The sequence below is a fragment of the Astatotilapia calliptera genome, chromosome 7, assembly GCF_964374335.1.
Source record: "Astatotilapia calliptera chromosome 7, fAstCal68.1, whole genome shotgun sequence".
Lineage (NCBI taxonomy): Eukaryota > Metazoa > Chordata > Actinopteri > Cichliformes > Cichlidae > Astatotilapia > Astatotilapia calliptera.
This window is the reverse complement of record NC_137428.1, coordinates 53,592,295-53,664,383: the sequence shown is the minus strand read 5'-3', so window position 1 is coordinate 53,664,383 and position 72,089 is coordinate 53,592,295. Positions and strand designations below refer to the sequence as shown.

Genomic DNA, 72,089 nt, shown 5'->3' with positions numbered 1-72,089 from the left:
TAAGGCTGTAAAACGACAAAATGTGGAGTGAGGGAAGCACTGTGAATACTTTCATGCACTGAACAAAATAATCACAAAATATTAGGCACCAAAAAGCATTAAACCACTCGATAGCATATAGTGCTTCTAAGTGGGGTATTTTTACATTCACTGGCCTGATGAATTAATCATCATAACACTATCGTCATGCTCATCTTCACCCTCGCAAATGACCATCAACATTATGTAGCAGAAAATGGTATTAAAAAGACTGTGTTTTCCTCTCTATTTGTGCTGCCATGTACACATTTAAAGAGCTCTGAGCCCCCCTTTCCGTCCCACCTATTTTACTCTTAAGGTGTCTGGAAGTTCTCTGTCCTTTCCTAGCATGTGAGCTCACATACAGAATGGGGTTTAACAGGGACTGAGAAGAATGAGTGTGTAGTATAGGACCTGATGGAAGTGAGAAAGGGTGACTTGTTGGAGCTGCACATTATGCTAATCTATGAAAAGCCTTGCTCCTGCTCCTCACCTGAAACAAGTACAAGTATCTTTACTGAAGCCAAAAGCTCTTTCAGTCCAAACATTTTACATCTTTCACCAAATAACGTTCCATTGATCTTTTTCATGTCTTTTGTCCAAACAAATGGTTTTATGTGCCACTATGACTACAAATGCATTTTGGAGTTTGAGAGAGTTCCAGTAGTTCTTCATGTCCATCATTTATAAGTCCTAAATGGTTGACAAAAGCATATGATCACCAGTTGTCACATGATACATCTGCAAATGTTGTAATTTTTTAATGACGTATTCTCAGTTCTGAAAGTGAATGTTATCCTTCCGTAGTCCAGGACCTAACCAGTGTTACACAATGATTATCAAAGCTGCCAGCAGATAATTTTAGTTCCATTCTGTTTTTGTTGGCTTTGCTGTATAGTTCATAGGGTCCTCCATGAGGATTTGCCTAATTAATACCCCATACTCTGTCGTCAGAAAAACTGCACAATCAAGGGAATCAATGGAGCATTGCCACAGATTCAGGAATCTTTCCACTTTTGTACCGAAGCATCACAGATGCACCGTCACATGAGGGTGTTTAAGAGAAAGGCCTTTTTCAAGATAACATCCAAAAGAATTCTAATTTGAATATGCTGCCTTCAGTTCTTATATAATCTAGCACAGCAAGCGCAGTAAAAACTTTTAATGTAGTTCCCTCTCTTTTCATTTTGGACGAAATGTGCAGTTGTGTGTGGGAGCATGCCACGACTGGAGTGGTGAATCTTTATCATGTCCGTACCTGCCAGTCTATTTTATACTCAAAGCTCTTATCTGACCTCCGGCACAGAGCTCGCTCATAAGCTGCACAGAAAACCCTGCAGTCATTGGCTGTTTTGGGTTTTGGTTACTCTGGCAGATATGACAGCATCAATTATTTTCCACAATACAAAAAAAAGGACACATGCATCCAAAGTGTTTACATACTTTAAAAAATTGTCACATGTTGGGTTTTTTTTATATCTATTGTACCTGAGCTTGAAATGCATTTTTAACGTGTTTCATGCCCACGGTGTTTTTCTGTGTATTTGCTTTTTGTGTGTTTTTTCCTGGACTCAGAGACAGACTTTTTTCTTTTTTTGCAAATGGCATAGAGCTCGTGTTGTTCATTTTAAAGCACTTTCCTAACCAGCCAGCCTCGTGCTCCCTTCATTCCCACCATCCTCTGCCACCTGCAAATTCGTACCATTTTCATTTCCATGCTTTTAATGCTGGTCTCAAGCGGTCTGCTTCCACATACCTCTGTGCTAGCATCACTGCTACTAGCAGTGCTTTTAGTACTTGTTATGCTGCTACTATTTATATCATGCTGTTTGGCCATTGTGAAGCCAAAATGTGAAAAATAAAACAAAGTTTGTTTCAATTATTTACTTATTTTTGCAGTGATAAGACCTTTGTACACTTGGTACACTGGCAAACATCTTGATCTCACCTGGAGTGCTTTTTTTTATCACTGTTTAAGTCACTACATGCTAACCCCTCACTGGCTCCTGTTTTATCCACAGTCAGTCAAACGTATCCATCTCAGGCTATCACACAATACTCCATCACGTCTTTTATTGCCAAGAAGACCTACAGAGCTACATTTAGGTCAACTAAAGCTACGGCTTTTGTTTGGTGTCCTCGCTGTTTAAGTGTTGCATTTCTTTTCAGATAAATCACCCACAAAGCATTCCCACAGCACCACACCACCTCCTCCATGCTTCACAATGGGAATCGCACATGCACATCTATTTCTCAGTATTCACAAATACTTGAACCAAAACCAATCAGACCTAATCACATATTTTCTTTGGTCTAATGCCCATTCTTTGTTTCTTAATGCAAGCACTTCTCTGCTTCTTATCAGTCTCCCCCAGGAATTCAACCATGAAGGTCAGATTGATGCAGGCTTCTGTAAATAGTTGATATTTAGATGTGTGTATAGCAGTGATGTGGGCATCAGTCTGAGGTGCTATTTTGCCGTACTGATTTCTGGATTTCTCACTGTTAATAAAATTATCCTCCCCGTCATTTGTAACTGTTTTCTGGAGTTGGTCTGATAAGAGCCACTTTCATCAGAACCTTTGATTGGTTTTAGACTGTACTCAAGGGAACTCCGAGTTATTGAAGTTTTACACATTGACTGAAAATGTCTTAATTGACGTTGTTTCTGCATCTCATTATATGGATGACTGCAAGAGTCAAAGGGTTGTTTGTTTCACACTGACACTTCTGATGTCTCAGACACATTAAAAAGTCGTAAAATTGCATTGCACCACATAACTTTGGACAAGGCCCATTTGTTAATTAAAAACCATTTCAAATTACAGTCCCATGTGTGTGTTTGGAATGTCTCTAATGGCAAGAAGAAAATCAGTGGCCACTTTTGTTTCTTTAGTTCTGTATTACAGAAAACCCCTTAAATAAGAAGGTGTGTCCAGTGCGTTGCAGTACATCTATATCTGCTTTCAGTATAAACTTTTTGTGAGGGTTTTTGGTTTAGTATGGTGAGCTAAACAATTAATTTCCACCTGAAACATTTTGACAGTGCATCAGTTGTGACTAGTGTAGCATGCTAGCAGGTAAAATTTTGAAAGCATGTTAAAAGCACGACAAAAGCATGTTAACTCGCACTGCACATTTTTAACAGTCTTTTTAAAGACAGATTTTGTGACTTCTATGCTCGCACTGTGCAAACCAATCAATGGACAACCATGTGAAGCACTCGCTGGATATAATCACAGAAGCCCAGGTCTTTTCTGTCCTGTGACCAGTGTTGGGTAAGTTACTTTAAAATAGTAACTTAGTTACATTACTAGTTACTTCTCTCAAAAGTAACTCAGTTACTTCAAGTTACTCGTTACTTTCAAAGTAACTAGTTACTAGGGAAAGTAACTTTGGTTTTACTCAGAATTCTCTTGTTAATGTGTTGCTTCCATAACTTTGCCAGTCTTCTAGCTTGCTTACTTGCCACAAGTGCACTGTGCCACCTACCAATAGAAAGGAAAAGATAATGTGCATATTTCCACGAGAGAAATCCCACGCCTGGACCGTCATTGACTGCTGCCATGATTCTAGCCTACGTCACAGCATCATGTGCACCTTTTACATCCAACACAAAAACTGCAGTCGTGGTGCTTTCGATTGTACTCAGAACTCAGAAATTCTGCCTTCTGAATAGGAAGATGTAGGCAACACCAGACTGCAGGTGAGCTGCATACAGGGCTGGACTGGGACAGAAAATTGGCCCGGGCATTTTGACTAGAGACTGGCCCACCATTATAGGAAAAATCTTAAAGCCTTTGAATGAAAACAAACACTGTTGTGACAGTGATGTACACTGTTCTGATGCTATGCATCAATCTATCAATCGTTTGTTGTAAGATTCAGATAATTATTTTTTAAAAGCTAGACATTTTAAATGAGAATAAGAAAGAAAAGTATTTCTTTGTGCCCCCCCTCTCCCTGTTAATGCCCTACCTGGCCCCCTGGCCACACTTTGCTAGACCCGCCCCTGCACAGTTACCAGCTGTCAGCTACTTAGAAAAGGATCCTGGTGTTATTTGTCTCTCAGAAACAGTTCATAACTTCCCTTCAACTCATTCATGTCACCTAAAAGGTAAACCTGTTTCTCCATCACAGCTCTGATGATTCAGTAAGGACATCTCCTGGTTTCATCTTCATGTTTCCCTCTCACCAGATAACCAAACCGATATCATGACCAGCAGCTTTACAGCTGTGGCTCCAGCAAACATCAGCTGATACTAGAAATTAATATTAAATAAATTCTAACAACAGCTGATCGAGCTTAAATGTGCTGCTGTTGTTTAGCGCGACATCCGCTGGTTTCCTCTTTCGGCGCAAAGTGGGCGATAAACAAACAAGAGAGCCGATCAGCTGATCATTGATCAGTTTCATGATTGAAGTAGAAACGGGAGAGGGAGGGGGGAGAATGAAAGAAGAAGAGGCAGCTGTGCAGCAAAGACACAGAATAACTCCAGCTTTGTGCCTTTTCCATTGTAGCTGAATTACGGGACAAACTGTTCCTTTTCACCTCAATAAGAAACGCGTAATATTTTCTCTGAATACCAGACGGGACGGTTGGCAACTCTAATAACTTATGAACAAAATAAAGTGCAACTTCATTAACTTCATAGCATCACCCAGCTGTATAGAAACTCCGTCATGCTAGCTAGCACGCAGTACGGAAAAAGTCAGAATAACGAAAATAAACTCCACCTAAACTTGGTTCATATCTGACCCAGAGAGACTGCAGGTCATAACTTCTTACCTGAAGTTCAGTTCACACTTGGACCGGTGGCCGCCTCGGGTCTCTTTTCCTTCTGCGTCCCCTTTCCTTCATCCACCTGCTGCCCTCCACCACTTGCTAATGTTACTGACTCTGTGGAAGCTCCGCGATAGCCACCACACGAAGTAACGAGTAACGACCCTATCTAAATCCCAGTAACGAGTAACGCGTTCCTGATTTTGGCATAATAACTAGTTACCGTGCTCGTTACCACAATAATAACGTAGTTACTGTAACGCGTTACTTAATAACGCGTTAGTCCCAACACTGCCTGTGACATTTCCAATAAAGTCTTTTCAGCCACAACAGCTTGGTTCTCATCACTGACCGAAAAAGAGAAGGGCAATTTTTCTGCGGTTTCATACTTTAATGGTTCATTTCATTCTGAATATACTGCACTTGTCTTAATGGATTTTTTTATTTATTTTAGACTTGAGAGTAAATGGGTAGGAGTCCTTGCTTATTGTTATTTGTTTTGTTTTTTTAATCTTGTTATTCTTATTCATTTTTATACCAAAACCATCTTTTAACTCACTTCTATAGGAACTCTGCTCATTTGTATTCCAGCCTTAAAGAAGAAAAGAAGGGAGGGGTGCGTGGGGAGTGGTTAATGCATAAAAAATTAACCTTTTAGTTTAAATCCAGTTCTTTTTCAGGTTCCTCACAGACAAAAGGGAACGTGGGTGAGTGTGTGAGTGAGTGTCCAAAACATTTGCACAGCCATGGGTGGATGGAAAACATTCAAGCTATGATCAGCTCTTAATCCATCACCACTCTGGTTGTATTTTTGCTCTTTTGCACAGTTTCACAGAAGGTTTAAAAAGTACTTACATATTTAAGAACAGAGAGATAAATGTAAGATGTACTTCTGCATGTATATAAAAATGAAGACGTGTTGGTATTTCAATCGAAAACTGCAGGAGGCATCACAAACCACAATCTTAATGTATGTAGTGCATGTTCATAAATACCATAGGATATACAGACAGCCCACCCACTCACATATGCGGTAGCTGTAAATTGGTGGGAATCCAACGGCAGAGCCAGATTAACTCTCCTTGTAATACAGAACCTCATTATAAGATGAAAAATGAACTCAAAGCTAGAAAACCATACATTGGAATCTACTGTTGAATTCCTGCATTTCTGTTGAGCTTTCGGAGTGTTTTACAGTATTTATCTTTCATAATGCGCCGATAAATTGAACTCAGAGTTTGATTATATCCCCAACCTTTTACAGTTATGACCAGTTTTTAAATGTTACGTGAACCTCTTGGTAAGAATTTCAATTTGTGACTTGAACATTTTTCATTTTGCTAAAACTTTCAAAATATATATGATTATACAGTATATACAAGGCACTGGAAGATTGTGAATGTCTTTTAAATCATTTCTACAGTTTAACCTTTTCTGATTTGAGATTATTTAGACTCATTTTTAGAGTTTATATGTTTTAAGAAAAGAAAACAGTTTGCAAATGCAGGATGTATTTTTCTCTAGTCGCAACATACTTTACCAGCATTATATTGAACTATAAATCCTTCTGTAGAGCCTAGATGTACTGTAAACATGCATTTAGCAGAAAAATAATGAAAATATCAAAAGACAATGACTTTTCATCCAGCAATTGTTGCCAGTTGCAGAGAAATATTTGAATATGACCCAGTTTTAGGAGATTACTTGCGTTTTGCTGACGTCAGTGTCTAAAACGCTGGAGGCCTGAGAGCTTCTGCATGAAAGAAAGACGTCTTAAAATTTTAGGAACCCTATGCAGGAAGGAGGGCTGTGGGAAAACCTTGTTTGAAGTTTCAAACCGGCTCAACCTCAAGAGCATAATAAATTTAGAACTACTAATTTCACTAGACTCTAAGCCTTAGTGTTGCATTTAAAAATCTCTGCGTCTCTGATAGAGAATTGTTAGGTTGCTGTGTTACTTGGAGTCTGCATCCTGCAACTGACTGCTTCATTGCTTACCTGGAGTTTTGTATGAGGTGTGTAAAAACAAAACAATCGGGCCCATCAACATGCTCAAAACCATTTTATACTAATAAAACCTTGTTAACCTTCTAAATAAGCTGTCAGGACCTTTAAGAAACACAGCCAGCTCACTCCGTTATTAAACTGCGCTGTTATTTGTCCTGTTTTGTGCATAATTCTCATTGTCCAGATTTGGCTCAGAGATAACTGCAGATAACAGATTCCAGAAGTGAGTTTTGTGTTTGTAGGAAGATGTGGGTGGGCACCTCTATCAGAGTCCATGTAGATAGGAGTGCAAAGCTAAATAAGTAAAGCACTCTCTCAGAAATGCTAATCTGTTTAGTAGGCTCACTGTTAGATTTCCTGTAGCATAGTACACAATTAAAGTGATTGTATTGATTCTACATTTCCACTGCTGATAAAAAAAACTAAGATAAGTCATTACTGCAGTCATGGCATATCCTCTTCTGATTTTAATAATGTGCTTTTTCAGCCTCTATTACATTCTCTCAAAACTGCCTCCTGTCCTTGTGAAGCATGATGCTGCTTGATGGATTTCATGGCGTTTTCTTGGCCTTGTGCATTGAATCCTCCCCCTTCTGCATTCCCCTGTGGCAGCAATTATCCCTCAGTTTGTCAGAGGCTAATGGCTTTCTAACCGAGTCTCCGCAGGTAGTTTACCTGTTTGTGGAGGTTAAACGGAAACAATGCGGGCAGGACAAAGATCTCCCCCCCCCCCCCTCTTCATCATTTTATGGCAAACAGCAGGAAACAGTGTCCTCAATATATAAGTGTCATCCTTCCTGTCTCTCAGATTGTCACCCAACTGCTCTTCATCCAGTTTGCTGCAGTATCGTGCTGTTCAGCTTTGACTTGTACTTGACTCCTTTAGTCTCCAGTAAACCTCAAAATTCAACCTTACACCAAATGTATGCCTATGTTAACACATTTAAAATTTACAGTACGCTTTCACATCAAAAAGTTAATTGACAGTATGACATTTTTTTTATTTGTTTTACAGGTTTTTTGATAAATTGGAAAATTTCACCTTGCAAAACTATTCCAGTGCACCACCATGCATCCTTCTTCTCATTCCTCCGCACCACATATATCTTTGCACCCTGCATTTTACCTAGCCCCTACTCAGCTTCAATCTTCTTTCCAATATCCCTCTCCTATGGTACATTTTCCATTTTCTATTATCATTCTCACACAGGGCTGTCTCTTTTCTTTAGATCCACAGTTGCCCATCTGTGTGCCTTTTTTCAAAAGCTTTTCTTTTTCTGCCTGGACTGAAGGACACCATCAACATCTCTAATATCACTTGCTGTATTTTTAAAAAATGATTCTTACATTCCTGTTCCCCAATTATTTGCTAGCTATGGGACAAACCTAAAATAAAAGTATCATCTCTCTCACCTTCATCCAAATGAGCACCTCTTCGTATTGATTGAGTACTAAGTGCATTAGTGCCTAAACATGGACTCTCGCTCCCAGCCTGGTAAAGCAATAAAAGGCTATTGATCATCCTGCTCATCTGACATCTGCCTTTTTTGTATGTGTGTGTGTATTTGTGTGTGAGAGAGAGAGTTTCAGGTCATGCATTGCTGATGGAAGTGTTTGTTACATGTTTTTTTACAGAATTTTTTTTTACAGATTATTTTTTTCTTGCATAGTAGAGACGTGTAGCAATGTAATGGGAAGCTAATCATTTAGCTATGCACAGGTATAAGCCATTATGACAGAAAGAATAGCTTACAGCTGCTGTCCACCTAATTGCACCTGTTGACCTTTCCGAGGCAGTTTGGTGCAAAAACAGGATTGCATTCACAAAAACAGTCCCGTGTAATTATTGTACACTGGGCAAATGAATTTGTCAGAGTAGGTTTGTGGGATTTCGGTATGGATTTTTTTGCTTTGGGCACAACATCTACATACTACTGTCTGAACTAATTGTTAGTGAATGAAATCTCAATCATGCATCCCTCTATTTTCTTCCACTTTTCTGAAGTTGGGTTGCAGTGACAACAGCCTTAAGCAAGGTTTTCTCTCACCATACGGTTCTTGTTAGTGGATCCTGAGGTAATCCCAGTCCAGAAGAGATATAGCTCTACACCAGGTTCTGGGTACACCCCAGGATACCCAGGACCTGGGTATCCCGAAAGAATCTCTGAATGGATCCACCCAGGAGGCATCCTTGAAGATGCCCAACCCATCTCAGCTGGCTGATCCCAGCCACCCTACAGGGGAATTTCATTTCAGTCACTTGTATTCGCAACTTTAATATTTCAGTTATTACCCAGATCTCATGATCATAGTTGAAGCTTGAGACATAGATTGGTGAATCGAAAATTTTGGTTTTTAGCTCAGCTCTCTCATCACCGTGACAGTTCGATTCCTGCATTACTGCCTGTACCACACCAACTGACACTTGAATGCTTCATTCCGGCATGGACGGCATGAAAAAGTAAGGTTAATGTTAATGTGCATCATGGGACTGTAATTGTGATAATAGATACTATTTTGCTAAAAGTGTCAGCAATTACATGGAGGGGAATTTCTGAGTGCGAATAAATCAGACATCACTTACATTAACAATCATTGCCGAGCTATCTCAAAAGTAAATTAGGTACATATTTACCCAGCAGCCAACTATGATGATCACAAGCTTCATAACTATATTTCTATTAGGATATATTTGTCAGAAAGCCCAGTCTGTGTTGTGCTGCATGTAATTTATGAATTTACTTTCATATATAACATATCTATATATTGTAAGTACTGGATTCATTGTCAGTCTTACATAACTGATTATCAAGTTCATATTAAAAAGTGAAAACATTTTTTACTGCAGTCAGCTTACATTCCCATTCCCACTTCATCATTAGCTCATGTGGGAATCATCATTAGGTATGCCAGATAAAAGGAAAAAGTAGAAAAATAAGTCAGTATGTTGTTATAGGATAATCGTTGCTATATGCATGAAAATTATAGTCTATGTTTGTTGAGGGGGGATGATAATGGAAAACTCCAGACCTCAAACTTAGATTTGGTCCCTCCAAAGCTGACTCCATGCCTTCCCACATGTTCATATTTCATAATAAATGATTTAATATCATGAAAGGTTTCTCTGGGTGTTTTTGTAACCTGTGATGCATCACTCAGTTTCCTTGACCATAGAACAAGGTGTTACCTCTGGGTAGTGAATAAGAAGGCAACGTGCAATCATAGAATTTCGTAACCTGACCGTAAATATCAGTTGCTGTACATTTAATTTAACTTTGATCAATCTTCCCTTCAAGGAAACCCCGTAGCTCACTTTCGCTCGTACAGTAAAGCACAAACTTGTTTAAATAGCAAAGATTCTGTGTTCAACTCAGCTAACATTCATGTGTAGGGTCATCACTGATGACAGTTCCCAGTGTCCAAGTCCAAAGGCTGTGCATCAGGTGAGAAGCAGAATCAGGAGCATTTTATCAACATGTGCAGCTGACACAAGATCAAATGCAAATACTGTGCAATGACATCATGGGTATGCTAATCAGCACTGTTAAGCTGTGTGTCATGGGTTAAACATGCCTGTGACATTTGAGCGCCTCATAGAAAATACAGAGATATGCAATATACAGTTCATTGTCATTCAACCTAAAAATACCACAATCTAAGTTTTGGTCCATCTGCATCAGAAAAAGCTGAACAGCTGTGTTACTATTAAGCAGTGCAACTTCTTAACTTCTGCAAGTTTTCAAATATTTAATCTTCATACAGTTACAGTTGATGTGATCTAAAGTGTGCAATGTTTTGTCATTTTAACCAGAAATGTTTAAGATGTAAAGCTTTGATCGTGCTCCTTTTTTGTGTTCTCATCCTAGCCGGATTCAAAGACAATTATTTATTACACATACAAAATATTCCACTTTTACATTTTTCTGTAGTTGCAGGGTTCCAAGATGGATGTATGGCTCAAATTTTTATGCTAAATGCTAAACACAGCACAATTCCCATACCACCAATGTATCAGTATCAGATCAGAGCATCAGAATGAGGAGAATAAAACACAGTAAGCCCAGCGAAGCCTGGAGTAGCATTTGTTTGACCCTATCAATCCTAAAAAAAAAGGTTTGATCCATGCCAACAACAATCCTTTAGAATAGCTTGGGGCAATAATTCATGGTGCATCATACTTCTTATATTGCTCAGCATGTCCTAAATTATTCTGTACAAATTTCAAGGCATAGAACAAAGTGTTATTTGGGTTCACTTGTGTTCCTGTCCCGTGTTTCTGCTTCTGTGTTGTACACAGTGTCCTCTTGGTGTCACTTCAGAGTTAGGACAGCTGGCACAGGACTATTTGTTTCCCTCTGTAACGTCTTTTAATTATGAATAAAATTAGATCTCACAGGGCCGTAGCTTATATGCAGATCCAATTCACACCAGTTTGTCCTTTGGGCTACTGGTACCCTTTTTGCTACATTGTGCAATATGACGAGCCTGCTCCCCTCTATGAAGAAAGAATTAGCATATCTGAAAAACCCATTGCCTGCACAGGTCTTTGACCATTATGTGCATTTGATAATTTTGTTTCTCTCGAAGTGGCTTTTGAAATAGAATTCACAGATACAACTGTACGCTTCTGTATCTCTTTCCCACTCATTTTGCTCAGAGCAGTGGAGCAGAAAATGGGAGTGTGGTGCATGGGATTGTGTTTATGTGCGTATGTGTGTGTGGAAGGGGGGGGGGGGGGGTGTACGTACTTGTGCATATTTGGAGTGGGTGTCGTTTAAAAGATGTGAGATTATGTGCATGTGAATTATCTGGTATTTTCTTATGTGGTTCAGGGACATCAGCTCATTTATCAGCGAACAGCCTAATTACATTAATTCAAAAGCCGCGTGGTTTTCAGGTTAAGTGACATTTAAATTTTGCAGTCTGTTTTCGAAAGGTCTTTTTAACGATGTTGCACACGATGGAGAAGGGTGTGTGTGCATGTGTGTGTTCTTGTGCGCGTGCGTTTTTGTGAGGGAGCGAAGCAAAAAGACAGAGGGGGTGTGTGCATAGAGAGGTGAGAGAGAAGGAGGAGGGATGTGAATCCATGATTAATGCAGTATTGCCCTTGTATGTTTCAGAGGAGAGAGGACGGAGGTAAGCCTAACAGCATTAGCATTCTGCTGTACTCCTGGAGTAGTCTGCTGTGCCACTGTACAGATGCTCCATTGCCTTTCCGATTACTTGATATGTGCTTCACAGACACACTTTAGTCTGGATGCGCACTAAACAGACATTTTCCAAAATCAGTTTTAGGCCTATAGTGTACTCATAGATCGCTTTATTCTTTAATACAGTTTTTTATGGTGTGTCCATTCATCTGGTCTCAGCTGTCATCTCTCTTCATAGCTCTCATTCTAATGCTATTATTGAATACATAAACAATAGAGTTTGCTACCTACTGTAATTGGGGAATCGCTTTAATGGTACTGGGAAAGTGAAATATTATTGCCTTCAAGTGACAATGTTGTCCAAGGGCCTGGCTTCAAACTGACTTCAAAACTCATCACATATTTAAATCCCGCCACGCTGCCAAAAACCTTTGGGGTGTTATTTGGAGTAGTGACAGCAGGCACTTCAGGGTTACTGGTATGCAGAGCAAGCCGTTCCTGCACATGGAAGAGCTACTAGCCTGACGGTGCAACTTTTGACATTTCTGGTTCTGTGCTGCATTATAATGTGAAATATGAGCACCAACCTAGCAGAAAACTCCGTCACCAAGTTAACTTTGGTTCTGTACATGCCTGAGCAGGACCAATTCTGTCCAAACTACAGACACAGGCGTCCCAATTTAACATTTTTCTTCTCACGTGTGACACAGATCTGAATGTGAGCAGCAAAAAGCACAAGAGCATTATTTTTCTAGTTTAAGTTGGGTCAGCTTTTGTTAAAACCTCAATGAAACAACTCAGAATGCTTACATTGAGGATGAACCCATGCTTGGAACAATCATTCATCAGCACACAATATATGAAGTATTTAAAGTTTTAAGTGTTTCTGCAGCATTATTTGTTCTCAGGAGCAAAACCATGGTATACAAATTGACTGCTGATCATTTTCAAGACCAAACAATCTTCTGTTAGGAGTGTTTTCCAACCTTTAACATATACGTAGTTTGAAAATGACAAATTATTTCTGTTTCTGTTGCTTGTGTTACTCACTTATGGCAACAGTACCTCAACAGTGTTGAGGTAGTTTTTCAGAAAATGTAATTCATTATGCATTACTCATTAATTTCCTTAAAAGTAATGCAATTCATTATTTTTATTCACTGTACAGAGTACTTTGTTATACTACTCAAGGTCAAGGTCAAGGTCAAGGTAACTTTATTTATACCCAAAGGCAAGGTAAATTTGCTTTACAGAAAAATGACAGCATTACCTTACTGTGGTCGTGAAGCGTACTGTCACGTAATTAAGGTCTAATGATATGAAACTAAGGCTACCATCCAACACACACACACTTTCTTTTCCTTTTTGTATGAACACAGAAATCAAAAACGTAAAGCAAAGTTGAAAACGTGCAGCTTCAGCATCACTCTGGGGTTATTGCTAGCTTTGTGTTAGCATACTTCTGTCCAGATGCTTGCTTGCTAGCTAGAGTGGTGCTAGCATAAAAATGTGGTTTTTATGCATACATTACAACACAGGAAGTAGGGCTGATTGTAGCACTAAGGAAGAAAAGAACATGTTTTTTGGAGTTTTTTCTTTCTATCTGCCTGTCGTGCTGATAACTGCAAAACCTTTGTAATATGAGTAATGACCTTATTGTAACTCTAATGTAATTACTAACTTATTTAGTACGGTAATTTACAGTAATAAAAAGTGCATTTTCTTCTATCTGACAAATGTAATGTGATTGCAGAAGCATGTTATTTTGGAATGCATTACACAAAACCTCATGACAACAGTAAAAATCAGATGATGGAAAAGGCATTTTTTCATGACAATGCAAGAATTTGCTGTGAAACCATGCGTCTTGGTATGTTGTTTTTACTTTGACATATACTAACCACCAAAACATTGCTACAGTGAGCACCACCCCATCACCCCAGCCCTTTCACACTGAAGAAATTACTTGAGGAATGCAACAAAGCAGACCCCAAACAATTAGCCAGATCCAACCCCAGACCTACTCAGCAAAGAACTCAAACAATCTATTGTCACCTTTGTGATCTGGACATCAAAGGACACCCTCGGAGCTCCTGCATCCATGACCGAGAACTTTAACAGGTAACAAAGGCAGTGATGAGCAGTCAGGTTTGTAGTGTTGTAGCCTTGCACATGCCTATGAGAGGCTGAAGTCTCCTGCTGTATAAAAAGCTACATCAACGTAGAGTCAGCCTCAAAAGATGCACAATAATGAGATATGGATATTGTGGGGGAAAATAGACAGCTCTTGACATTTAATTGCAATGGAAAATTGATCTTTGCATTTACTCAGTCAGTACCTCTCAATGGATCAAACCTAGTATTTCATTAACATCCAGAGGTAAACCATATGTTCACACTGGTCGTGTAGAATTAAGTAATGCTTGGAAGTTAATCACAGGTCTAGGTACTAAAATGGTCAAAATCTCATAGTTCTTATATTTTGCGGTATAAAAATTGTCATCTCGTGTTATTGTGGCTGAAAGAGGCTTGTTTCAGAAACAACGTGAGCATCTCTTTGTGTTGTAGGAACTGCTTGATTTTTGTGCCGGCAGTGGAGGAGCTGTTTAAGAATGTCTTTTTGATCCATAGAGCCGAGATCATCACAGCTGCCATTGTACCAATCGATTCCTGCATTTACCCTCCAGTGCTTGTCGTTGTCCTCGTGTTTCTTCTCCGCTGGGTTAAGGAAATGTTTGCACACATGGCTTGTTCGGGTACTTATTTCTGCTCCTGCCTCAGGTCACATATTGAGCTGAACCTGGCAGTAATGTTTGTTATATTGTCGGTCAGACATTAACTCTGCATTGTCTCCTTGTTACATGCTGTGCCAGAATGATTTTTTTAGCACTTTGACCTAACTATCATTCTTAAAGGACAATCAGTGTGGTATGGTTATTTTGTCTATACTCATCCTTAAGTTTGAATATCACCACAGATCAGTTTCATATTGTTAACTAATGGAGTCTTGGTTAATCAACCAGCTGATATGCCAAATGTATGTTATCACTGATAATGTGTATACACTCATCAGCCACTTCATTATATCATGCTAGTTCTGGGTTGCTTTCCAAGCAATCCTCGGAGATATATTGACATGATAGAATCACAGAGTTGCTGCCAATTTGCTGGCTCCACATTCATGATGTGAATCTCCTGTTTCACCACATCCCAAATGTCCTATATTGGATTGAGATCTGGTGACTGTGAAAGCCATTTGGAGTACATTTGAGAACTCATTGTTCTGCTCAAGAAACCAGCTTGAGATGATTTGAGTTTTGTGACATGGTGTGTTACCCTGCTGAGAGCAGCCATAAAAAGATGGGTACATTGTGGTCATAAAGGCACGGACATGGTCGGCAAATGTACTTAGGTAGGCCGGGACTTTTTAAACAAGGTTTTCGCTAATGGGCCCAAAATGAGCCAAGAAAATATCGCCGACACGATTACACCACCAGCAGCAGCCTGAATTGCTGATACAAGGCAGCATGGAGCCATGTTTTCATTTTGTTTATATTATTCTCACCATATTCTCACCCCACCATATCAATGCTACTATAGAAATGAAGAGTCATCAGACCAGGCAACATTTTCACAATCTTATATTGTCCAGTAAGCATGACAGAACTGGAGCCTCAGTTAGGTTATTAGAAAGGAGTGGCCAGTGTGGTCTTCTGCTGCTGTAGCCCATCTGTTTCAAGGTTGGCATGTTGTGTATTTAGAGATGGTATTTACCATACTTGAGTTATAACAAGTGGTTATTTGAGTTGCTCTTGCCTTCCTATCAGCTCGACGCAGTCTCCTTCAAGCGCCGGCATCAACAAGTCATTTTCACTCGGAGAACTGCAGCTCACTGGATATTTTCTCCTTTTCCAGAACATTCTCTGTAAAATCTAGAGATGGTTGTGTGCATAGTCATCCTAATCTAAGGAGCTTGGAAAGAAAATCGTCTGGACTTCTTTAAGTTGCTTGAAGACGTTTCACCTCTCATCCGAGAAGCTTCTTCAGTTCTAGGGTCAAATGGTGGAGAGTCCCAGATTTATGCTTTGTGGGCGTAACCCACCGAGAGGGACAAAGGACCTCCTAATGATCCTCTACCTAATCACATGAGCATTTTCACACCTTGGCTCATGTGATTAGGTAGAGCTTAAATCTGGGACCCTAGAACTGAAGAAGCTTCTCGGATGAGAGATGAAACGTCTTCAAGCAACTTAAAGAAGTCCAGACGCTTTTCTTTCCAAGCTCCTTAGACTACAATGACCTGGATGACTGAGAACCTTCACAGACATAGTCATCCTAAGTTCATTGAAAATGTTGGGCAGTATCATTATTTGAGTTAATTAGTCAATAAACCAGTTAATTTGTGATTACCTATGAAGCAACAAAGTCACTATGTAACTATTATAGGGATAGTATATCTGAAATTATTTTAATAATGAAATGCATACAGATTAGATGAAGTTTAACTTTGTTTGATGGGTGTAAATGTAACCTTAGTATTGTAAAACCTGTTACTTCATTCATTTCAGCAGTTCTGAAACTTTTCTGGCACCATCATAGACTCACATGAGAAACTGGAAAAACCTCAAACTCTACACCTTAAAGGTCTTTTATCAATCTTTAGAAAGGAAAAAAAAGGATCCAGGTTCAATTTTGCTTAAATAATGAAGGTCAACATTTTCACAAGATTCAGTAAAGTCCTGCTTATTAACTTCTGTACACTTCTTATTTTTCACCTGGTTGTCCACACCCTAACCAGAAGGGTTTCGGCATCCTACCATGGGGGGCAAACAGTTTGAGAACCACTGATCCGATCCAACACTGCTGAATAACAGCTGAAGGAACCAGTTTATATCTTCAGATGTTGCAGACAATAGGCACGTAACTGGTGCACCTGATGTCTCGGTAATTTCAGAAATTGTCTGAACTTATGTCATCGGATGGGATTTTCTCATTCATGCTTTCAGGAATCATAAAATCTTCCCATTCTTTGCTATCGATGTCTCTGCAGAGGGTACAAATGTCAGACTCAGAGGTAACTTTTGTTCACCAAATTCACAAATGTGATACGCATATTTTTAACCTTATTCACATCAGTTACACAGTTTTAATAGTGTTTTTTCTTTACGTGCTGTGAACTAAAAAATGACTTTCATCAGTTAAAATGTAAAAAATCTGCTATTTAAACAGCAAAACCTTATCCACGGATAACCTCAAGTATCACGTCTTCCTTGTATACATAGTATTTCAGTGTAGTTCATTATGCAGGCATATTGTGTTCAGCCACATTTAAATCAGAATCTGTTTTCAGTTAACAACCCACATTCATCTGTTCACATCTTCTACCTTTGATACTATCATCCATATTTATCTGGCATATTTTAGATGTGCATAACACAGTGGTTTGGATGTGCACTGTGGGACTTGTGAACGTTGTTAGCCAAAACAGCTTGCATATGTTAAACTATAGGTAATTTCCATAAGTTATCATTGATTACCATGTAATTGTTAACGTCTTTTAGAAGCATAGTTATTAGTTAAAAATCTTGCTGAATGCTAAATCCATTTTATGTCACTTACAATACTTAAACACTTCTGTTCAAACAATATATAAGTTTTAAAATTTAAGTGAAGTTTGTCTCTAGCTCAGAAGTAGCAAAAGTGTTATTTTTCACAAAAAAAACAAAGCCTTCAGCTCCTGCCTAGTCATGTGTTGGACTGGCTGTCTGAACAGTCGTTGCAGTGGCATCTTTTTCTTTTCTTTCTTTCTGTTTTTCCCTTTTTTTTTTACTGCCCTCTGCTTCACTGCATTGTGGAAACGGATGACAGCACCGATACAAACAATGCTATACAGTTACACACCACAGATTCAAGTTTAGAAAACTTTTTCTTCCCCTTTTCACGTTCTGCCTTTAAATATCTTTTGCTGCAGCTTCACCATTTATTGAAACAGACGTAACCTTTGCTTTCCCTCATTGCATATGGTTCCCCTGTGCTTTTGGTGCATCCTAAAATACCTCTAAAAATTGTTTCATGTGTTACTGAAGTAGGGAAAGCAGGCAACCTTTGGGCATCCAAATATGGGTCATGAAATAATTTGAGTCCTGTGGATGTGAGGATATCTTTGTGTTGGAGTTAAAAAATATCAGCAAGCTGAAATGTCATGGGGGTCGTGTCTATTAGTGAATAGATATTTTAGGGGGATCAGGACCTGTTGCTGTTTCTAGGAGTGACTTTCATGACTCTTAGCTTTCCCCAGCACCTGGGCCCCAGAGCTGGGTTTCTGTGTTTGATGTAGCTTAATTACTTTAACTGTGCTGTAGAAGTCAAGGTCTCCACCTGTCTCCGGTGCCTGAAGTATAGTTCATTTTGCATCTTTAGCTATCTTTTAAAATTTTAAATGCTCTGCTGAGAAGGTGATTGGCTGCAGACTCCCATCTCTGCAGGACCTGTACACCTCCAGGACACTGGGGCGTGCAGCTCGGATCACAGCTGACCCTTCACATCCTGGACACAGTCTGTTTGACCTGCTCCCCTCAGGCAGGAGGCTCCGGTCCATTCGCACCAGAACCTCTCGCCACAAGAACAGTTTCTTCCCCTCTGCTGTTGGACACATGAACAGTAACCGTATGACTGTTCCCACCACTAACACATGACCCTACGCTGTGTTCACTGCATCATTCCATGTTTGGCACTGATCACCACCTGCACTCATGTATATATCATGTATATATCTATCTATCTACTTAGCACTTTTAATTCTTATTCTCATTTTTATTTTCATGTCTATTTTAGCGTAATTTATGACAGTATGTTTGCACTGAAGCACCGCAGCAATTTCCTAATGTTGTAAACCTGCTCAACATTTGGCAATAAAACCCTTTCTGATTCTGAAATTGACGTCAATTCACTCCTGCTTGGCTTGAATGATAGTCAAGTAGCATCCTTCCTGCCACTTTCATATACATAACTTTTATTTTACAGGAAATTTTCCTCTTTATTTATCCTGCTGTATCTCAAAACATTTTATTCTGAAAGCAGCGTAACAACAACAAACCAAAACATATGATAAAAAAAAAGTATTTTCAGCAACAAGACGAACAAGGAGTGTGTAACAGATGGTTTGACCTTAACAGAGACTTGATCTAAATATCCTCAAGTCAGTCTGATATTACAGAGACAGATAGAGACAGAAATACTGAAACAGACAAAATCTGCAGAAGTGCGGCAAATTTTCTAAAATGCTCACGCAGATAAATTGTCTGGTATTTGCATTTCAGCATGGACGTCCCTGCCAACTATGTGTATGGACACTTGTTCAGGAACCATTAATACTATTTTTCCATAAGCAGGCACATCTTTTACCCAAAATCACCACCTTTTCCAAGTAGTTCCCCCAAACTGTGGCCTCCTAAATATGGACAAAGTTACAGCTTAAACATTTGTCATCCATCCTGCCTTTGTATACAAAGTCCTGCTTCAAACAGGACTGTTTAGTGTCCAGTAGCCGTGGTTAATACGTCAAGGCACTGACACATTGCGTGTCTGTCACTTAGCACTTGATACCCTTAAATGTGACTGTATTGAAGATCTTCTTTGCATTGTTTTTGAAGGGGTACTGATTTAACATCAGCGCTGCTAATGCTGTATTTATACAGGGTTTTTCTTTGTTAAAAATAATGCAGTCTGTATACCTCTGTCCACCCAAATCGTACACAGTGAGTCATGGCAACATATTTCAGGCTAATGTACAAAGAGCAGGTATGTAATTTCAGATATTGCAGCTTTGAATAACTGAAATGCTGTCAGAACCACCTAAAGCATTGCTTTGGACATCATTCTTTGTTACTGCACCTTATGCTCTAAATTATTTTCTGTGCTGTCAAAGTGTTTAATGATAATATGCTGCAGATGATTCATTATCACTGTGGTTTAGAACAGAGTATATAAAATGAGGCTGATATTGCTCAATTCATCTTAACCCATGCATACGCTGTATATGACCGCAGACTGTGTTAAACTGCAGCCACAATCACTAATATAAATTCTCAGCTGTTGAATATTTCCCCTGAGATGTGTATGCAAAGCCAAATAATGTACTCTCTCCTCTGTTGATAATTAGAGACGTTCACCTAATCAGGGTTGTGAGACCACCTACAGTAATGTTAATATATTAAAGTCCCCGATCTTCCCGGTGAGATCTTATTCCTCTGCAGTTCACTGTGTTAGACTTTTAAGACCCAGATCTTCTCAGCGGTAGCTTCTCCAACCCTTATTTTTCAAACATTGTATTATTCTCCTGCTGTGCCCCAGGTTTGAGGCTGTTGTCGTCATTAATTCTGGACACAGCGCAGTGTTGCTGTGACCCATTATAACCCACATCTCCATCTTGGTTCTGTGGTGATGCATTGCTCTATAATTCTCATTAATAATCCCAACTGCAAATAGCATGGTGGTGGGATGAGGCATGGCAAATGCACTACAAAAGGCAAGAAAGCAGTGTTTAGATAAAGCAAAGCAGAAGTAGCTGATGGCAATACTGAATGGAGTATTAAACCACCTGTGTAGGTTAATTACTGTGATGATCCATTAAAGTAGCTATGTCCACTGATGCTCCTGGGAAATGTAGTACTAAACTAACTGGTCATGGTTGTGTATTATTAACTTTCAAGGAGCTAAGACAGACCTGAGGGAGGTTTGTGATATCACAAATATAAGGCAGGCATGTTTCCCTCCCACAGCCTTCGCTGTAGCTGAAATGATAAATATTTTTAAGGAAACAATCTGTTTGTGCTTCCTCAAGTTTTCAGTGTTCAAAATGTAAATTTTACCATTTAAAACATGTCTGAGGAGATCAGTCATCACGTAAAGCTATTATGTTTTCTAGTGGTGAGGAAAAATGTCAAATAATTAATCGATGGGAGATAAACAACATGTAATTTGTGATAGCTGCGAGTCTGTAGCGTTAGTGCAATAATTTATAGCAAACAAAACTGCTGCAATGTCAGGAGAATCTGGGTGTAGTACACAACAGAAGACAGGCAGAAAGATTCAAGGGTTAAGCACAGTTGCTGCCTGGGTAGGACATGCAGGACACGTGACATGCTAGATGTGATTTCTCTGGAATATTACCTGCACTCTACTCACACAGACTTTTTCCTCTGCAGGTTAAAGGCTGTTTAATGTCTCATGTTGGACATTTCAGGTCTCGCATCAACCTCCATCAGATAATGTCTACAAAAGTTGTACAAAAAGGGTGCAGTGCATGTGGAAGAACAAAAAACTGTTAATGAATCATTTACTCTGTCGGTTCACAGAAATTTACATTATTGCGGTGCACTTTTAGAGCTTTCAGCAATACATCGCATGGATTTTCTTAACAACTTGTTGACAGTTTTCTAGTGTCTTTCAGGATGATTTGTAATATTTTACAAAGATGCATATTTGCTGCAAAAAAGCAATGTTTGTGGATCTTTACTGCTAGCGAGCGTTTTTGTAAATTCAATAAGGAAGATCTGATCTCTTCTCTGCCTGCTTTCCTGGGTGGTCTGCTGCTTTTCTGTTCTTTACATGACTACAGCTTTCCCACGCTGTCAATCTCAATACTGACATCATTACTTTAGACTCTCCACCTCCTCCCCATCTCCACCTCAGACACCTCAAGCCTCAGTCTTCATCTTCTCCACCACCAGCAGCTAGACTCTGTGGTGTCCTGTCCTAAATCCTATCACCACTGGGATTCTCTTCTGCCGTGATGGTTCATCGGAGTCTGATCGCTAAATACATAAATTTCACTACCTCAATAAATCACGTTCAATTCTTTGGAGTCTGAAGGCACTACAAGCTCCATCGCCAAAAGTCACGCCATGTGTGTTGTTAATTTGTGTTATTTTTAGACTACACATGCACAGATAATGGCCTGCATTGTCAAAAATTTCATGTAGCCAGTGAGCTGATATTTCTAGTGATTGTTGTTAGCACATACTGTACAGTACAGTGCTTTAGGCTGCTGCTGGATTTCTGATATTCTTCATATCATAATTAGATCTAAACAGCTGAGATGGTCTTATCAAACACGCAGAGCTTGTTCGGTAGTCTTGTTAGTAAATGGAACTGAGGCAAAAAATTGGACTCAGACATGAAGGACATACTCTATTCACTGCACCATTCAACATTGTGCAAAAGTCTTATAGTCTAAATTTTCCTGGGAAAAGGCTTACAAAGCAATTTACGTGCAGCATTTTATTCAAACAAGCAAGCATGGAAATGCTGTATAAAAGACTAAAACAAAGCTTGTACAATTATAACGAGCTTGAAAGTCAATATTTGGTATGACCACCGCTATTCTCCAGCACAGTATGAGCACTCTTTACTTTACTGTGTTTCTCTAAGTAGCCCTAAGCTCTCTAAGCTCTTCTTTGGATGCTGCCTGCCTTTTTGTTGCATTTGCTGTCCAAATGATCCCACACTGCTTCCAAAATTTTGAGTTCTTGGCTGTGGGGAGGCCAGTCCATGACTGATAGGGTCCCATCGTGTGTTTGCGATCGTTGTTATTCTGAAAATAAAGCCGTTGCCAGTTAGATGTTTTCCTGATGGTATTGCATGGTGGATCAAAATCTAACAGCAATGTTCTCAGTTCATAATCCCATCAGTTTTGACAACATCCCCGCCACATTATTGACTGAAGCTGTAGCTCTGAATCAGAACAGAGCCACCTCTGTGTTTTACTGAGTGCTGTTGACTCTCACTGTTGTACCTCACCTGATGAAGGCTCAATCATCCACATGAAGAAATCCCAGAAAGTTGATTCTGTTCATCTGGAGGCAGCTTTTTCAGCTGGAGAAAAGTTTCTAACCTATAAGAGAGGATCCTTTATGAAGATGACAAAAGCCTAGAGAGTCTGATGGAAATATGTTTGCTGAAAATAAAGCTGTAAAACTATTTAATATCCTATTTGTTTTGAGGGTTATCTCTCCCATCTTCCATTTTCTTCTTTTCACTATCTCTGACTGGATCACTTGGAAAGGCTTACCTGTTTGAGCCTACTCACTATTCACTCAAATACAGGGCTGTCAGGCCTAAATGAAGAAAACTTTTTGGTGCTAATCAAGAGCATATGTTGCTTGCCACCAGGGTGACTAGGAACCTCACTGACAAGGCAGTTTGGCACACTACAGAACTCCCAGAATTAACAGTATGTTGAACGGCACTGCCAGGACTCCTTGATGAATCCATCACACTGTCACTGTGATACTCAGAGGATTCCTCATTAATTCAGGTATTTTTTCACACGACCACATTCACTTTAATGGTAAATGGTGAGTCTTTCTATGTAAGTGCTTTCTATCTACCATTCACACACATTCATACTCTGATGGATGTATCAGAGAGAAACTTGGGTTTAGTATTGTGCCCAAGAGCATTTGGCATGCCGAGTGAAGCAGACGGGGAGCGAACCCTCTGATTAGTAGGTGACCTGCTCCACCACCTGATCTACAGCTACCCCATAATTGTGATACTGTTCTCTTGATTGTCTATTGACAGTCACTGAATTGGCTGATTTATTATTAGTAGTATTTTTTTAAAGACTGCTACTATTACTTTTAAATGAGATTTCAGCTATATTTGATTGCTCAGGCCAGCCCCTTCAGGTACTGTTTCTCCATCTGTCAATCTTTCTGATTTGTTGCATGGCAAAAAACGAAAATGCAGCTCACAGTATTGACCATTGCAGATTTAAGTCTTAAAATTATTTGTCATTTTTTTTAAACTGTGGGCAGCTAACTGCAGGCAAAAGCAGAAAAACATTTGATATCTTTCTGATTATCACTGATTCTGATGGATGGACAAATGTTACAGGTTGCAGGTGGGCTACAGCTAATTCAGCTAAAACAAACTGCACTAACTTGTTAAAAAATACTGCCTGTGAGGCATGAAGTTAAGGGATTATTCAGACAAGTGTGTCATTTTCATCTGGTCGTTTTTCAACAAAAAAAGGTGACCACTTGTAAAGGAATGTGCTCTAGCTTGATCACATCCATTAACCCTAAACAAGTTGTGTTTACTGCTGTGACCTAATCACCACATGCTAGAAAAGTTTAACATGAAGGGTAAGGGCTGCCTGCTCACTGAGTTTATTAGTGGATCCGTATGTCATGAGGCAAATGCAGTAACCCTGGTTCAAATATTCCCTGAGGCCAGTTATTTCCTTCCCTTTTCTTGGGAGTGACCAGCAGGGACAGGATTGAAAATCAGAGGGACAGCTCAGGTTGAGTGGTTTGGAGACAAACCTAGAGAGAAAAGCTTGATGTGGTTTGGACATGTACAGAGGTGGAGTGCCACAGAAAAGATTCATGGATGTTGTGACGAAGGACATGCAGAGCATTGGTGTGACAGAGGAGGAGGCTGGGGTTAGAGCAAGATGGAGGCAGATGATCTGCTGTGGCCATCCCTAAAGGGAGCGGACAGAAGAAGGAGACCATCTCCGGTAACACCGACAGGACTGCTAAAAGTAAACATCCCCAAAAACTAATAAAGAACTGTACAGAGCTGGTAATGTTACACTAAAATCTGATATCTGAGAGAAGCAAGCCAGGTCACTGTGCTGTTGCTCTTATGTTCTCATCTTGGAGAGCCCAAAATATGACACCACTCTCCAAACCATCTAAATATGCCTCAGTTCATTCCCACCAATTTAGGTGTTTAGAGGTCAAGTGTGTTTGGTTCTTTTGTATTTATTTGTATTTTCAGTAAAATGCAAATTCTCCGCTGTTTACATTTTTCATAACGTTTAGATGGATTGTTGCTGTTTTATACGATCCTCGGTCTATCACGAGAACCAAAAAAAGACAGATTTGTGGGATTTATGAGTATGGATTTAAACTCCAACTTGCAGAAATGGATTTTTTTTTTTTACATCTAGTTTTGAAATGTTAAACTGTTGGAAGGCGCTCCTTTAGTTGTCCATAAAGATTAACTACTCAAGTGCAGACATCTGGGGAGACTTCCTCAGCAACTGTGATGCTTATGACTCTGCCTGCACACAGCAAACACTTGATGGCTTAAAAGGAGAGTTTGTGAAGTGCCACTTAATATACTGATCATCACCTACTGTAAGTGTGAAAGTCCAGGCATGTCGCTCCATCTGTTAAGAAGAAGCAGTGATTATTAGCTCGCGTTAGGGTTGTTGTCACTGCTAGAGCTGGCCAAAAAGCAATGTGTTCAAAGATTAACCTTAAAGCTTGGAAGATTTGTGCCAATGTATGAGAGGGGGAGGGGGTCAGAGTACTGCATGTATTATTCAAAAACACTTATTTAATCATCAAAAAGAAAGAAAGAAATGCATTATTGACCAGTTGCTCCTCAAATAACTATGACTTTATTTGTTTGAAAGCACCGGATAGCAGTGGTAAGAATCGGATAACAAGCAAGGGCGCCGATGCAGTCTCCTCGTCTGTCTCTGATCCTCCTGACTTTCTCATCCCGAGAGTATAACCGTCATCTGTGGGCTAAGATCAGTGTCTTAGCTGAGAAGATCTTCTTTCCTCATATGCAAGCTATGCAAGTGTTTTATTTTGTGGGTACAGTCACAGGACGATCACGAATGGTGACAACCACGTATTTAATGATTGGTTGTTTTTTTTCTTCTATGGAAGATCAGAAAGACGTGCTCTATTCACACTAAGTTTTCTATAAAGATAATTTTGCATTTCTGCCACATTGGTTCTGTTAGACTGGACAAAAGTTGCACAGTTTTTGTTCAGTGTAATTTTGCAGAAATATTTCAATGATTTTTTTTTTCCTGTGGATGGCTGAAGGAGAATAGAACAGTCTGGCAGACTGTGGCATAACACTCTTTCTTATTTACATAATATGTCAAATTCACTGGAGAAGCAATGATATTAGAGTCCACTGGTGCTTTTGCAGCTTTTAGTTAAATGTTGGGGGGGGGGGGTTCTTGCTTCTCCATCACAGCAAGAAAATTTTTTCTCACTTAACATAGTGAGATTACATATCCACTATGACAGAAAATAATACACAATCGACATAATCTTCCCTTTGCCTGGAACAGTGAGAAAAGAGATGAGCAGGTAGCTGATAGTGAAATAAATATATAAATTTCAGAATCAATTTTCCTCAAAAGTGTATGTCACAGAGTTCATCAAGCGCCATCTCTGACCTTAGAACTTGAGGCGAGTGAGCGCACCTACATGAATGAATGTGACAATTACGTTCAGGCTGCACTGCGCTTGCTGATCAGATCAGCCCTGTGTTTACATTCCTGATGCCTCCCATTCATCACGTGAAAAGAAGACTATTTTTTAAGCGCTAAGCATCACTATGAATGAATTATGCGATCGTTTTATAGCTGAACGTGGCAGAAGTCCTTTTTGATTTGCACTCCAAAGATAAAGAGGTGTGTAATTCAGCAGTGCTTTTGCTTATTTTATCCATTTTATTTTTTAGACCTAGTCAGCCTCGTTGATTTGTATTGAATCTGGCAGAGATGCAAAACTCTTTATTATCTGCTTTGACTGGCTAAGAGCCTCAATAAGTGGATTGCATACATGTACAGATAGTAGTGCTATAATACGTAGATATGTAGATTAACTGAAATGTCATCTTTCCAACTTTCTTAGATTTTGCAGGTATTATGGGGATTACTGAAACATGCTGCAGAACATAACCATTCAGAAAGCGATGATAGCGCAACCATCAAATGGTCTCTGGCAAATCCTGCAGAGACCATATGTCAAGCAGTATCTTTGAAAGAGTTACAGCTGGGTATTTTCCTCGCACGTTCACATTTTCCTTCAGTACTGATGGCTATAAAAAAATAAATAAGAATAAAACTGGGCTAGTCTCTTGGCGCTAGGGGTTCCAGAAATACCTGCAGGTGATAACTAGCTGAGACTTTGTAGCAGGTGTCCTGTCACCTTCACCATTATCATAGCTGTGGGTGGAGGTGGTAATTAACTGTTGTTTGCCTTTTTTTAGAATGTTGCCATGACAGCTCTCCCTGTCTCTCTCTCTTTTCACCACTATTTTCTCAATAACTGTCACCTACTTCCAAATGTCTCTGCTTCTACATTTTTACCCTCTAGCTATGTGCCATTACACTTGTTCCTCGTTGTTACATATTTTTTTAAAATAGAAAGTCTGCACAATGCAGTTAAAATAGAATCATCTCATCTTACAAATGTGTGTGCATGTGTTTGTGTTTTCTTCAAATAAGGATGGTTTTGATGGGCTGACAATGTCATCCATCACGGTCAGGTCAGTTCATGCACTCTGCCCAGTGGGTGGTGGCCTGCAGGTAACAACAGCTGCAGCACAGTGTCTCAGTTGTCATCGGGGTACCGAACATCAGTGCGACAAGCCCTGCCCATGTCAGCCTGTTGTAATTCAATGGGCACACACGTAAAAACATCCCTGTTCTTGTTGTGCTCTGAGCCCTTTAAAGCCTGTTCTTTGATCGATGTTGATATCCAGGCATGTGGGTTTTAAATTACAGTCTTGCAAAAGAAGAGAAGATTTTTTTATAGTTGGGTTTATTTATAACAGTTTGAAATGATTAGTAATTATTTGTTAGCTGAGAGACAAATGCTTAAAGGGGAACTATTAGAGTCATTTCTGGCTCCATATTTTTATTCTTGAACTCATCACAGGTCATCACAGCGGGCGGCTCCGCATATCGGATTTGGCTGATTTTTTACGCCCGCTGCCCTTCATGACACAACCCCCAAGGGATTGGTGTCTCCTCCGGGGGGCTTTCACTTGTCCTTGTTTATCTTACCTACTGAGCTTGTACTCGTGCAGCCCTTCAGTCCATCCACAGTCCAAAACAAGTCGTTTTAGCTCCATTCTCTTGAAGCCAATTTTCTTCTGACTGGCTGCACCTTGCAGGCAGTAGATTTGAAGAGCATAAGGGAGGGCTTGCTGTGTTGACAGCTAGAGCTGTGTGCCTGACATGACTATATGAAGTATATCTGCTCTCACTGACATGATTCAGAGCCAAGAAGAAAAAAAAATGGAGAGGTCTGACTCCCGATCTTTTCCTCACTGGGATTACTTGCACATATGCTGCCCACAGGATTTGAAACTTTTACCATGTTTAACATGACCATCCTCCATTGTTACAGTGCAAAGATGACAGAAAATACTGAAAAGCATATCAGATCTCTTCGAATTCTCAGAGTTTCTGCAGAAATCCTCGTAATTTTTACGGTCCACAAAGCTATTCTTGCGACCTTTTTCTTTTTAGCTCTTCCTCTTGTCTCATTCAAATGCACTTACTGCAAGTTGCTTTGGGCAAACGTAATTGTCCCGGGAATGTAATGTTAAGGTTCAGCCATGTATTGTGCTCAGAGGGAAATGGAACACTTAGAAATGATTCTCAAATAATCTGTAATCTACTGTACCCGTGGATTTGTTTTTTCTGTGGAAAGATGATTCGGTGTTGCTGCTGTTGGCTTCGAGGTTTCCTGCTCTGTGTGGATTTAGTCATATGCATCTTACAGCGAATAAGCATGTGGTACTACCTCTGCTTGTGCTTGTCTCCCTTCTGTAGCACTATAGCTAGATGCTGAAATTCCACTGTCTTAATGCGGGGATGAGGATGAAAAACGGGTGTATAGAGAGTGCAGGTGGGATGATGGGGTGACATTACTCTGTAATTTAGTGAGTGAGTAGCCCCGTGAACACCAGGCTGCGGCACACAAAAATGAACTCACTTCATATCGTTATGTATTAAACTCCTATTAGGTCAGTCCCAAATCATTCCGGCCCACTTCAACCCCTGACTGTGCTACCTCCCTTACTACAGATGAGTTTTTTTGTGATGACAGTTTGTCATTCAGAGTCAGTCACTGGTGAGTGAGCACCATCATAGCCATGATGGACAGGTCCCTTCGAGGGGACCCTTTCCCCCAAAGGAGCAGAAGCTCAGACTTGTCCAGGTCGAGTTTTCAGGCAGTCCATCTCAATCTGCTCTCAGATGTCAGCCAGGCAGGCATCAATCTGCATGGAGTGTAGCGTATCTGGGAGCAGATAGGTCAAGGAATATGAGGACAGAAGAGTCTGTAGCGGAATGAAGCTCTCGTGCTACTGCGAGGATAGGCAAACTAAACTGGTGGGGATCTAAGAGGTAAGCAATTCTGTTTTGGCCATTTGTGGGTCCAGTGTGTGTTGACAGTGTGATAGTGATAGCGGCAAATTTGACAGGAGTAGAAAAACCAGACAGGTTTTGATAGGGTTGGTCCAAAAGGAGAGAAGGTTGGAGGTGACAGACTAGTGGAGGATAGATAAATGGTAGCAGGTGGGAGCAACTGGAAGTCTAAATAGGAGGCGGGGTATAAGATTGGATTATTTTAAATGGAATTAGATTGTCCAGGTGTTACTGAATGAGCACGTTGTTACCAGTACAAATTGTCACATTAAAAATTATGTCTAACCTCTCTAGTTCAGTGACAAATGAAGTAATAACATGAAAATAGTGTCACGGCGAAATATTTGTTATTTAAAAACCAGGATAACAGATATTAATATTGTGACTGAAAATACTAGTGCATCATCAAAAGGTGAGTATTAGTTGAAGAAGGAGATGATGCTTGAGTAATGATATCTCAGGTCTGCGAAAGCTCTCCTGTGCATCTGCTTGAACACTGGTGATGGAGAACAAAGGCGATAAAGAGCAGACATGCCAGCATTAACATGCTACTGTAAATCACTCAGGCTTTGGGGGCCTATTTTGTAGATTGCTTGCAAGGCTCAAGCGCTTGTTATCTGTACATGTTTTCACCATCAGAGAGTAAAAGGTTATATCTTCTGTATTTCATCTTCAGCTGGTTGATTGAACTTGATTTGATCCTGTATTCTTCTGTGCTGAAATTGATCTACCACAATGATGTCTAAAGTGTGCTGTGTTAAATCTAGCAGACCATAACTCAGACAGCACTGTAGCACATTTTAATGGTTTTACTGCTGGGAGTGTGCGAATGAGGATGATCTGTTTGATTGTTAAGGATGTTTTACTGAATTAGACACACAGCCCCTGTGGAAATGCAAAATAGCTGTTTTCAAATCATGCAGACTCTTAATTCTAAATCTCTAAAGCAGGGGAGTCAAAAAAGTCAGTCAAAATTGGCCTGTAAAGACTCCAATCCAGCTAACTGAATGGCTTTAGAAAATGTGAAGGGGCGCATACATTTTGGACTTTCAGCTTTTGCTCCTCTATCATGGTCATTCAAAGAATCCTTTCTTTTATTTACCACAGCAGCATGTCTCTATCATGTAGAAAAACTGAGACGTACTGTTGATTTTGCATTTCTTATCTTAAGATATCTCTGGGATAAGATGTGTAGTTAAACTCTTTTACACTGACAGGAGGGAACGTTTGACTGCTCCAGCCCTCTTAAGATCAAAGTGGGCTGCATGTGGCTCATGATGTAAAATGAGTTTGACATCCTGCTCTAAAGAGACACGTATGTTTGCAGGAGCGCTACTAAAACTGACAGTAAATTTCATTCTCGTGATTCCCGCCAGACATCCGCGAGAAGCCGATATTCTGCAACAGCATTGATTTTTTTTTTTCTTTCTTTTTTTTTTTTGTACGGTCTCAAATTACAAACTTCAGCTGGTGTTTTTGGAAATCTTTGTTGAATGTACTATATACACTTGATGGACAGACCCGATATCAAGGATTTAGCCATACCAGCGGGCTTAGAGCAGCAGCTTATTAGGTTTTCATTAATGTCTCCAAAGATTCAATAAAAGATAAAGCATCCAGATCTGAAGCAGTGCTTGCCCCTCTTCTTCTGTGTCCTTGGCACAGACTAATTCTCACTCATGCTGGCATATTTATGGTGTGAAGCACAGGTTGACTGCCAGGTTAAAAGATTTACTTTTGAATTTAAGAGGATGTTTGGAGTGAGGGGGGCTTGAAAGAAAGTTCATATTATGTGGTTGGGAAATAGGCCTGTATATATTGTGAGGCTATAAATTTACCAGTCTTCAGATATTTTTACTACACTGTTTACACCGTGACAGCTGTCACTTTTATAAAGGTAGCTTCGGATGCAGAAGGTCTTTGTGCACTATGTTCTAAAGTACTGAGGGCAGCAGCTTTATGGCAGTATTCGATTTTTCAGCCATTCTATGAACTCAAGGAATGTCACAATTGATCTGCCTGCCAGCCTGTCCAGAATAAAATCTCTATTTATTGGACGTACTGCTGAAATTTGTCATTTCTACGACATAAATCTGGATGTTTTTTGACAATGCCTCGATTTTTCAACCAAAGCTTTCAAGTACAGTTAATCTTTGCATATTTTATGGGTTTGTTGGATTGCCAAAAGTTATTTATTTTACTTATGCACAGTTTTCAGGTCAGAATTGATCTAACATCTATCTTAGGTCCATTGATGAAATTCCCTTTTGCTGTAACTGGTGTTAAGTAAGTAAGTAAGTAAGTAAAGTTTATTTATATAGCACCTTTCACAGACATGTGTCACAAAGTGCTTTACAAGAAAGGTAGGAAAACACAATACCGTCATAAAAACATCATAAAAACCCCGGTCTAATTAAAAGCTTTTTGACATAAAAATGTCTTTAGCTGCGTTTTGAAGGCAGAAATAGAGGAAGTGCATTCCAAACAGCTTGGAAAGATCGGTCCCCTCGAGTTCTGAAAAGAGTGTGGGGGACCACTAAAAGGTTTGGATTCGCTGACCTCAGGTTACGAGAAGAGGTACGTGTACGAATCAAATCAGCAATATAGGGAGGGGCCTGTCCCCGTAATGCTCTAAAGGTTAAAACTAAAATTTTAAAATGGAACCTAAATCTGATTGGTAGCCAGTGTAGCGACATTAAAACAGGGGTCATATGAGCTCCCTTGTTCGAGCGGGTCAGTAGCTTCGCTGCAGAGTTTTGAACAACCTGTAGACGAGCTAGCCCTTTCTTGTTTAGACAAGTAAACAGACTGTTACGGTAGTCGAGTGTTGTAGAGACAAAAGCATGGATTATCATCTCAAGTTCACTTGTTGACATGATAGATCTAAGTTTTGAAAAGTTCCTCAAGTGAAAAAAGCAGATTCTTACTATCTGATTTAAATTTCCCTCCAAAGAAAAAGCTTAATCAAAAATAGCATTTAGATTTCTAAGGTTATGCTTCTGTGAGGAACCTAAATCACCCAGTCGCTGTTTAATATCAGACATTGCACTGTCTGGTGCAATAATCAAAGTTTCTGAACTTTGATCTTATGAACTTCAGAAGGCTTAAATGAGTAGTATAGCTGAATATCGTCAGCAAAAAGATGATAAGATACATCAGGAAACTACAGTATTATCTAGCCTAAAGGAAGGATGTATATTGAAAACAGAATAGGTCCCAGCACGGAGCCCTGAGGAGCTCCCCACAGCAGCTATGTAGATTTTGACATAATCTGGTTTGCAGATACACTAAAACTCCTTTCAGATATGTAGGATGAAAACCAGTCTAGAACAGAGCCAGACATCCGAACCAGGTCTCTCAGTCTGTTTATCAGGATGGTATGATTAACTGTGTCAAAGAAAGAGGTAAGGTCTAACAAGACTAGGACTGTGATGATAAGCTGGTGTTAGTAGGCCAAAGGGCTAAGCACACAAGATGAACAGTTGTTTCCATCATTCTTTGTCATTATACGCATGATCTGCTGCCTCACAGACCTGCTACCGCTGCTGAAGACTTACAATATGCTGACAGGCTGCAGGGTCCTGTGTTCGAGTCTTGCTTCCTGTTCACCCTCTATTCTCCAATCAAAAAAAGGTTGATATATTCCTTTAAATACTGTATAGGAATACTTAAAATGACATGTACTTTAACAGAGGCTTTGGTCTACAATGAACCCCCCTGCTTTGTGCAAAGGCATTGTCATTGCCTGTCTATGGAAGCATACAAACACCACTACACACAGTCATTAGCGCTGAAATTCTCCTTTTAATTCATATGTAAATTGCTGGAGCCTGATTAAGTCAGGATTAAGATAATGAAATTAAACAGCAAAGGTTCAGAGATGGTAAAAAGGTTTTGAGAAGAGTGTGTAAGGCACCTGTGGGAGTTTAGTAACAACAATGTCTGGATGTCTCAGAGCAGCAGTGTTGTTAACCTGTATTGTTACCCTTCTCTGCGGCTTCCTGGGCTTTTGTTTGGGATATTTAGTATCGTTATGTAGTGTAACACAATAAAGGACCCACGCGCACAGGGTTGTAGGTTGAGTATTATTATTTTCAGAGTGTCTTTGCGGCAGCTTTCAGCTCACCTCCCCTTCTGTTTCACGGTGCACACAGTTTTGTCTTCTTATTCCAGCGACATATTCAAATGGAGAGACATGATCAAATGATGGAGGTCAGATGTGTGAGTCAGCCTCCCCTGACACCACACCCTGAACTCACTGCTCCACCCCTCCAGCTGAGCCACAAACCACACCCCACAACATGCTGATTAAAATGATTTCCTTCACAGATTCATAGTCAAATTAATCTCTCTCTTACTCTCACTTATTAGCAGTGCATCAGATGGTAGCTTATGTATTAGTTAATGAGTCACTCACACTTGAATTTATTTAAATTATTGCTAACATATGTCGAAATACAATATATAAGTCAATTACTGAGCTTCAAAGTCAATACTTGGTATGAACACAGCCTGAACTCTCTTACGTTTCTTTAAGTAGTCTTCTTGAAGGACATCCAAAGCTCCACTTTGCCTTTTTTTTTCTGTTCTCTGTCAAGATGATCCCACACTGCTTCAATAATATTAAGGTCCAGGCTCTGGGCTCTGGGGAGGCCAGTCCATGCCTAATAGTACCAGTATTCAGTTGTGCGTTTGGGTTCATTGTCATGCTGGAAAATTAAGCTATTGCCAGTGTGGCGTGATCCACATGGTATTGCATAACAGATGAAAATCTGACAGCATTTTTTTCCACTCATACTTCTATCAGTTTTAACAAATCTGCTTCTCACAAAGGCTCCTGAGCAAATAAGAGGGCAATAACATTATGTTGAGGTAGTAGTGATTTAATTTAATAAAAGCATTTTTTTTAATCCACCTAAACATATGAGAACAATCAATGAATTATATTTCCCAGTGAGACCACATTCTACCAGTATTTTATGGCACCTTATAGAAAAACTATTTATTAAGCATCCATTCACTCTCAGTGAACCCACTGGAACATAATGTGAGCAGAGTCTGATGCCTGACTCCATACGTCTCTCTTTCATGTCTTGAAGTCTCATTAGCTGCGTGCTCTAGGGCTATTGATCTCGAACAGACGTTAATTACATTATCAAAGCTCGAGTTCTATCCTTCGTTATAGTAAACACAGGAAATGAGCATATGAGGCTGGTTTTAGTCATGTACTGACTCGGGCCTCTAAGTGAACCTCCAGTTTCACTGCTTGAATAATATTAATCAATTAATATACGAGCAGCAATAAAAGCTCCTTGTATCTTGTTTAATATTTTCCTGTGAGAGATGCCTTTTGCTTTCTAGCTTCCTCTCTCTTACTTCCTTTACATTTGCAGTGAACTAACAGTATTTTTTCTTGATTGTTAGTTTTTGAGAATGAATCACTGCACCACTTCCTGTCCCAGTCCCAAGATCCACGCTCATTCTGTGGGTTATTATTATATGTTGAATACAACACATAACAGGCAGTAAGCTGATTGGTATCACTTCTAAATACATTACCACTGAGTAGACTGATCATAAATGTCATCTGTGACAATTAAAGATTAATGGATTCAACAATCATACATCGTTAATGATACTTTAAATAGAATATCTACATTGTGTTACTGTGTTCCAGCAGCGTATTGGACCTAATGCAAGTTTTTCTTAGTTAAAGGCTAATTCATCAGTACAAAAGCTCTTTTCCCGTCCTGTTAGCACAGCTGATAAAAGGAGTAATAAATCTGGCTAGCTGGATGCCCGGAAGCATTACCCTGGTACAAATGTCTCAAAGTGGGGGAAAAAAGGCTTGTTTTAAAACTGTCAGAACACTCTCGGGGTTAAGAAATGCAGGCTACTTTATCAAGGACATTTCCAAATTTCGTACAAACATTATATACTACTCTATTCACAGAACACCACAAAATGGGAAAATGGGTCTAACCTTAATGGAAGAAATGATGTCTTCTCTGGTTGAGAAGCAGTTGCCTCACATGACTTCAGCTGGCAGCTTTGTTAAACGGTACCTGCAAACCATCAGGATGTAGGCCTTCTCGCTGTAGTAGGACATAAAAAGAGTTGGAGTGACCCATGAAGCGAGGGATTAAGATAAACACAAGAAGACAAAGATAAAGAAGAAAAAGATATTAACAGCAGACAAATTAGATTCTAGATGCTTGGATCAAAATTAAGGACATCTGTGAACAGACAAAGACATGCTAGAGGAGTGCTTGAAGTCTTTTTGTTGGGAAGTCTAGATATTTACTGAATTATCCTGATATTTTGACCTGTACTGTAGTGGATCACAGTTGTTTTGGTGATTCTTTGAGTTTTTATGTCTCCTGATAGATTTTAACAACACTCACTAGATGAAGTGACGCAAAAATGACACATTCTAACAACTGTCCTCAGGTTTTCATGATGTTGACATTTTACTTTGTACCATAAGCAGCTTAAATTATATATTAATTAACAAAATTAATGTTTTAATTTTTCATTGCCCTTCTCATTCTCTGATCATTTCAGCCCCAGTTTACTTGGTTTTTAAAAGGTTCTGTAACCCAATTGTGACACAACTTTTTTTTCATACTCCAAACTCAGTCACGCAGAAAGTGTGCGTTGTTAACATTAACAGCTATCGCACATAATCCAGGGCAGCAGCTACTCTTTGAGCATTAGTGTAGATTAGTCTGAAACAGCGGCTTCTCTGGAGCAATGTTCAACTCGTGTGATTTCTGTCCTTTCAGCTGTTCTGTTGTTCAGCTGTCAGAGCAAAGTGCAAATTCTATCAGCAGGAGTTTATTCAATCCAGTTTTCCCCAGCCTGAAATCTGTGGACCGAGAAAATGGAACGATTTTCCCCCCTTTCACAGTGTTCATGCACCATCCAATTAGAGCGCCGAAACACAAGGGACAGCGCAATAGGCAGGCAGAAATGTGGGCAGTGTTAAAGGACAAAAGAATGGTAGTACGGCAGGTCATAGAATATTATTAGAGAAGGAAGGACACACAAAGAGGCGCAGAAGTGGTGTCCTTGAATGCCAATTATGTGCTTGTATATGAAAATTAATTGAATACATTAACAAATGAAAGTTCACTCTGTAAGTACATGTGTTTTCTATGTGGTGCAAAAACTGAGTATTTTAGAGCTAGGACCAATATATTGCCCAAGATTTTCTTTTGGTTACTAAATCAGATATAAATGTTCAACTGCTCATTATTGCAAATATCCAATTAGCCAATCACATCTCACAACCAGCTCTAGTGTTTACAGAAAATGGTCCAAAAAAGGGAGTAAAATCTCCAGTGAAAGACAGGTCTCTGGGTGAACATGTCTGGTTGATGACCTGATAGGAAAAGACCTATAACTGAAGAAAACGATTACTCAAACTAAACTAAACAACCAAGGTATGCGGAAGAGCATCTGTGAACACACACCACGATAAACATCGAAGCAGAAGACCACACAGGTACACTGCTGTGAGCTAAGAACAGGAAACAGACTACAATTCCCATGGTTTTACTACAACTCAGCAACAGAAGAGGCCTTCCAGCTGTTCTGTTTTTCAGCTGTAATAGCTAATTCTATCAGTTCAATTCAGTTTTATTTACAGAGGCTTATATCACGGCTGTGTGTGTCGAGATGGGCCAAAATCTCTGAGGAATGTTTGAGACTTTAAATAGTAAAAACACTCAAATATCTTTTAAATCGATGTTTTCTTTCAACTGCATTAGGATTGATTTTAAAAGTCCAAGCTGTCTTATAATTTAATTATATACACTTAAATCTATAGATCAAGTTCCAAATCTCTGACATGAATAAAAATGATTAGTGTTGTTGCGATTTGGCACTACATGAATTGAATCGAACTGAGTAGTGCGCAGGATAGTGGATTTCTTGGTTTTTATACCATACGTGAATTCTAGGGTGCATGTCTTTGTGGCATGCACTTTCCCACCAGACAGATCTCCTGCTACATGCTGCCACTGCATCAAAAGGCGTCCCCTGAATCATCGTTAACCTCGGCGAGCAGAGATTTCGTGATGATAGGTGTCGGTCCTTCCCACACAGCACTGATGGAAAGGACCAACACCTTCTTCTTCCAGCGGTCAATTTTAAATCACAGGGGGTGACTGCGTTTCTGCTTGAGTAAGGCAAAAGTGGCAAGTTAACAGTCGCTATTCTTTTCTGGACTCTTTGCAGGTAGAACAAAAGCAAAGTGACAAATATCTTTTAGGGTCGGTGCTGAGCTTATCCATCACTTTGGTAGCAGAGCTGTCAAAAATCGGAGTGTTCGGCAGCCAAATTGGGATTTATGTTTTGTATTTTAGGGCAACTAAAAGAAATAAAAGTACTGACTTTTCTCTGACGCAACTAAAGTGTAGGTTTTTTTGTCTATTTCTAGTATCAGTTAAATAAAAAAGAAAAACACAGCAATGTGTTTTTCAGCAATGTGAAATTGGTAATATTAAAGTGCTTTTCAGTAGACTTAACACGGCTGAAAAAAGATGCAGGGGCATCTCACTCTTCCAAACCTTTTATTTAATATGCATCAACTCCTAATGAGAAGTTTGTGCATATTAGATAAAGATCACGAGCTCGTCTTTTTCTTAAATCCCAACCTTTAACTGTTTTTTATGTTCTCCGAGTCAGACTGTTGCGAGTGATAGCTTTGCATTTTAAAGCAGCATTTAAAATTATTCACTGTGCAAGTAAAGTTCAAGGAGAATTAAGCAACCAAGAAATTTTGTAGTAGGATGGGGGAAAAACACTCAGTGCAGCAATATATCCTATCACATTCTCTTGTGACATGTTATATACAAACTGTATGTTTTTGTAAATACATACAGACGTTCTAAAGAGAACTCTAGTCCCAATTTTAGTAATATCACCATAATGACCAACTGACTGTAAAGAAGAAACTCAAATAACAACAAGCTGGCACATTATTGGAATTATACTTATTATTATTATTATTATTATTATTGGAATAACATTGATAATCCTTATACACACTGATGGAATGTAATGAATAAATCCACAAGTTTTGCTTTTTTTGGCCTTTGTAGTGTTGTGTTTATTTCTTGTATTGTACAAGTATCATGATGTAACCAAAATCAATCAAAAATTGAGTCTTGAAAATACATCATGAGATTTGGAGAATACTTGGTCACTTTGTTACAAATACCTTGTCAGTACCGAATTTGACCCTTTTACCTTTTGCATAGTTTCAACAAGGTGCTGGAAACATTCCTCAGAGATTTCGGCCCATATTGACATATTGGCATCACACAGTTGCACATCCATGATAGAAATCCCCTGTTTCATCACATCAAAAAATGGGTACACTGTCATAAAGGGATGGGCATATTCAGCCACAATAAGCCTGTTTGGCTCTGGTATTTAAACAATCCAGCCTCAGTTTCCTGCTGTTAGCTGACTGGAGAGGTCTTCTGCTGTCTGTTGCCAATCTGCTTCGTGAATGGATGTGTTGTATATATTTAGAGATGTTCTTCTGCACACGGTCTCACTATTTTCCTGTGATCTCTCACATCAACCAGGCATTTTCTGTTGCTCACTAGATGTTTTCTCCTTTTCAGACCATTCTCTGAAAACATTTGAGATGGCTATGTGGGAAAATCCTGGTAGATCTAAACTTTCTGAAACACTCAGACTAGCACCAACCAACAGCCATGCCATGTTCAAAGTCACTTAAACCCAATTTCTTTCCTGTTCTGATGCTCAGTTTGATCTTCAGAAAGTTGTGCCTAAAAGCATCGAGCTGCAGTCATGCGACTGGCTGATTAGACGTTTGCCTTGAGGAGGAGTTGAATGTGTGCGCCTCACAAACTGGCCAGTGAGTGTATCGTGATAGTATCGTATCTTGTGCTCCCTTAATTCAAACATCTATCAAACAGACATGATTGTGTGGACTGGTGGGGAATAAGTGGACCTAGATTGCCTAAAAAGCACCCTTTTGTAGCTCACTTAAGTGACACATACGTCTTTCCCGTCACTACTGACAACCCAGTGAGCCTGCAAACATGTTCAGCTCTCTTCAGATGCCAAGGCAAAAGTGAGCTGCTGCTGATGGCTGTAAAGACTTGCCTTTTTACAAGTCATCTCCTTTTTTTTCCCCTAAATCGTCAAAGCATCTCACACTGCGACATGTGACAAATAGGCCTCTTGCATGCATTCAGCAATCTACTCACATAATATCACACAATGTTTGTCCCACAGAGCTTCTTTTTTGTGCTTTACCAGATTTTAAAATGTGTAATGCTTAGTGTGTGTTAGTGGGGGGGGGGGGGGGGGGGGGGGAGGCAGCCATGTATCCATAAGAAAAATGTCATTAACACATTACTGCCAAACACTTTGCTCTTACAAAGACACCAAGAGTCTGCTATCTCTCAGTGAATTACTAAAGCTAATTGCCCCTAATTAGAAAGCCTTGATTAAGGTGCAGCTTTTGATTCAGGAGGAAGCCAGCAGTGATGATCCCCTGAGTTTCTCGCCATTCTAATTTTTCATTTTAGTATTCGTCATTTCTTCCTGCAAAAATAAAGGGGCTTTATGCATGAAGGCAAGTCATTTGTCCATGATTGCAATTTTTCTGGATGGCTGTGTGGATTGCAACTCAGCGACCTCTCACATGAATTGTCTCTATCTTTATTCGTTTTCTAGAAAAATCATCCAAGATGGCATTTTGTACGATTTTTTTAAGGGTTTCCATCCTTTTGTTAAACGTGAGAGCAGCAGACCTTTAAAATCCAAATGTGAGAGGACACAGCTTATGGGTTTTTACTGTTAGGTGTCAGGTTTGCTCACTGTCCACACCTTAATGTTCATAAATAAGACACCACAGCCGTTTCTGTGTTATCCTTATGGCAGTGATACATTGTTTTAATTTACAGAGCAGTGACAAGATTTGAAAAATGCTTTTAATTTTCCACCACAATTATGACATTCTTTAATTCTCCTTTCAGACGTACAGCAGCGTTCAGCCAGAAGCACGTCAGACTCAACTTTTCATTCCCCTCAAAACACCATAAAGTATTAAACATCGACTATTTTAGAGCAGTCTGCTATGGATATGCTATAATTAGATTCCTATGCTTGAAAGGCCTGCAGGGTGTTGATCATTGTTATTTTATGAGGCATGTTTTTCTCGCCAGTTTTAAAATTACCATTTTGTGCTAGCAGCCAAACAGGGACCCACAAAAATTTTTATAAGCATAAAAATGCTTTTATTTGAGCACCAATCACCCGAGGACTATATTACTCTTTTATTGTTTAATTACAGTAAGGAGAAAGGAAAATCATTTTCTTTCTGTTTTTCATGCTGAAGCATCATTTTGTAAAATTCACACATGCTTTTATACATGTTCCCTTTATGATGACCTAGAAATCAGGGTATTTTTTATAAAGAGAAGATTGACATGGAAGAATCAAAAAGCAACTGTCTCTTTACAAAAACTGGGTGATTGCACCCTCTGGTGGTAACCATACATATATATATGTAACGCCTAAAATGATTGCTTAGATTAGACAGACAGACAGACAAACGGGCGCATGCCAAGGTCAGATTCCACTGAGCATAAGATTCAGCTAAAACCTTTAACGCTGCTGTCATTCAGCACAAGAATGAATTCGGCACACTTCCAACTTTGTACATGGTGGCTTTGGTGTGGTAGACAAACAAAAGATTAAACTGCATTAACCTGTGATGAAACTGTCAGTCTTTCCCAGTTGGACTTTCAGCTCAGTGAATATTAAGAGCTTTTAAAACTTGCTCATGTAGGAAACTGATAATTACTCAAAGGATTACCAGAACAAGCTATAAACACGTCAAAATATATTCACACTTAAAGCCAATCACCAAAGAAACACACAGCTGGAGAGAATTTTAAAAAATTATTTATAATATGATACAAGGATATTTTGTGCAAGAGGTTGTTGGTGCTGTAAAACCTGTACATTATGAACAAAAGCATTTAAAACTTAAGAGAAACCTGAAAGCAGAGCATGGCTGCTGGGCCACGATTGTGTCAAATGGCTAACTGTCAAGAGACGAGCTGTATTATACAGTTTCCCCCTGTATACAATGGCTGTATAGGATTAGATTACATATTTATATAAAGTGCAGAAGAAATAAACACTTACAGTGAAAGCCTGAAGTGCTTTATGACTGAGTATAAACCCACCACCGCATGCGGAAAGCCCTGTCATCATGTGACCGGGTGGTCGGGCAAAAACGACCTAAAGACTTGCAGGGCAGTAATCACAAACTGTTCGCCATAGTTCAGCGGCAGAATATGCTGTATACTGTAATACAAAATGTTTTAATAGATTATCTATCTGTGCAATATACTGAATATTAAAAATATCACTATGAACAGGTTTGAAAAAGTTATCTGAAATTCCCCCTTTTGTCTTTTTTTTTTTTTTTTACTGAAGCATAGCACCACAGGCTCTCATGTTTTCCCACCACTAGATATGAAATAACCTGAAATTCATTCTTATTTCAGAGGAATAAGACCATTTTTGACATTAAAGATATAAGAAAATATATGCACTGTTAGTGACTAGATTAAATGCTTTGTATATATATCTCATAACTCTGTTTTGTCACTATAATGTTTCATGGTTATAAAAAGCAAGTGAATTCAGCATCACAGTCGAGTCTCAAGAATACAGGAGAGCAAAGAGGCATCAAGCGGTCCATCAGACTCTGTCCAGCACCTCTCCATGCCAAAACAACAGCAGCCAGGGATGTGGGTAGATTATCTAGGTCTGCTGGGAACCCTGTGCAAAGACAACAGGAGTTGTAGATACACAGCAGACTGGACCCATGTTTAAAACCATAAAAATGCAATGTCAGTGTGCAATGTGGAATCGGTTGTGAAATAGAAATCGGTGCGTGATATCTGATTTTGGTCCTTACCGAGTTGGTTCTTTTACGTTTCCAACAGTCTGGATTGAGCCTTTTCTGCTCTTCGGCCAGGGCCTTGGCCTCCATGGTGTACATCCTCCTCTCCTCGTTCTTCATCTTCTTCCACTTGTCACCCAGAATGACACTAATGGCTCTGGAGCGAAAGGTTAGAGACAAATCGAGATTCAGTTTTTCAGATTTTTGACATGCCAGAATGTGTCTTTGTTTTCCTTTTAACACCGTCCCGTTTTCTCCTTCTGTCCAGGATATAGAAAAAGCAGCCCGCATACGTTTGATTAAGAAGTGAAACTAAATGTCTTTAGAAAAAAAATGTAATTTAATTTAATCTAAACACTGTCAGCTGTCAGTGCTAAATCTGTGACAGAGTTTTAGAGTGGAACCCCAAGGTGTAGATTAGCCTCATCTACATCTAATGTTTCATGTCCACTCTAACTTTTGACCTAAGAAAATAAAAACAGCTACACTTGGTTTTACTATTGCTTTTTTAACAATTAAAGCTGGTAAGCCATCTGTGGGTGGAGAATAAAGCCTTAATTATAATGTGCTGGGAGACGTGTGTCTTCATACAGGGTTTGGGTTCCTAAATGAGAATAGAGTTTTAGTCCTTCTGGTTTTCTACGACTTGTTTACAGCTTGTCTACATATCAGAAATTCTAACCCACCACTGAATGAACAGCTTCTCTATCAGAAGCATGACCCACAGTGGCTCTGCTGTTTTGTTTTGTTTTTTTGTTTGTTTGTTTTGGGGGGAAAGTTTGGGTTTCTTGGAGTGTTATTTTATCCTTGCTGTCAGGGCTACAGTGGCCAATAAGGAATTATCTTTGTGTTCAACTACAAGGCAACCTCTAACACAAGTTGGCGTGGGAAGGGAGACACAAAGCGACCATAAAGCTGTGGGCATTTTGAATCATGTGAAACTGTTCCACATGTTCCTCCGTTGACCTGGGGTCACAATAACCCATTTGGCAAACAGGTCAAAGGGATACATTTTGATCCAAGGTCACAGAAAAATTCAAACTAAAGGTCTGATAAAAATTAAATAATTAAAAACATCTAACCAAAGAACATCTAACCATGACAGGGGGTTGGTTTATCAAGTCACTTAATGCTCACCTATGACTCATTCAAGCATTTAAAAAAAAAAAAAAATTTTTTTTAAAAATCCATCTTGAGCAAATCTGAAAGTCATGTCCCTGAAAAAAGTGCATCAAAGCTCTGGCTGTTAAGTTAATCCATCTATTGCTCAATGAAACCTCATCAGAAGTTATCTCAATTGCACTCAAGAGTCCATTATTAAGGAAGGGAAACAAGGAGGAAAGGCTGAGGTATGCCAAATCAGAAGTAGAAGTAAAGTGAAAATCAGTGAGAACAGGTCTGATGGATCCAAATGTAAAAGTTCAGGTTCAAATCATCGTCAATATGCACAGAGGAGGTAAAACGTAGAGTGTCTACAGCCACCTGTAAAGTATGGTGGAGGCTCTGTCATGGTTTGGTGCTGCATTTTAGCCAGTGCTATTGGAGATCTTGTCAAAACTGATAAAATTATGAAAGGTAATGACAGATTTTGATCACAATAGAACACGAACAGTCATGGTTTGGGCTCCCCAGAGCTCTGACCTCAACATTGTTGAAGCAGTGTGTGATCATCTTGAAAGAAAACAAAACAAAAGAAAACATGCAACATCCAAAAAAAGAGCCTTGAATGTCCTTCAAGAAGCCTGGAGAACTATTCCTAAAGAAATGACCAAAAAAAAAAAAGAGTTCAGTCTGTATTGAAAAATAAAGATGTTGATACCAAATATTGGCTTTCAGCCTTGTTAGAATTGTACAGACTGAGTCTTTGCCTTACATAATCTATATATTTCCAACTATGTTTGCACGTTTCATGAAATTATTGCACTTTTTTCATATTTTCCTAGCAAAATATAGAAAAATTAGTGGTGGCACAAGACTTATGCACAGTGCTGTAACTGGGAATATCTGTAAGTATATTGTATTTCAGTGACATTTGCACACCTGTTGTCCTTTCCAGGATACATCTGTGTGTACTCCACCCTGTACTTCTTGGCAAAGAGCATGAAGGCATTCATTGGCCGCTTGCATTTCGTAGGTGTGGCACCACTGGCTATCCCTGAGTTGTGGCTCCTGTTCGATTTGCTACTGGAGGAGTGAGGGGAGCTGGAGCGCTCGAGTTTATCACAGTCTGGACTGACAGCACCCCCACTGGACAAGGAGGCCCTCCGTTGACGAGCCATGCTGCTCAGAACATACACCGCTGAGGAATCTAGTGGGGTAAAGTCATAGCTGCAGGAGACAGAAAGGAAGGATTCAATTAACCAATCAATAACCAGAACCTTCTTCTGGTGTGTGGAACAAACAGTATTTCTAAACAGCCAGGTTTCATGTGAAAATATTTACAACTACTTTGACTTATCATGTATCCAAGTGAATGTGAAACGACTGCAAAAAAATTACATGACCATCTAAAGAGCATACCTTCTGAAAGTGTCAAAGACGACTGAGTCATCACAGTTAATGGCATCTGGGTGGTTTGGCGGCAGGCACACATCACCCAGCTGCATCTCATAGCAAGGGATCCCATGGTGCACCACAGTAAGACTTGGATAAAAGGAAGACCACCCTGAAACAGGATATTATATATTAGTTTGATCCTAAAGGTGTTTACTGAAATGCAAAAACTAAATAGATTGGATTCAGCAAATTGTTTAAGTGGAAGATTCTAACAGCAAAGATCAATTTAAAAGGAAAGAACATGTGTTTTTGTACCTTTGTTTTTGACAAAAAAGGGGTGATCCAATCGGCATTCAGCTGTTAGCAGGCCTTCATCTTGTGAGCCCGGGTCAAAGGTCAGTTTCAGAACTGCCTGCCCAAAGGATAATGTCTCCTCGTGGTTCACCAGTTTAAGCCCATCAGAGCCATATCTCTGTAAAGGAAACATAAATGCAGATAAGAAATATTTCTATTAACTGGAAAAACGTGCATGACAAATTCACTACCAGAGAAGAATTAGTGTAGATACAAATCAGTGTCCAACTGCTTAAAGACTCAGTACGCGAGACACCCACAGTGCTTAATGTAATAGACCACCTGTGATTAAATTTTTTTTTTTTTAATTTAAAAAAAATTTAAAAACCAAATATTTTTAGAAATCTGTCAAAAACTAAAAATAACTGAATTCATGTTTTTATACCCAAACTTCAGCCACCACTGGAGAATTTAGAAATTACTCAAGCGTAATATTTGACCACTAAAGCTCATTTTTCTGTTCGGGAATGCAGTTAAATTTATTTTAATTAACAAATAATAATTTGCTTTAATATTATTAATATTTATTTATTATTTATTTATTTTGCAAAACCGGAAATTTGAAAATTTGTGGAGTAAAGACACTAAATTGATTAAACAGTTTGTACACACTGGTGGATCGACCATTACAGAAACATAAAAGATCATTTTAGTTATTACCAATACTGTTAATTTAGGACAGCTGTGGCATAAACCTTACTTGGGTGATAGTCTAATAAATTAGTTAATTACTTTACACCAACACACACATATATATATATATATATAAAAACGACCATTGCTGCAAATCATTTGAGACTCATTTGTGCACACAGTTACTCAAATTTACTGTCAGTCACTTTCTATAAAGTACAAAGTAAACTACATATTATAAAGCACCTTATACAAGTGTCCACAATGATTTACTCATCTAGTCAGACTATCAGAATTTTTAAGACATACTAAAGGCACCATACGTTGCCATACCTTGAAAGAGGATGAGGATGGAGGCATGCTTTCATCATCTGAGTCATCATCCGAATCCCCGAGTTCATCAGCTTCCTGCCACTCCACATTTGGACCTCGATGGAAGCGCAGACGAGTCCCTGAATAGCAACAGAACAATGAAGCATGACAAATTAGCATAAGTGTGCTGATGTTGCAGAGAGGATGCTAGAAACTGGATGCAATGCTGCTGTTTGGACACCAGAGGTAAGAACTGGTCTTCTTTGCAATTTGTGCTAATCCTAGTGGAAGAAAATGTTAACAAAATCATCCTGAATGAATCTCTAGTTGTCCTCAGCACATTTTGAAGGATTTTCCTGCCTTCATCAAGTGATGACATTTGAAAAAAAAAGTGAATTTTGCATTCATGTTTAAATATCAAGCAAACACTATGAGGAATTTTCAAGACAATTGTTTCAAGTACTTCAAACGTTCACCATTAACTCCAACATGTGTGACTGAATTGACTTCTAGGTGTGTGTGTGTATGCACTGACGGATGCATATGGTCATGTATTCTTATTTATGCACCTTTTAGGAAACAATGCCAGGCTGTGGAGGGCCAAGAGTGAGACCATGCCATGTCTTCATCATCAGAAAACGATGATGACATTGAGAAAACCCCAGACTCTGATTCACTGCTGGCCTGTTTTTGATAATTAAGAAAGACAAATTACAATCATATCAGCATTGAGACAGGTTGAAAATCCATGCTGAGTCTGTCAGAATGAATGATTATCAGGTTTTTGAGTGAGAATGTTAGAAATGAAAGGTTACCCTGACACGCCTGCGCTCCCTGAGGTGGCCTCTGGACGGGTTGGGTGCACTACTGGCTAACGGGGGCCGGGCATAGGAATGTAAACTATTGCTGTTGCCAAAGATGTGAACTGGAGATGATCTGAAAAACAGTGACAATGTCACAAACATCAGTAGTTAGTTTGTTACGCAAGTAGATATATTTGTCACACACTCAAATGCACTTATATGCAGCTTTATGTGATTCTTTTGTAATTAAAACAGATTTTGCTCAGTCTTGGTCATAATGTTGCATGTCCCAACTGCAGTTAAAAATCTGCACAATTTTAGGGGCTATTTTTGCTGTTGTTCTGCTAAACTGCTACTCTTAATCTTGTGAAATTACCCCCAGGTGTACTGGGGTGTACTGTTACTACATGTGTAAAGGCGTCTCTGTGTTTACATCACACATGCAGGCATTCCTTAAACATCTACAAACCTTTTGTGTGGGGCGTCCTTCAGTAGAGGGCTCTGAGGACTGGTGGCTATGTTGGCCAACTCGGCAAGCCAGTTGGTGCTAGGAGAGCAGCTGAGCTCCTGGTGAGACACTGCTCCAACTTGAAATAACCTCGGAGACCTCTGGTCCTCCTCCACCTCCTGCAGCTCTGGCATGTCGTCTAAGGAGATAATTCAGTACTTTTCATACGCATATCTGAAGGGTTCGGTTTGCTTAACTGCAGACTGCACATTCTTTTTGGCTAGTTTTACCATACTCCATGTGGCACCCAGGAGGGGAAGGCAGGTCCTCATTACACTTGAGCGGATCGAACGACTCGTCCATTTTCAAGATGTTCGGTTTCCTCTCTTTCAAAATAAAAAACGGGCTACTGTCCAGCTTACTCAGCATCCATCGTCATACTCTGACACATCATCTGGTTTTGGGCAAAACCAAAAGACAAAGTTAGAGCTAAAATGGAGCTACTGCTGTCATCTGAATCAGGGCTGTGCAATAACCAGTTGCACTTGAAGCCCTTGAGGCAACTGTTGTTGTAATTTTGCACTATATATAAATATATAAATAAAAATTTAGCTCCGTTGAATTGAAATATGAACTAAATCAAAATAAAGTCTTTGCAGTTATAAAGTTGTATGTATGTCTGCGTTTGTTTGTTTTTTTATGGTAATATGGTTTGAAAGAATAATCAACTGAAAGAAAAACACGACTATAACACCCATGAGCTATCAAAGATCATCACCACAGCAAAACAAAAACACCACAGTTAGTACTGAATCATTGCATATCACGTATGACATCAATATTACGGAAAAGGCACAAAGCCTTTGGGAACTCCTTTGTCTCTGAATCGACACAGCAAACCTCTGTGAATAGTCATGTGACTCCCTGCGTGGAGGCCTTGTTTATAAACTTAAAAGGGTTTGACGCATGCGTACCAGAGCTCATTCATTCATAACTGCGCAGCGAAAGCGAAAAATACCAGAAATTCGTCTTAAAAAGTGTCTTACCGACGGTGGAAAACATCGTTTTTGAAAACAAAAGTATGTGAGTGTCAATGACAAAGTAAAATATATCATTCTTATTGGGAATTTATATTGTGCTAATCGACAAACAATGTATGGAAAATCGTTAAAATATAAAGGTGACCGTGACTTCCTGAATTTAACACATTTAAATGAAAAACTGACGAACACTAACGGTCTGCCAACCGATCAAAGGCCGCAGGTTCGGAGACACCGTTGTTTCGACTTCGTAAGCAAGGATACACGAACAACATAATACCGTTCAGAAAACGCTTCAACAGTCTTATATTGTCGAAAAAGACGGTTGGGGACTCGGCCTGCTCTTTCTCCAACATTTAAATGCAGCAGTACTTTCCTTCGCTCAAACCTCGAAGCTCTGGGGTCTAACACTGTAAACAAAAGAATGTCAACAAGTTGAGGCATGACGCAACATCTTTGCCCCGTTCAAAATGAATGACACGAAAACCTATAGAAGCATTTTGACGGCATTTTCACACTATTCAAAGCATATTCTACTAATTTGAAGACTTGTTTTAATACAAACAACTGCTGTCGGATGGGTTTCTTGCAACAAAAACAACGAGCGTCACAACGGAGAAAAAAAAAGCCCCACTGTCGATCTCAATCTTTTAGTCGACGTCAAATTAACGCGTGACAACCTCGCTTAAACATTATACAATAATTGCAAAGACACGAGTCTCACGTGGACCGAGTTAAAAATTACTTTCAACCGTTTATTTCTTCGAAAAAACTCACCAACTTCCCACTTACCAGAGCTGTCGACATCAAGTAACTCTGTGGCATTCACTCGAGGGGAGGGATTGAATGGCTCCAGAGGAAGCTCCCCATTGGTGCGCAACAACGTCAACAAGACGAATTCGGATATTCTATTGGTTGATATGTTTGAGAAAAATAGGAGAGGTGTCCCCTAGTTTGTTGTTTATCCTCTCATTGGATAAAAGTACACGCCTGTTACTAGCCAGTAACAGCTGATTGGCAATAAAAGGAACAATACATGACTATTTTTTATCTGCAGTGTTGCAGTTACAGCAAGAATCACATGGACACATCGTTTTAAAGATTAAATTCTCTTTTTCGTAACGAAATAATCTCGTAGAAGATATGGGGACTGCCATGAATAATGAGTGGGTCAGTAAGAAACTGACTCTTTCATTCTTTTAACAAATACTAACCGGAAGCACAAATACAAAAAAAAAAAATCTTTATTGACATGAAAAGTGAAACATACAGTACTTTTAGCCAGTATTGTGGGTATGCCTTCAAAAATGACCAGTCCTACGGGGAAGGGTGGGGGATAAAATCTGCATGTTTAACCAGTTAAACCATGTAAGCTGCAGACAAAATACAGAAGACCTCAGTTACTTTAAAAAGAGAGAAGTAGTAAGAGAGAGGACCCACTTTAGATTCCTGTTGAGCGTAAAACTGTAGAAGTTGTTGGCAGAGGTAGACAGCAAATATGGATGTCATAATAATGTATGTTTCACCTATGCAAAAACAGTATTACCTAAATTTTACATTGAAACACAGAAAAATGAGTTGCCTTAAGATGTTGCCTGTAATGACTACTGTCTTGTTGGGCAACTTATGAAGTTTAAAGTGGGCCTATTATAATAACAGTAAATACTCCGTTTTAAAATTATACAGCAATGTGTTGTGTGTTGTTACAAAACTATCAGCTATCTCTCTGAACTTTGCTTTTTTGAAAAAAGAAAGAGCATAGTACTCAGCTAACTGCCACAAACACTTAGCAACAGTGATACGTGGTTTATGAGCATGTATTCCAGGGACTCCATCTTATGCTAAACAGGAATGTATTTTTGTAGAAATTTTAGGATACTGCCAAGTTTTTTTGTTTTTTCATAATCAAAATGTCAAAGATTTTATCCTTTACAAACCGTTTACCCTTTCTCAGGTTTGGGCCCTTTTGTACATGTGACGTTTGCTCGCACTTATCCAGTAAGAAATCAGCTTTGGCTTTTGACTTTGACACGTAATGTTTAGAAATTTACAAACGATATATATAATATTGTACGTGTGGCTATAACACTGTGGAGAAAATGTGAAAGTTAAAAAAAAAATGCTCAAATTACAAACAAGTAATGCACCCAACACCGACAAGTAAAATGCACACTTACATTTTTTTTTTTTTTTTGTAAGGTGAGTGTTGTGGAAAATGTAATTTAAACAAGCTTTAAGCAACTCTGCTTTGGCTTTACTTTTCGGCCATAACCTTCCGACAACGTGTGTTTTATATATCTGACGCTCAAATGGTTTATGTAGGTGGATATTCACATTTCTTGTAAGAAAATCTGTTTAAGTGGTTACAAGCCTTTTTCCATCCACCCATTTACAGTCCACTGCAGTCGCTTCATGCAGTCTGTTGCTCAATTTCAGGGCTACTTCCAAACAGGGTCACCAGCTGCTCCTCATAGTTAGCAATGTTTCTCTTCATGATGTCCATGCATGGGCCTAGCAATCTCTCAAAGGCTTGAACACCCATGACTGATAAAGAAGAAAACAGATACAGTCAGGACTTGGAGGTGAATTTGAAAAGGATGGTACAAAATAATATGTGTTTTACTGGGAGATGTGCATCTTTGGCGCGATATATGAACGAACGAGCACAAAACTGCACAAAATTTACCCAAGCATTTGACACTCCCCACAGCATAGGCAGATGCAGCTCTGGGTTTGTTTGTGACGAGAGCAAGCTCCCCAAAATACTGGCCCCTGGAGCATGTAGCGATGTCCACCTCCTCTTCTTCTTGGTCTGTTTTTGTCTAGCAGAGAAAAAGAAATGCGTACTCTAAGTTTCCAGAGATTTTTTTTTTTAATCAAAGGCTTGTCTAAAGGGTGGCGGTGCAAACTTACCCGACTTCTCTTCATAGTGATTCTAACCTGGCCAGATTCGACAATGTAGAAGCAATCCGCTAAATCACCCTATGACAAAAAGCAACACAGCAATTGCAAAGGAGCACAAAAACATGTAGAATTTTTAAAAAAAAAAGTCCAATAAAAGCAGATTGTACGAAGACATTATTCACCTGAGCAATGATCTGCTGCGAGTCGCTGTACACCCTGGTGGATAGCACGTCAACTACCTTCATTCTCTCTGACACCTGTGCATGAAACATATTTGGTTTGCAAATGTTTTACTGTAAATATGTAGTACACTGTGTAAATGCTGGAGGACAATGTTAATCTTGACCTCTAAAGATGTAAGCAGGGGTAGAGTTTCAATGAATGCCTCATACAGCTTCCTCTTCTTGGCATTGTTTTTCACTATGATCCTCCTGAATGTCAGACGATCCTGAAACAGATTTAAAATAAGGCTTCATTAAACACAATTTCTGATGACACTGACCCTGGGGTTAGACAAAAACTAACAATTCACACATTATAAAATATTATTCATAATAGTGCTATACAGTAATAAAAATAATAATAAACATAATGATGAAAAATCCCCAACCAAGAAGTCCAGACTGATCTCATGTTGTGTTGTGTTGTGTGCAGTGCCGACGTGGGACAGTTTCCAAATTCGTTATACTATTGCACCAGGTATGACTGTGCAATGACAATAAAGAGTTATCTTATCTATCTTATCAAATAGCTCACATAAAACAATAGTGTGCACTTATAGTTTGAATTTAAGAAAAGAAAAGAAACAGCACCATCCATGTGTCATTATGTGAATGAAATGAATGAAAGGACACCAAGCCTGAACACAAAGAAAGGAAAAATATCACAGACAGCATGGTCAACAAAGCTTGCAGTAACATACTGTGCTGCAGGAAACATATGTGACTGCAGAGGGCGCCCTATAGCTGACAAACCTTTTTCCCCTCACCCAAAGGCGCAAGCAAGGCTGGAACCTCATGGTTTAAAGGTTGCTAAAGTTGGACCCACTTCAAGTTCATATCCTATCGCTTGTTTACAAAATGAACAAGGGCCATAAATAAATTTTCGACTGTTTGACTGGATGCATTTTTTGGCAGCACTCTTCCTCCTTGACCTAAACCAATTGGTGGTCAAAAGGGGCTTCCTGTTTGAGATTAGAGACTCAAATAAAAACAACCTACAAGTCCTCAGGTGAGCACAGGACATGGCAGCAACCTACCCAGCTGCACTGAGAGGACTTAACTGAGACGTTACCCGCAGTTCAGCGATGGCTCTCATAGTCACTAATAAACAGCAGCTTCTCAGAAACAAGTCAGACTGCGACTGGATACTTAACTGGATGTTTTGCCAGTTTTCCTTAAGTAAAATAGCATCCATGCTGAAATGTAACAATAAAACGAACAGAGCCTGGAGGTAAAACAGCTGCTTTCGCCTTAATTTGTGTTCACCTAATGATGGTTTCCACACCGTCGCAGATAAACTCCCTGCTTACCGTACTTAAATCATGACAGCTGACAGCACAGCATGCTATAAAAACCCGATTAAGGATCCAACTGTGCCATTGCAGTGGGGTGCGGTGTAATGGTTTACTCACTAGGCACCAAAGGGCTCCAGGTGAAGTGGCGATTATTGTGGCCGCCCTGGGGGTGTTGTACATCAGCGCCAGTTCTCCAAAGCTGCCTCGGTTGTCATAGCAGCCCACCAACTTTTCCGTGCCATCAACCTTCACGAAAATGTTAAACGTGCCACTGAATGGAAAGGCAGCGGGGAAAAAATATCTTCAGTTAGCACAAAACAATGATTTCAGCAATTATTTAGCAACTGTGTTCACTTTTTCAAGTTAAATAACCAACTATGATGCGATTTGAAATTCACGAGCAAGTTAAACCCACCTTTCGATAACGTAGAAGTTGTCCCCGTCATCATCTTGATCAATGATATGTTCCCCTTCCGTGCAGAACTTCTCGAACATGGCATCCAGCACCTGAGACATCTCTTCCTGTCATGGGGGCGGGGACAGCAGTCAGACAGTGAAAGAATCATGCAGAATGCACTCAGAGTTTGTTTTCGAGTTTCCAAAACAAATAAATAAATAACTATCTCTAAAAAAAATTAGGCACGGTGTACTGGGCATGCAGCAAAAAAAAAAGAAGAAATTTACTGGCCTTGGGCCATGTTTCCCTTTGTTTAATTTAGGATATGGCAGGGCACAAACCAGAGAAGAGCTTATGGAATAATCCACTCACTGGATCCAAATTCTTGAACAGAAGAATGTCCCTACATGCTTCCTGTAGTCTCTGTCTCTGCTCGTCAGTTTTGGGGTGAGTGACCTAAAACAGATCACGAATCACACTTATAACCTCTGAACAGTTAAACCAGTTGTGTAAAAACAATAATCACTGGATGGATGCAGTTTACCCTTGGCTCTTTATCCTCATCATCTTCATCAGGATTGAATGCTTCAGCACACACTGCATGACACAAACACACGAATCACATTTACATTTCTCTTATTGATGAGCAGCAGCTATTTTGTCCATATAGTGTTTTCGACTCTGGGGCAGTTTTCTTGTTATTAGCGACAGTAGATGTTAAAGGTGTTTGTAAATAGAATTGTTAATTGATCCCTTATTAATTGCTTGTTTCTTCCCGTCCGCGAATTATAACGCTGAAGTATACTAGCATCTCTAGGGTCTCTGAGAGCTCACTTCCAGTGGAACTGTCTACCAGGTCTTTATTTGAAAAAGTTTCACTTTTTCTTTAAATGAACTTTTAGATGAATAACGACACCTTACATAACATCTGAAAAACAAATGTTCATCTTCAGGTGGCCCACGGCACAGACTTCATCCCAGTCAAACAAAAAAGGCAAATTCCAGGGATGATTCAGGACCAGTTCAGGCAATAAATCTTTCAATAAAAACAACTTTTCTCATCTTGAGTACAGGAATATGCGGTGATGGATGACAGCACTCTTACCACATTTCCTTCCTATATGTTAACAGAAAGATGGGGTAGTGGTATAAAAAACTTTCAACTTGACACAGGCTAACGTGGAATATGGTAAGTGACCAGCTTAATGTTAACTTAATTGAATCTGTTTTCATTTCATGTGCAAGATTTACGGTTTGCTAAGTAAAAGATGTTCGTTCCCCGTCTGAAGTGATAAGAGGTAAGGTAAATACCCAAGTTATTAATAAATAATTCTTTCCATTCAGAAAGGCAAACCAAGCAGCTATCCAAACACAACTAAGTTATGTGAAGCCGCAACTTTACTATTGCTACATTACTCACTGACGGGTTCGAGACAAAGTGGCTTCACAAGCTGTAACATATCAACACTATTACAATAAGTGGAAGACGGTAACAAAAGACAGATGGAAAAATACTTAAGTATCACTTGTACTGAAGCCAATCTGACGCAGCCTCGCTAGTCATGTGTCACAGAAGGCTTTATTTAATGTTTTCAGCTCAGACACTGTCCAGAGTTTCCCTCCTTGACACAACAGGAAGATGGTAACTCACCTGATGCTCTTCGGATGAATCTGTTTATCACAGGGGCTGGAGAAAAGAAAAAGAAAGATATATATCTGTTTTTTTTTTTTAAAGCATGTTAGATTTCACCATAAAAGATATCCATCCATCACAAACTGTTATTGCTAGTAAGGTTTGAGGCCGTTGTATTTCGTTATCTACAGCACAAGTGGAGCATTCTCATTAGGGTCTATATTCATCTGAGTAAAAACTGAATGGGGGACAGCTGCTTTGAAGTGGATTTTAGCCTTTGAATCAAATTTAAATGAGAAAAACAGTGCCAAGCTGCTACACAATAGGTCAGTATGAAATATACATTAGATAGGTCACGTCCATTAATGGCCTGCCAGCCAGTGATGACTGGGGAATCTCATTGAAATATGGGAGGCATTAATGGTGGTTGGTTGGTTGGGGGGGCACAACAATGACCCAAAACACAGACGTTTAACAACTGCATGCGAGGCATTTCTCCTTATGTAACCATTGCAGCCAGTCTTGCAGAAGCCACCACTCATTGGGATGCTGTGTCAGAGCTCTGGGTTGCTTCTGGCTGCACCTCATTACACTCTGGCAGCAGTCACTGTGTTAAATACTTCAGGAAATGTAGGCCTGTCGACAGCACATTGTGTACTACCTGCATCTATATAACAGCTAAAGCTATAGGCCTTTATATTTTACAAGCTTTGTCTTTTTTGGGGGGTACATATGAAGGGGAGGCCCACCGGGCCTGCACCTGAGACAGAAAACATTTAAACGGTCCAGATGTTTTTATGACTATCATAATTATTTATAAAGCAAAATAAGCCGCAGTGTGCAGGTGCTATTCTCTGAGCAGAAACGTGAAGAGCATAACACGTTCGTGAACCAGCATTGAGCCTCGGTGACCATATATGGCAAATGACAGAGCCGTTGTAAATGTATGGCGGCAGCATCAGCGCGCTCGATGTGGATTTTCATTCTCTCCCACGGCCATCCATCCATCCATACATGCTCACAATTCAAAGCAAAGCATCTCGAGTCAAGTTCAGCATCCCCCCATGACAGAAACACGCACGGTGAATGTGTTAGCCCACCTATGAATTCCTCGTCATCGTCGTCGTCCTCCTCTCCGTTTTCCGAATCGATCTGCATGGCTTCGTCAATGAAATTGACCGCTTTCCCAAGTCTCGGGGCCGAATTTTGGTCATTGCCAAATGAGGCCTCTTTGGTCTCGTTCTCCTTAAGCTGGGTGAAATACTGTAGCGCAAACTCGAGCAAGTCCCTGGGCTGATTCCTCAACACTTCCACGGTAAAGCTCTGTAACAGCTCCGTCAGTCCTTCAGGAATTTCTATACTCATTCCTGTTATCAGTCTATGGATGTGGACAAAACCGGTTTGCTGCGAATTTCAGTGATTCAAAAGCACCCAGATCAGGTTTTCTTCCCGTCGTGTTTTTTGGTTGGCTTTTTTTTTTAAAGATGCCGAAATCAGCAGACGGGTGTGTAGTCAGACCACCCGCTCAGCAAGCCCTCCACAGCGGATCCTCTCTTTTTCTTGAATGAAAATGGCTCTGGATTTTTGGTCCGAACATCTTCTGCTGCTTCTGGCTAGGAAACCCACGCATGTGACCCAGGAATCCATGGCAACCACCTATCCAGAGATTGCGTACGAGCAGCAGCGGCGCAGAAACTGCAGTCAGTCGCAAAATACAAATGATGGGAAAGAGAAGCCCTGGGGAAGGCTCTTTCAGTCATAGATCGATTTTTCACTAACAGAGATTAGATCAAATATCCTGCGGTCTGGCATGTATGTTTGCCGTGGTTGTTCGCTCATACTTACCCTAAACGATTAAAAATATGATTAAATAAGAAGGGCAACATCGCATATTATTTAAAAAGAAAAAACAACAACAGCAGCAGACATAGCATAGCAAGCAGACATAGCAAGGATAAAGACAAAAAGGTACTGCCATGCAATGATAAACACTGAATCTGAGGGAAATGTACTATTAAAACCTAAGGCCTCTGTAAAGACCTACAAATCAATAAAGATTCGTTCTGTATTTTTATTTAGGCTTTCTTCTTTTTAAAGGCGCTAATAAGAAAAGATCGTTTATGATAGTTTAGAGAGTTTGGAGGCTCATTTCTTAGGGAGAAAATAATAATACATGTGCTGGATATTTTAATGTCACGGGACCTGTCAGAACACTTTGACCACGCCAGAATGAAGTTTCATTTCAGAATCAAACGTTCCCCCGTGATATCACGGACTTGTGTAGCTGAACATTTAGAAAAACGGCTCAGACAAAGAAAAAATAAGTCTAGGTCTCAAACTAAAGGCCATTAATCATAGACTTCATATGGGCATCTATCAAGAGATGAACTAATGATGCTTTTCTGTGGGTCACAATATGACTGAGCCACAAAAATGTACATCCATAATATGAGTTCAAATTTGGTTGACACTTTCTCATTCCAGAAACATTTGTAGGAGTGACATGAGTTCACAAGCCTGCAAAACTACATTCTGTCAAACAGCTAATCCAAAGAGCTTAGCAGAACAAGGGGAAGTAGAGCAAAACAAGGGGGTAAGGGTTAAACTGGAATGCAGAGCAAGTGGGAAGTCTGCCCACTTGCTGAGGTTGGGTGACCTCAGGTGAGTTTTAGTCATGGCATGTGGTGGCACTACTACTACAGTGTGAGAAATCCCCCCCAAAAAATCCCGTCTCATATTGTGTTGGAATTTCAAGGCTTCCAGCAGAGAGAAGGTTAGTTTGAGGGAACAGATAATAATTGTGCTAAAGGAGCACAGCTATTATCTGCCATGGTTATCATTCCACTGTGGCTCCACTATGACACCCCTCCCCCTGCTGTGGCCCATATCTGTCACCCTTTATTAAGAAAGGCGCAGCATTTTCTCACTCCGGCGAATGGGAGCATGTCGATGGAGCGACCTGTAATGCTCCACTGCTGCAGTTTAGCTGTTAGCTTTCAAACTCACTATTTCAGACCACTGTGAACTATAAGACACTCCCCCCCCCACACACACACACATCTGAATACAGCACAACGCCATCATTTCATACTGTAAGAGTCAGCTGCACAAACACACACACTGTGCGTCAGCCCTGTTCACTGAACCATAGATCCTGAAGACTGTTTCTACTTTAAGCTTCACAACAGACCAGTGGAGCTTGCATTGGTGTAATTGTTAACTACACTTAAACAGCGAATATATATATATATATATATATATATATATATATATATATATATATATATATATATATATATATATATAAAGAAGATAAAAGAACACATAACTTCTAGCTACTCTTCATCAGACATAGATTGGTTTTTTTAGGCCTGCAATTTTTTCTTTTGTTCTTCACTGGCATTCTTGCACGTGTATTTAAACTGAAGAAATGGGGGGAAACATGTCTTTTTGCAATACTTAAATAATACTTGCCAAGTGAAGTGGGGCGATATCAGCTTCGAAAGGGCTCCGTGTTTTTATTCTTTGGCTTTAACTCAAAAATGTAAAGCTGAAACCTCTTAAGTCAATTTAATGACGTAATGATTGAGTACGTCCTTCTTTAATTCATTGGCTGCTAGAACCCATTTTGAATGTATTAGTGCCACCTACTGGACATCCCACTACATTACAATGTATTGTTAAACTAGTTAAACAGTTGATGTTGCTTCCTGTTTCAAGTGCCATTAAGTTGCCGTCTTTCCTGAGTGTGTTGGAACAAATGTATTCCTTGGGTATTACTAAGGGTAAAATAAGCTTACTGTGTAAAATTAGATAATTAATTCAGTGGTGAAGCTGTTCCACATCCTTGTGGGTTTCATTGGTGCTTTCCTGTAAACCTTGAAAAGCCTGTGGTCTGCATGTTTAGGTCATTGTAACAGATTCTGAGATAAACCCACACAAGTAGATTTTATTAGATTTAGCATTTAGTGTACAATATTAATATAGTCAAAATCACTATATCCAACAATTAAGGCTAGGCACCTAGTTCTGCTCACGTTCAAGAAAGACAGAAAGAAAGACAGAAAGACAGAAAGACAGAAAGGAAAGGAAAGGAAAGGAAAGAAAAGAAAAGAAAAGAAGAAAGAAAGAAAGAAAGAAAAGGAAAGAAAGAAAGAAAGAAAAAAGGGCATGGCTCAATGAAGACATCCTGTACAAGATGCATCAGTCTTCATGACATTTTACCAGTAAGCCATCTCCCTGGGGTTGCTGTAGAGAAACCACAGGGGTGTCACCCTCAGTGCACTTAATTTTTTTTTTTTTTTTTTTAAATGCATCCTTCCTCATTAAATTTGCATAAATGTGCAACCGAAAAGAACAGTAAAGTATCCTAAGTGTAGAACAGCTCATGTCACCATGACTCTTTAATAAGAATAATAATAAGAATCACTTTATTTATCCCGAGGGAAATTCTTTTGTCATGTACATGCTCAAAGTAGCAGGAGAGACAGAGGAACAGATGAATAAGATATACAATATATACAATAAGAATAGTAGTATACAGTAATATACCGGTACAGTAGGATAGTGCAAGACATAGTATCAAATAACTCTAACGAAGTAATATATATAACTATAACCTGGAGAATAAAGAACTATCAGTGCAGGCGATTCTAGAAAGTGGCAGTATTGTGCAATAGAATAAAGGGAGTAGCAGCGTATGATGGGGGGATGAAACAAATATTCAATAAGGTATTTGTGGTGTTTCGACAGAAGAACGGAGACGGCTTGGTTTGTAATGGAACGTATATATTCAGCAGTAGTTCGCCATTTTACATCTCACCATACACTTCACTTCTTCTCTCCTTCCATCATCCTTAGTCACAGAGCCCCCTACTGGTAACTGAGTATATGTTCATATTCAGTCCCCCTTGTAAGCAACCCTTCACCATCTTAGCAGTGTATGTAAACACAACATCTCTCCTCATTCTCACAGAATTCTACTACCTCAGTATTACTTACTTAGCATGGCAACATTACTATTTGCACAGAACATTATCAGTAGTAAACTTTGCAACCAGACAGCATTTTCAATACCTATTTCACTTATAACATTACTGGGTGTTTGAACTATACCCGTGATCTTAACATACAATCTTGTTATGGTGCCTAAATCGTCCTTTATAATGAATACTTGTACCGTTAAGGTTACTGTAGTAACTTAACAACCTTAAGTCACAAAACTCACAAATAAATCACAGTAAATCAATCCTCTATTATACTTGGACCTCAGAACTAGCAGTATGGAACTTAACATTAGCACCCAACAGCTCAAGCGTGTTTTTTTCACTTTTTTTTCTTTTCATTTTTTTTTTTTTTTTAAACTCATTTCATAACATAATCCTTGGTCCAAGCTGGTAACTGTCTCGGTCTGTTAGGAACAGAAGGTCTTTTAGGAGTTTCTCTTGTGTTATTTTCAACCTCGTCACCAGCCTGCAACGGCTCAGCATTCTCTGCGCGGCAGAGTGAGAGACGGGCTGCATTCCATCTCTTTCCATCACTCAAGATGAAGGTGCTCAGTCCAGTCTGTTGCTGCACTGACAGTGGATCAGTGAACTGTCTCTCTCCCTTCCCCACTCGAAAAGGTTTACGTATCCGCACCCTGTCACCGACCACAAGCTGGGGAGGTTTTGCCCCCCTCTTTGCATCAGTGTAGCGTTTACTCTTACGTTGCTGGTGAGAGACTCTGGCTCTGCATTGGTCATACTGTCCTGTGTCTTTGGGAAACGGCAGGACATTTAGCTTTGTTCTCATGGGTCTCCCTCTGAGAAGCTGGAACGGAGCTGCTCCAGTCGTTGCATGAGCTGTAGCACGGTAATTCTGTAGCATCTCTGTCACGGCGGGCTTCCACAGCTTCTGGGACACCTGTGCAGCCTGAACACAGTCCTTCAGCACTCTGTTGAATCTTTCAACACACCCGTTCGCTTGAGGGTGATACACACTTGTTCTGATGTGCTTGATGCCCCTTTCCGTCAGGAAATCAGCAAAGGCAGATGAAGTGAATTGTGGTCCATTATCTGTGGTAAGCTCACAAGGGTTTCCCTCCCGTGCAAAAACTGAAGACAAGAACCTAATCACAGTGTCTGTAGTAGCTGATGAAGTAAAGGCTACTTCTGGCCATTTGCTGAAGTAATCGACCAGTGTGATGGCAAACCTGCAGTCCTGCGACCCGCGGTCAAAAGGTCCAACAATGTCAACGGCCACATGCTGAAAGGGACCATCTGGAAACTGAACCGGCTGTAAGGGAGTAGGAGCAGTTTTGGCCGTTTTGTCACACAATTGACAGACTGAGCACGATGACAGAATCGCATGGACTTGAGTATCCATGCATGGCCACCAGTAAAGCTCTCTGAGCCGCTGCTTTGTGCGAACTATGCCCTGGTGACCTTTGTGTGCGAGGCATATCACCTTTTCCCGCAGGGACCTTGGGACCACCAGACGTGTCCCCCGGAAAACCAACGGTGATTCCACAGCAAGTTCATGTCGCACCAGGAAATACGGCTGTATCTCAGGTGAGAGAGACCTTTTCACCTTAGGCCAGCCTGAGCGGATAACCTGTTGGAGCAGAGAAAGGTCAGGGCAGTCCTCACATTCAGCTTTAAAATCCGTCAACGGTGTCGCTGTCAAGAGAGGAGAAACTTCAGCTATCTCCAAGAGAAGGTCTTTTTCAACATCAATGTCAGTGCTGGAGTACATCAGGGGAACCCGTGAGAGGCAGTCTGCGATGACATTCTGAACACCAGGACGGTACTGCACATCATACTGAAAACACATCAGCCTTGCAGACCATCGTGCGATTCTCATGCCCGCTCTGTTCATACCTTTGGTGCTGAGAAGGGTAGTAAGAGCTTGGTGGTCAGTACGAAGTGTGAATCTGCGGCCCCATACATATGTACGCCATCTTTCCACCGCCCAGACACAGGCTAACGCCTCCTTTTCTGTGGTGGAGTACTTTCTTTCAGCAGGAGACAGTGTTCGGGAGGCGAACGCCACAACCCGCTCCACTTGATCTGGATGTAACTGTGTCAACACAGCGCCTAGCCCATAGTCTGATGCGTCTGTGGTGATAAAAGCAGGTAAGTCAGGGTCATAGACGGCAAGTGCGGGACTTTCCAGAAGGAGTTTTTTCAGGTTACTGAAGCTCTCATGTGCTGCCTCGTTCCACTGGAGTTCGACTTTCATGTCTGTTTTCAGCAACTGTCGCAGTGGTTCCACCAGTGTAGCATAATCTGGAATAAATTTACTGAACCAGGATGACAAACCCAGGAACGAGCGCAATGCAGCCATATCCTTTGGAGCAGGAGCCTCAGCAATAGCAGTAAGGTGATGTTGGCTTGGACGTAGGCCTTCCTTTGAGATTACATGGCCCAGGAATGTGATGTGTGACTGGCAGAAGGAACTTTTCCCAGCATTAATCTGCAGGCCGACATCTCTGAGACGTTGGAGAACAGCTTGCAGGCGTGTATCATGCACCTCCTTTGATGTTCCGTAGACGATGATGTCATCCAAGTAGTTGCGAACACCAGGCAGATCTTTCAGGACCGTTTGCATCATTTTCTGGAACGCCGAAGGTGCTGATGCTAGGCCAAATGGGACACGTGTGAACTGGAACAGTCCCTCATGAGTGATGAAAGCAGTCAGCTTGCGGCTCTCCGGATGCAAAGGTAATTGGTGGTATGCTGAGCTGAGGTCAATCTGGCTGTAGTGAGTGGCACCTGCCAAGTCAGAAAACAGATCCTCCATATGAGGAAGAGGATGGCAGTCAGCAATAATGCTCTTATTGGGTTCACGAAGGTCAACACACAGTCTCAACTCCTTTTTTCGCTTTCTGGCCACGACCAAAGGACTCACCCACTCAGCTGCATCGATCCTTTCAATTATGCCAGCTTTGAGTAAGCGAGAGAGTTCTGCTGACACCTCTGTACGTACACTTAATGGCAGGCGTCTCAGCTTTTGGCGTACAGGCCGCACATTGTTGTTTACCTGTACTTTATGGATGAACCCTTTAACACATCCAAGTTGAGCTGGTGGAATAGGATCAACATTGTACACAGCAGACTTCTGGTTAGACGAATCCGGCTCATCTGCAGTTTCATCCTGAATACGGTCCACTTTGCCTCCGACGATGCAGACGTTCAGTGCTCTAATGAGGTCGAGGCCTAATAGTGGGGAACCAGCTTTGACAATGTAGAAGGAAGCAGGAACTTTCTCATTCTGTGCATGCAGTGCAACTGATGCAGGCAGACAACCCATCACAGCCAACTCATCTTTAGCATAAGTAACTAGTTTGACTTTAGGTCGCACCAGTGAACAGTCTGCAAAATACTGTCTGTAGATAGTTTCTGGCAGAATAGACACAGAAGCTCCAGTGTCTACTATCAGCTCTACTGTCTTAGAGCCACCTTGTACAGTTTCAATGTCGACAGTGCAGGTAAGCTTATCTTGAATAGCTGCCATCATTTTAGCATCTTGCACGCACAGTACTGCCAATTCTGGAACCACTACTTCTCTCACTTCACTGACTGACGACTTACATACCTTGGCAAAATGTCCCTTTTTCCCGCAGTTATTGCATTTTGAAGAAGCAGCCGGGCAGTTTTTATCATTAGCTAAGTGCTTGTGAGAACCACACCTGAAGCACTTCCGCTGCTGCTGCTTTGAACCTCCCCGTTTGCGTTGGTCTGGAGTGCAGCCTTTAGCGGGGCGAGGTCCTCTCCTCTGGTGAGAGTGGGAATTTGCCGCGTCGACTGTCTGAACAGGCGCGGTCGGACACGAGCCGGGTGTGGAGAGTAGAGTAGCGTTTTTGACTGCTGCTTCTACCTGGCTCGCAATAGTTAGAGCCTTATCCAGTGTGAGTTCATCCTCCAGTAACAGTTTGTCTTTCACAGCGCTGAGATGAGCATTGGAGATCAACTGATCTCTTATCATTTCACTTTCCATTTGTCCAAAGTTACAAGATGAAGCTAATGCTCTCAGAGCCACCACATACTGAGAAACAGTCTCATCCGCTCGTTGCATACGCTGTCTGAATGTATGACGGCACGCCACGACATTCACTTTCGGCACAAAGTGCTTCTCCAGTGTGCTCATGGCGTCAGCATATGTATCACCTTGCTCCGGTAACGTGTAGAATAACCGCTGTCCCTCCGGGCCCAAGCAGTGTAGCAAAACAGCGCGTTTCCTAGCATCCGGCCATGCGTCTCCCGTGGCATTGATTACTAGCATGTAATTGTCGAATATTTTCCGCCATGTAGTAAATGGAATCGGCGGCTCACCCACATGTGGAAGAAAAGATGGTGGACTCGGAACTGATGCACTCATCCTCGTCGCCAATTTGTGGTGTTTCGACAGAAGAACGGAGACGGCTTGGTTTGTAATGGAACGTATATATTCAGCAGTAGTTCGCCATTTTACATCTCACCATACACTTCACTTCTTCTCTCCTTCCATCATCCTTAGTCACAGAGCCCCCTACTGGTAACTGAGTATATGTTCATATTCAGTCCCCCTTGTAAGCAACCCTTCACCATCTTAGCAGTGTATGTAAACACAACAGTACTGTTGGATAATATTGCACGGTCTGAAAGGTAACACAATAACGCTGGTAATAGTCTCAGGAAAATCACCTACAGAGTGAGGAAGAGTTATACAGTCTTATTGCCACCGGTAACGCGTTACTGTAATCTGATTACTTTTTTCAAGTAACGAGTAAAGTAAGGGATTACTATTGCAAAAACGGTAATTAGATTACAGTTACTTTCCCGTAGGAACGCTGCGTTACTAAAACCGTGATTTCTTTTTGTGAGAACGTCTCATGACATTGGTGACAGCTGTGTGCAGATCAACAACGGATCATATGAGTGCGGGAGAGAGTATGAACATGCCCTGTTTAAAGCTTGGAAGTACTGACCTTACTTTGAGTTTGATTCCATAAAAACTGACAAAAACATTAGTGTCCATTGTGCGTGGGAAGAAAACTTCTTTTTACACCGAAGAAAAACCCCTAAACTTCCAAGCAAGCACAGAGTGCGCTATGACATAATGGGAAACTCACGGAGAAACTAGCGGATTCTTCCACTGACCGCTGCGGCACACCTGCACCAGGGTAAACCTCCGCCTACATCACTCCTGCTTTACAGGTGAAAATAGAGCAAAAGGACCGCTAGTCTTTGATGTTATTTATTTTCTGCTGTGTTTTACTTGCATCTATTTGAAAGAGTGTAAACACAAAACACATTTTATTTTATGTGCTGGAATGTGCAGAAAATAGGTTTAAATATTAAACAAATTTCTTCCAGTCAGAGAATGTTGCATATAATTAAATTTTTGCTTGATGCATAAAGTTAAAAGATTAAAACTAATAAAACAAGTTTTAAAAGGGGACCTTTCCGTTTGATTACATTTTGTATGATGGATTATGTAGAAAAAGTAGAATTGGGCTGAAAGATCTATCGCTTTTTCACCTATTCAGGTTGTAAATTGTGTTTTTAAAAAGTAACTAAGTAATTGATTACTTTTGAAAATAAGTAATCAGTAAAGTAATGGGATTACTTTTGGGGGGAAGTAATCAGTAATTAGTTACTGATTACTTTTTTCAAGTAACTTGACCAACACTGGCCACCGGTACAAAGGATTTACTGTGGCAGTCAGTTCTGCATTTCGGGGCAATGAGTCTTTTGCTGGGTTTGCTCCGATGGTCCATCATGGGGGTGTGCATGGGGTGACAGGGGTTGTCCATGATAGAAAGCTTTTTTTTTTTTTAAAAAGCATTCTCCTCTCAGACACATCCAGGTTCTCAAGTCTGACACCCAGGACAGAACCAGCCTTTTTAATCAGTTTGTTCAGCCTGTTGGCATCAGCTGTCTTCACCCCACTTCCCCAGTACACTGCTGCAAAGAACACGACGCTTTCCAACACCGAGTGATAGAACATGGTCAGCATTTTCCTACCAACATTGAAAGACCTGAGTCGCCTCAGTAGGAAAAGCCGACTCTGCCATTTTTTGAAGATAGCATTGGCGTGCTTGGTCCAGTCCAGTTTACAGGCCAAGTGTACCCCCCCCCCCCAGGTACCGGTAGTCCTCAACGATCTCCACATCAGCCCCTCTGATGGTGACAGGGTTAGGAGGAGCCTGCTTCCTAAAGTCCATAATCAGTTTTTTTCTTTGTGATGTTAAGTTGTAGGTGGTTTAGCTCACACCACTCGACACAGCTCTCCACCACACTCCTGTACTCCTCCTGTCCATCCCTGATTCAGCCCACAATGGCAGAGTCACCTACCAGTGGGGCGTCCACCTGCATTTCCATGAGCTTATTTACATCGCTTCAGTCTGAAAACAAACTGTAAAAAGTGTCATGGCACCCTATGCATGAGTAGATGTATTACACTGCAAGCTACAGCCAGACCGTACTTTTGATATGTTGGGATTAAGATGACTGAAAAAGAATAGTAGCCAAGACCTGTCTGAAAGCAACTCTTTCAGTTTTGAATAAAACCAGAAACGATGCAAACATTTTTCCACGAAACATTTATTTGATCAATAGACAGGATCACATCTTTCCATAAACAGGTCAGTTAAATATTAACAAATTTACAGTCATGAGGAATGTAATACAAAAGAAACAAAAACAAATATTCGCTTTAAAAAAACCCCAACCCAGGGACCCCACCCAAAATAATGTGACCACGGTGGCACTGAAACAGAGACTTAAGTCCATTTTCCAGCGCCACTGTTACACGCTCTTCCCTTCAGTGCTTCACAGTTCATCCTTGTCTTTTGTCTGCAAGCATGATTAGAGAAAGGTCAGAAGAGTAAACCACTTCAACATCTAGATTCTTAATTTTACATTGTCCTCAAGCAAGAGTGTGTGAAGTCTTCTTACCGTTTCTTCGTCATCATCCTCATCCACAGTCTCCTCTTTATCTTCAGAGTCATCTTCTGCTGGTCCTTCAGGCTCCTCCTCAGGTTCTTCTTCAATCTATAAAAGAGCCATGATTATTAAACATATCCTACAGTCTTAAAAATCACTGCACAAATACTTAACATTTTACAAAGAAGATTTAAAAAGCAGAGACAAGACTAAACTCAAAAAAGGCTCACTGCTGGAAGAGGAATCATTAGTTCAGACACCAAGACATCTGCTATGCAAATTAGTACACCATACAAGAGCTGCAGTGACTTGCCTGTTCATCTAGTGGTACATTCAAGCTGAGTCGGAGCATGCGCTCTATTCTGTCTCCATAAGCTTTTGTATCAGCGAGCTGGTATCCTGAGCGCAGTGTGGCTGTCTCAAACAGAACCACAGCCAGATCTGATGCAGTCTGGTCCTCAGCATCAGTCTGGGGGGTGTGAGGAAAAGAAACTGTTCAACTATGTGCTCTGATTGGTCCATTTTAAGTTTATTCATGTAATGAACTACATTTACTAAGTAATTTGATGGTAGTCTTAGTAAAGGACCATTACTATAGTACAGATAGACAAAAATGACAGTGGTTAAACTCACATTGACTCTATTAAGCAACTGCTTGACAAGAGGATGTTTGGGGTTGAGTTCTAGTGTTTTCTTCTGGCTGGCGTAATAACTGGAAAGATTAAATGGAAATACAGATTTAGAACAAAGCAATAGCAGTGGGAGTAATAAATGCAAAGATGAGCCCAGGATTAACACTCACTTTGTGGAAATGTCCTTTCCTGTCTGGTAGGCCTGTGCCTTCATGATCCTCTCCATGTTCCCTGACCAGCCGTACTGGCTGGCAACCAAGGCGCAGGGTGAGTTGGTTAGCCTCTGAGAGAGAACAGCCTTCTCAATCTGTTGGGGAATAAAAAAGCAATGCATTAAATGTTGCAGACATAAATGAGCAGGTAGAGCCAAAATTAACTGCTTCTACAGCTGGCGCTCATGCCCCATTCTTTTAATGTCACAGAATTACCTTGTCCTTTAGAGCTTTGTCCTTCAGCCAAGTTGTGAGAGGTTCGAACTCCTTCTCCAGGGCCTCCCTCTTCTCCTTGGTCTTTTCACTCTCGTCAAATTTGACACCTTCCTTGGCCACGTTCTGGAAGCGTTTTCCATCAAACTCTGGCAGTGCCTGGATGCAGTACTCATCCACAGGCTCCGTCAGGTAGATGACCTCATAGCCCTTCTTCAGCAGCTTCTCAACAAAGGGAGAAGACTCAGCCTGTAGTGGATGGAAGAACAAGAGACATGAGAATTTCAGCTAGTGTAGGATAGTTTACACTTCTTTCTCCTGACCAATAAACACACATTCACTCACCTCTTTCCTGCTGGTGCCAGCCATGAAATAGATCTTATCCTGCTTCTCTTTCATGCGCTCCACATACTGTTCCAGGCTGGCCAGGTCTGTTTCACTGTTGGAGGTCTGGAAGCGCAGCAGCTTAGCGAGACGGGTCCTGTTGGAGTGATCCTCGATCACACCCAGCTTGATGTTTGTGCCAAACTCCTTCCAGAACTTATCGTTGTACTGTTCCTCTGCAATCTTCTTAATCATGTCCAGAGTCTTACGGACCAACTTCTTGCGGATAACCTGAAAAAGATAAAGTAGGTAATGACCATTTCATACTGCATTAAATCTAGCGTTAGTTATTCAGAATCTTTAATTTATGGTTTCATTTAACCATGTTCTAGTGCCCCCTGTTATTCCTGAAAGCACTTTATGATTTGCACTACATAAAAATTGCTTTGTTGCTTCATTATCCATTTTAATCAAAGGCTTCATTGGTTAATGATGACTAAATGATGGAATGGGAAGCGAACAGGGCTGCACGTTGAGCTCACCTTGAGCAGTTTGTGCTGCTGCAGAGTTTCTCTGGACACATTCAGAGGAAGGTCGTCAGAGTCGACCTAACAAAATAAAGTTTCCCTTAATCACAGTGCAGGTGATAATGTAGAGACCAAGCACATAACATTAGCATGAGACCAAATAAGAGTTAAAAATAACTCACCACTCCCTTGATGAAGTTCAGGTACTTGGGCATCATGTCATTGAAGTCGTCTGTGATGAAAACTCTCCTGACAAACAGCTGCGAATGGAAGGCATTTACTTTGAAACTCAGTTTTTGGGGAATTGCTGAAAAAGTTGAATAAATCTGATACCAAATATTGCTTAGAGTACACACCTTGATGTAATCGTTCTTCTTGGAGCCATACTCGTCAAACAGCCCACGGGGAGCTGAAGTGGGCACAAACAGGATGGACTTAAAAGTGACCTCACCCTCAGCTGTGAAGTGGATGTGAGCCATAGGGTCATCATTGTCCTGTTGGAAGATGGGTAAAGTTTATAAAAATCAGACATTAGTATACCAGCCTATAGAGCCGGTTTGATAAAGTATGTGTGCCTACCTTTGAGAAGGTCTTGTAGAAAGCCTTGTACTCATCTTCCTCAACCTCCTTAGCAGGCCTCTGCCAGATGGGCTTGATATCATTCATCAGTTCCCAGTCCCACACAGTCTTCTCAACCTACACATCACACAATTATATAACTTTTGAAAAATATACATTTTAGATCAGACATATTTTCACAGACGTCTATTTGAGTAAAATAGTCCACAAATCTTAATGACTCAGTGGGACTTTAACCCACCATAAAAACTGTTAATGATCACACTCACACATAGTCTCAACCACCATTTCTTCATCAACATACCTTCTTTGTTTTTGGTTTGTCTTTGTCTTCTTCTTCCTCCTCTACTTCAGCCTCATCTTCAGAAGCCTCTTTCTCTGGTTCCTCTGCTGCCTCAGCATCTTCATCAATGGGCTCTTCAACCGTCTCAGTCTTGAATGTTAAAAGAAATTATGCAACCGTTTGTTCATTTCCATATTTGTCAGTTTCAGTCTGGAATTAAGTCTGACTCATAGTGTTGAAGGAAATGACAAAGTAGTCACCTTGCTGGCCCACACATAGATGGGGAAGTTGATGAACTGAGAGTATTTCTTGACAAGGTTCTTGATGGTCTCCAGCTCCAGGTAGTCTGAGGCCTCCTCCTTTAGGACAAGTCTGCAATTAAACAAAGACAAGATTAAATGTAAAATTCCAGGCTTTAACATTTCAGACTCATGTAGCAGCATGAAAATACTCTGCAGTTCTTCTTCAATAGAGGCTGTACATTAACAACACAGACATTAACTACGATTTCATAAGCTTTGACAAATAAAATGAGCCACGCATTGAAATTAATTTCACAAGAGCTGTTTAAAAAGATCAAGAAACCAAATCTGGTGTGGGCAAATGTTAGCACATAAATAACATACGTGATGGTGGTTCCTCTACCCAGTGTGTCCCCACGGGGGTCCTCAATGACAGAGAACTGATTTGAGTCAGACTCCCAGATGTGCTGTGTGTCATTGTTGTGCTTGGATGTCACAATGACCTTGTCAGCAACAAGGAAGGCAGAGTAGAAACCGACACCAAACTGTCCGATCAGCTCTGAGGTAGACTGTTCCTCTTCCTGCATCTCGGTCATCTTGTTAAGGAATTCGCTGGTGCCTGACTTGGCAATGGTTCCCAAGTTCTTTACTAGCTCCTCCTTGGTCATTCCAATACCAGTGTCAGTGATGTGCAGCATGTTCTTCTCCTTATCAGACTGGGGATAGAAATAATGAAATTCAATTAGTGGATGCACAGCTTTTCCATTAAAGGTGTCAGCATTCAGTAAGTTAATGCATACCTTTATTTTGATGGTCAGCTCTTCATTTGTGGCCATTGCATCCTCGTTGGTTAGGGACAACAAGCGGATCTTATCCAGAGCATCCGATGCATTGGAAATCAGCTCCCTAAGGAAGATCTGCAGCACAAAACAAAGTGATGAACTCTGTGAGAAATGTCTTAAATAAAAATATGTAGACACAGGTTTGAGTAAAGATTATTCCTGCCCACCTCCTTGTTCTTGTAGAGAGAGTTGATGATCAGCTTCATCATACGGTTAACTTCAGCCTGAAAGGCATGTTTTTCAGACTTTTCCCTGAGTTCCTTAATCTGAGCTGCATTCAAACCGTCCAACTGGATTGCCTCCTCCTCTCTGAAGGCAGACAGATGCAAATACAAACAGGGTAAGAGAGGAGAACGACAGCAAATCTTTGCTGCCAAACAAATCTGTTGTCCTTTCAGATAAGACTGAAGATGAAAGCAAGATACATACAACTTCCTATTATTACAGGCAACTTTACAGTAAAACTTACACACCTCTGCCTCCACTGTAACGCCAAAGTGGCCCTGAGCACTTGTACACAAGCTTTATCTTCTTGACCTTGTTCTGCTAAGATTTAGTGGACTTTTCCCTGATACAGTAACTGCAGTTTTCTAGAAAGATATATGGACTTACGGAAAGTAACACCTACCTCTGCACCACTTCATCGTCTGTTCTGGAGCCATCCCTGCTTTTACCCAAGTCCTCCTCTACTGTCCCGTCAACGTCAAATTCATCATCTGCCTTTACAGCAGCTGTCAAGGGAGAAGTTGCTCGATTAAAATTCATTATCAATTACCGGGAACATGTGGTAATTTTAGACTCATTAAGTTTTTAAAGCACTGTGCAAACACATGCTCACAGTCACCAAATTAATTAAGACGTAACGTCTGACCGTGTCAGCCTTTTAATCATTATTTAAACGTGCATGTATGCAACAGTGGAGGTTAGCTAACATGAGACAGCTTCAACACAGGTGGTGTTTCTGCTAGAAAGTTCTGGAAAGGCAAGGAGATTAACGGACACTGGCGTTACTCTAAAATAACAGGTAAATTAAATACGCTCTCCGTTGCTTTGACACCTGCAAGCCTTTTAAAGTCAAGTACAGAGAGAACGTACAAACTCCACAGTGAATGAAAAGAAAAGCAAAAACCAAGTTAGTGCTAGCATACGGGCTAAAGGTAGCTAAAATAATGAATAATTAAAAAAATACCACTACTCACCAAATGCTAAGAGTGCAAAAAGAAGCCCTATCACCCAGACTCGTTTCATTGTGAGATGCTTCCTGACTGACTGCCTGCCTGCCTGACGACTTGAGCCTTCAGTTGCTGAGACAATAGCCGGGAGATCAGCGCATGCAGCACTGGCTTTTACAACGAGGAATGACTAGCTGTCTCTCCCACCAAAAGAGTCCACTCGCCTTACCCCGTGACTACCGACCAATGGCTGTGCACCACGCACGACCGTCGACCAATCACAATACAGTCTACGGTACATGTTGTCCAATCAGTTTCTTCAACATATGCCTAGACCCGAAAATCGTGGCTGGACACCATTGGCTAGGAATGAATAATCAGCACATCACTTCCTAAAATTTACCTTTCATTGTAGGGAAAACATCACTGACAGCACTTCCAGTTAAAGTTCCAGAGCCAAGGAACACACTTAGGATTAATAATAGAA

The 72,089-nt window shown here is 40.3% G+C and overlaps 2 protein-coding genes across 4 annotated transcripts; both read right to left on the bottom strand.

The window, feature by feature from the left end:
• Window positions 1-41,101: 41,101 nt before the first annotated feature.
• Window positions 41,102-49,137, bottom strand: hbp1 (HMG-box transcription factor 1). Of its 3 annotated transcripts, none has more exons than XM_026175499.2 (11): window positions 49,010-49,137; window positions 47,468-47,631; window positions 47,199-47,376; window positions 46,742-46,862; window positions 46,496-46,610; window positions 45,948-46,066; window positions 44,943-45,099; window positions 44,652-44,796; window positions 44,172-44,459; window positions 42,147-42,288; window positions 41,102-42,007 (listed from the first exon to the last, which is right to left on the bottom strand). In XM_026175499.2, the coding sequence occupies exons 2-11, from the start codon at window positions 47,604-47,606 to the stop codon at window positions 41,990-41,992; spliced, it is 1,422 nt and encodes a 473-aa protein (XP_026031284.1). In that variant the 5' UTR covers window positions 47,607-47,631; window positions 49,010-49,137; the 3' UTR covers window positions 41,102-41,989. The 3 variants fall into 3 exon arrangements, with proteins under 3 accessions (XP_026031284.1, XP_026031286.1, XP_026031285.1); XM_026175501.2 differs by having other exon boundaries at window positions 48,995-49,032; XM_026175500.2 differs by lacking the exon at window positions 49,010-49,137 and adding an exon at window positions 48,498-48,519.
• Window positions 49,138-49,449: 312 nt separating this feature from the next.
• hsp90b1 (heat shock protein 90, beta (grp94), member 1) lies at window positions 49,450-71,808 on the bottom strand. The gene is made up of 28 exons (XM_080303848.1): window positions 71,630-71,808; window positions 71,059-71,161; window positions 70,598-70,739; window positions 70,389-70,505; window positions 69,973-70,304; window positions 69,607-69,718; window positions 69,368-69,496; window positions 69,064-69,180; window positions 68,841-68,978; window positions 68,667-68,744; window positions 68,500-68,565; window positions 67,979-68,248; window positions 67,637-67,882; window positions 67,379-67,515; window positions 67,210-67,288; window positions 66,886-67,045; window positions 66,589-66,653; window positions 55,768-56,071; window positions 54,686-54,721; window positions 53,579-53,631; window positions 53,407-53,490; window positions 53,053-53,159; window positions 52,755-52,908; window positions 51,468-51,569; window positions 51,304-51,378; window positions 51,131-51,199; window positions 50,904-51,039; window positions 49,450-50,761 (listed from the first exon to the last, which is right to left on the bottom strand). The coding sequence occupies exons 1-28, from the start codon at window positions 71,676-71,678 to the stop codon at window positions 50,628-50,630; spliced, it is 3,594 nt and encodes a 1,197-aa protein (XP_080159974.1). The 5' UTR covers window positions 71,679-71,808; the 3' UTR covers window positions 49,450-50,627.
• Between the last annotated feature and the right edge of the window lie 281 nt (window positions 71,809-72,089).

Bases quoted from the DNA above. Each gene is read 5' to 3' on its own strand.
- hsp90b1 (XM_080303848.1), bottom strand. From the start codon at position 71,678: ATGAAACGAGTCTGGGTGATAGGGCTTCTTTTTGCACTCTTAGCATTT. The intron at 68,745-68,840 runs GTGTGTACTCTA...TTCCATTCGCAG, and splicing joins AGAAGAACGATTACATCAAG to CTGTTTGTCAGGAGAGTTTT. The intron at 66,654-66,885 runs GTCACTGCAGCT...AGGAGCCTGAAG, and splicing joins ACCACTAGATGAACAGGCAA to GACCAGCAGAAGATGACTCT.
- hbp1 (XM_026175499.2), bottom strand. From the start codon at position 47,606: ATGCTGAGTAAGCTGGACAGTAGCCCGTTTTTTATTTTGAAAGAGAGG. The intron at 47,377-47,467 runs GTAAAACTAGCC...TTATCTCCTTAG, and splicing joins TGGGTGCCACATGGAGTATG to ACGACATGCCAGAGCTGCAG. The intron at 46,611-46,741 runs GTAACCTTTCAT...TATCAAAAACAG, and splicing joins GGGAGCGCAGGCGTGTCAGG to GCCAGCAGTGAATCAGAGTC.